Here is a 72089-nt window from a genome sequence, read left to right as displayed (position 1 = left end):
CTCAGGGCTTGTTGCCGGCGCCGGATTGCACCTGTTACATAGCGAGTCCTTCTCCTTCCCCAGCGCTCTGGAGCTGCACCGCAGGTAAGTATTAGTGTGTAGTGCCAGCAAGGGGTTGAAGGTGCCTGCGGGGGCGGGGGGTGACTTTTGCATTTGTTGTATTTATTTGCCTCAGGCTGGCTGTATTTGAAAGAGGTGTATGTGTGTGTCTGTGTAGGCTTTGTTAGGGCACGGGTGCGTGAATCTGTCAGCTGATGGTGTGACTGAGAGACGATGCAGGAGGGGGAAGCGATGGTGTGCTAACAGACGACTCAGGGGGAGATGGTGTGGCTGAGAGACGATGCAGGAGGGGGAAACGATGGTGTGCTAACAGGCGACTCAGGGGGAGATGGTGTGGGGGGCAGGAAGTTACACAAGGGGCACACACCTGGGTGAACCGCTGTTGTATGATGAGGACCTTAATATTCCTACAAAAAACAGGCATCTTCTGGACGATGTGACCTACATGAATAGTGAATACTGACTGAAGATGCCGTCTTCCAGGGAAGATACATTTCCACATTGTGAGAAACCACCATATAGGTAAGGTGCATATGGAAAGGAAAGTTCACAGATTGGCGAGAAATGGGTGTCATGTCATGTTTGCACGCCCCATTTAAAGTGACCACGCCCGTCTGTTATTTGACCGTGCCCATTGTTTGCCCGCGCGCCTTCCCCTTTTCTGTGTTTGTGGGGTGGGGGGGTGCCGTTCTTCTTCTTGCCCTGGGCTACAAAGACCCTAGTTATGCCACTGCTATGGGGCATTACTATAGGAGCATTACTATGGGGGTTTTACTAATATAAATATATATATATTTCTACTGCAGGGTCCATAGGGTATCCACAGGATACCTTGGGGTATAGGTGATGACGTCAGTCTTCAGGCACCACAGAGTTAGTTTTCAGCCTCCCAGGATGCATCTGGGTCCCTCTCCTATACCCCGCCCCCGGGCCAAGGCATCTCAGTTTTCGTCGGTGCCTGGCCGGAGTTGGAGGCACTGTGCAGAGAGGGGCTATGAAGAGCCCCTGAAGTTTGTTTTAAAGGCAGCGATGGCTGCACATCTGGGAGTACAGCATGGACAGTCAGTACTGACGTCCATGCCGTCTCCCCTACACCCCGCCGGTACCAGAACGCCGGTACTGATACGGGGATGCTGGTAAGCATCTGGGGTCACGGCTAGCGGTGCCCCCAGATGTTTTGGACAATGGCTGAATCCAAGGGGATGCAGGTAAGCAGCGGGGTCCCGCGGTGGGTCCCCGCTGGTCACATGGTCCTGAGTCCCCAGGCAGGGGGCTCCCTGGGGACTGGCTGCAGCGTGGAGCCTGGCGACCAACCTGCGCTTCCACTACCCCCTGGGACAGCGGGCCGCTGCTGAGTGGCATGCGCTGCGGCGTCCCAGGGATTAATTGCATGCCAGGGGAGCGCGCTTTCCCTGTCTCACAGCCGGCGCCTCCCCCGCTGCACACAGCCTCTCTGCTTAGGCTGACTGGCTATAGTGTGTCAGCGCTCCTCCCCCAGGCCGGCCTCCTTCCTCTCTACTCCTTGGTGGCCATCTTTACAGCATGGTAAACGCTGCTGGAAGCCTGTGAGCGGTGGCATCGTGGTCTGGGTCCCCCAGCATACCTCTCCTCCGTTTGCCAGAGGTCAGTGTATGCAGCGCTGAGTCCTACCAGCCTGAGGGTCTGAGTAGTTGAGGATCAGCGCTGATAGTGCAGGGATTTGTTTCTTCTGCATTGTATGTGACTGAACTGCTAGCCCTGCTGTCTGTACTTTCACTTTCTACTGTCAGCCATATTACTGTCCCTGATCTTGCTCTGCTCAAAGCCCTTGCGGTGCGCGGAGTGTAGGGCGTTTTTCACACTATACCAATAGTATAGGTGTGAGTGTCACATACTTTACCATCATGTCTGAGACTGATTTTCCTCTCCAGCTCATGTGTACTAAATGTTATGTACCGATAGTGGAGGGGGAGGGCTATGCCGCCAGTGGCACTGTCACGACCAATTATGGTCACGGCTCCGGTACAGGAACCTCCCTGGGCTTGTTTCGCTAAGGCGCTTACAACCCTTGTGGGCCAGCTAGCTCCGCCATCTGTGTTTACCCAGACGGGTCTGTCCCAGCAGTCAGTGGTGTCATCACCCATGCAGGGTTTCCCGAGACAACTGATGGTACCCCACAGTCTCCCCAATTGCCCTCACCAGGTTCCTCAGGAGCCTGCGTGGGTTAATACTCTGACAACATCGGTTCAGCATTTGTCCGATGTTTTAAAGGGGGAGTCTGTGTTGCGGTCTCATAAGCGGCCGGTGGCGTCTCTATCTGTTCCTTATGAGGATGACGATGAGACGTCAGATGATGGGGAGATTCTGGATCTATCTGACCAAGAACCTCTCCGTACCAAAGAGCCGGACGCTAAGTCCAAGGTGTATATCCCTGGTCTTATTCGGGCAGTCCGCACTGCTTTAGTTATTGAGGATGAGGATCCTCCGGTGGCCAAATCCAAATATGCCTTTTTTAAGGATATTAAGGGTGAGGCTACGTTGTGCCCTCTTTCTGATCAATTAGTGGATCATTTAGAGGAGGCGTGGAAAAATCCAGGAAAACGGTATCAGCCCGAGAGGTGCTTAGCCGTGGCTTATCCGTTTGCGGACAATTATTTTTCTGTGAGAATCCCCTCCGCAGGTGGATTCACATGTCACACGCCTAGTCAGAAGTCCCACGTTGCCTATGCCTTCGATGTCATCCTTGAAGGATGTCACAGACCGCAGGGTGGAGATCTGCCTCAAATCTGTTTATTCCCTGGCAGGGGGAGCATCCAGACCGGCTATGGCCGTGTGTTGGGTAGCCAGAGCTATGGAGCGCTGGGCGGATAGTTTGGAGGCGTCTTTGGACTCTGACTGTTCGGCTGAACAGGCCGAGTTGGTGGGCATTCTCCGAGACTCGGCCACTTACATCAATGAAGCAGCCTTAGATATTTGTATGCTCACCTCTAGGATTTCCTCTGCAGCTGTGGCTGCTTGTCGCACCTTATGGTTGCGTTCTTGGAAGGCGGGCGCTGATTCCAAAAAGGGATTAGAAGGTCTGCCTTTCAATGGAGAGGTCCTATTTGGTCCAGATCTGGACAAAATAGTAGCTACGTTGGCAGCAGCAAAATCTGCATGTCTCCCGTCTGCTACGATGCATTCAAGTGCTGGTATGTCGTCCTTTCAGCCTCACAGGGTCCAAGGTAGGCCTAAAGCACAGTCCTTTCCATGACAGGCTGGGACCAAGAAATCGTCCAAGCCCAGGAAACAGGCCTGGAGTACCAGACGTCCGGCCCCTAGGTCAGATGACAAACCTGCGGCCTGACGGTCCGGGCCTCCCTTTGGGGGATCCCATAGTGGGGGGCCGCCTGCTTCAGTTCGCCCAGTGCTGGTCAAGAACTATGACGGACACTTGGGTTCAGGTGGTGGTCTCTCACGGGTATGCCCTCTCCTTCCGGCCTCCATCCCGGTTCTTTACCACAGGTCTTCCATTAGACCGGAACAAAGCCTCGGAACTGCGGAAGGTTTTGCACACTATGCTCCAGGGTGGAGTTATAGTGCCTGTTCCATTCTCCCAGAGGGGCCAGGGTTTCTGTTCCAATCTATTTTTGGTGCAGAAACCCAATGGGTCTTACCGTCCAATACTCAACCTCAAGGCCCTCAACAAATCCTTGAGGGTGCCTCGGTTTTGGATGGAGACCCTACAGTCCATTATTCTGGCACTGGAACCTGGGGACTACATGGTGTCATTGGACATCCAGGAGGTTTACCTGCATGTCCCTATTCTTTTGCGCCATCAACAGTTCCTCAGATTTGCAATCTGCAACGAACATTTCCAGTTTCGGGTGCTGCCTTTTGGCCTGGCGACACCTCCACGTGTATTCACCAAGGTCATGGCGGCTCACCTGTGGATGCAAGGAGTCCGATTGTTGCCTTATCTGGATGACCTCCTGTTAATAGCGAGGTCTCCAGAAGTACTTTTACACCATCTGGATCTGACGATTGCGGTACTGCAACGTCACGGCTGGTTGATAAACTGGCAGACGTCCACTCTCATCCCGTCTCAGAGGATCCTGCACCTCGGGGCCTTATTGGACTCTAGGCAGCAGCGGATCTTTGTGACGGAGGGAAAAAATCCTTGCTCTACAGTTGAGGGTACGCAGTTGTCTGCAGTGTCGTCGAGTGTCGATACACTCAATGAAGTTATTGGGCTTAATGGTGTCGGTATTCGACATGGTGGAGTACGCCCAATTTCACTCCAGACCTCTGCAGATATTGATTCTGTCCAGATGGAATGGACTGCCTCAGTGTCTCAGGTCCCAGACGTTGGTGCTTACTCCGGAGGTTCTCCTGTCTCTAACCTGGTGGTTGCAGACGACCCACCTCAACAAGGGTCGCCCGTTCTGGGTGGCGAACTGGGTCCTGTTGAAAACAGATGCCAGTCTCTGGGGCTGAGGAGCGGTCACGGGTCCACACTTGTTTCAGGGCAGGTGGATTCGGGCAGAAGCGGAGCTTCCAATAAACATCTTGGAACTCTGTGCGGTGTTCAGAGCTCTCCAGCTGGCACAGCCGGTTCTTCAGGGTCACCCTGTGCAGATCCAGTTGGACAGCACCACCACAGTGGCCTATTTAAACTGGCAAGGAGGAACCCGAAGTCGGGCAGCACTCGCAGAAGTGTCCCGCATTCTGGTCTGGGCGGAGCGCAATCTCCCAGCAATATCAGCAGTGTTCATCCCGGGAGTCCTCAACTGGGAAGCGGATTTTCCCAGCAGGCAGGACGTGCATCCGGGAGAGTGGTCTTTGCACCAGGAGGTCTTTCAGCTTCTGGTGGACAGGTGGGGTCTCCCAGAGATAGACCTCATGGTGTCCCAACACAACAACAAGTTGCCGGTGTACGGGTATCGAACAAGAGACGAAAAGGCGTCTCTGGTAGATGCTCTGTCCGTCCAGTGGACGTTCCAGTTCGCCTACCTATTCCCTCCGTTTTTCCCTTCTTCCGCGGGTAATCCGGAAATTCAAACAAGAAGGAGGTACGCTACTGTTGATAGCTCCCGAGTGGCCCAGACGTCACTGGTTCTCCGACCTTCAGAGTCTTTCAGTAGACGTTCCTCTGAGGTTACCACTACGACCGGATCTGCTGTCACAGGGTCCTTGTCTTCACCCGGACCTGACTCGGCTGTCTTTGATGGTGTGGCTGTTGAGACGGCCATGTTAAGGTCCAGAGAGTTTTCCGGCTCTGTGGTGCAAAATATGCTAAGAACTCGGAAACCATCCTCGGCAAGAATCTACCATCATGTGTGGCATGCTTTCTTCCGGTGGTGTCGACCTAGAGGGTATTCTCCTAGGGAGTTCCGCCTGTCTAGGGTGTTGGCATTCCTACAGGCTGGCCTGGATCATAGGCTTCGCCTGGCTTTTCTGAAAGTGCAGGTGTCTGCTCTGTCAGTCTGGTTTCATCGTAGGATTGCTGCGCTCTCTGATGTGCGCACCTTTATGCAAGGTGTTCTTCGCATTCAGCCACCTTTTGTTCCACCGGTGGCGCCTTGGGATTTGGCTGTGGTCCTGAGAGTTCTCCAGGGACCGCCATTTGAACCACTGGGCTCAGTGGACCTTAAATGGCTTACAGCTAAAACCATATTCCTTCTGGCCATTGCCTCGGCCAGACGTGTGTCTGATTTAGAGGCTCTCTCTTGTAGACCCCCTTTTCGGATTTTTCATAGGAATAGGGCGGTGCTTCGCATTCGTCCGGGATTCCTTCCCAAAGTGGTATCCAGTTTTCACATCAATGAAGAAATTGTTGTGCCGGCTTTCAATTCACCTGGACTTTCAGTGGGTGAAGCCACTTTGGATGTTGTGCGGGCATTGAGAATTTATGTTGACCGCACTTCTTCTTTTAGGAAGTCGGATGCCTTGTTTGTCCTCTATGGCTTCCGTAAAAAGGGTTGGCCTGCTTCAAAGCAGACTTTGGCAGGCTGGATTCGTATGGCAATTTCAGAAGCTTATCTTCATGAAGGTCTTCCAGTTCCCTCCTCGGTGAGGGCTCATTCCACTAGGTCTGTGGATCCTTCGTGGGCAGCTAGATGTGGTGCCTCTGCAGTTCAGATCTGCAAGGCTGCTACATGGTCTTCTGTCCATACCTTTTGTGAGGTATTACGCTTTTGACATCTTTGCCTCTCAGGATGCTTCCTTCGGGCGGCGGATTCTCCTCTCAGCACAGGAGCGTCCCCACCCTTAAAGGATACTGCTTTGGGACATCCCCAAGGTATCCTGTGGATACCCTATAGACCTGCAGTAGAAAATAAGAGATATGGTAAGAACTTACCCTTGTTATCTCTATTTCTACGAAGTCCATAGGGTTCCACAGGACTCCCGCCCTGTCGCACCTGTACTGCAGATGGGCTTTATTCTGGTCACCGGTTTTTCTGTCTCCCTATGGTGAGAATGTGATTCTTGTGAGTGTCCAGATTTTTCTTCTCTCTCTTTCTTCTCCTCCTCCGGCCTATGGCTTGTGACGTAACTGAGATGCCTTGGCCCGGGGGCGGGGTATAGGAGAGGGACCCAGATGCATCCTGGGAGGCTGAAAACTTTAACTCTGTGGTGCCTGAAGACTGACGTCATCACCTATACCCCAAGGTATCCTGTGGAACCCTATGGACTTCGTAGAAATAGAGATAACAAGGGTAAGTTCTTACCATATCTCTTATATATATATATATATATATATATATATATATATATATATATATATATATATAAAATATGTGTAGGGGGCACCAGTCAAAATTTTGCCTAGGGCACCAAATTGGCTAGGGCCGGCTCTGAGTGGCACCGTGCTGTGCCTGCTGCCCTTTCCTCCAAGCATCCCTAGGAACTTGTTTATTTGATCTGTTTATTACTTAGATATTGATACCTAGTAACCAGAATTGTAGAAAAGGCATTCAAACTTTCTTTCCAATTGATAAATATGGGGGAACAAGCATAAAATAATGGCTCAACCCTCCCACTACTGACTCCAATCATTCACAGTTCAAACTGGTTGGGTTACCAATTAAAGTCTCCATCATTAAACACCAGGCCTCTTACTAACCAAACCCTAGGGGGACATTTACTAAGAATCGTGTTGGGATGGAATCCATTCTCACACCTTATCGCTGGAACGTTTTGCACCGCAAGACACACATTTACAAAATAATCATGTTTCGTTCTGCCATTCGATGGCGTAACTAGTCGTGTTATGGTGCGTACAAGATCGGTCAAATCATGTGTTTTTTCGCAACTGAAATCGCAAATCTGTGATACGACAGAACTGTAATCACAAGGGGGTAAGGGGCAACTGGGTAGAAAAACCTAAGCGCCTTTAAGTCAAAATGAATAACACAATAATTATATAAAAAATTTAGTATGTAGCCCACTAATTAAAGTAAATTCTACTGAGACATTGGGGATCATTCAGACCCGGTCGTTAGCGCCAATGCGCTCGGACCGGGTCGATGGCCCCCCACAGAGCATGTGCACGACGGCGTCGGCGCCGCCGTGAGCATGCGTGAGACCCGCTACAACCGACAGCGCCAGTCATAGCGGGTCTTGATCCAAAGGGGGTGAGCTGTCGATGTTGATTGACAGCTCGCCCCGTTTGGAAGGCGGGCCGGGGGGGTGGCAGCTCAAACGGAGGCATTCCCATGGGAACGCCTACCTTTTGGGGGAGGCCCCACTGACATCACTAGTGATGTCAGTGGAGAGCTTCCGGCTCAGACAGAGCCAGAAGCTCTCCGGGGCTTACGACAAGGGAGACCCTACCCTAGGGTCTCGTCGTAAGCCCCGATGGTCGCGATGGTCTCTGACCATCGCGACCATCACCGGAGCGGTCGTTAGAGCTGTGGGTGTTAACCCACAGCCTAACGACCGCAACAGAGGCGGGCGGTCAGGATGCAAGCGGCCGCCCAGTTTCTGAGCGACCGCTTGCATCCTCCAACCGCCTCTGAATGAGGCCCATTGTCTCACCAGGAATCACATTCTTGGAGGAGCACCCTTGAGAGTAAAACATATGACAAGATACATGGGAAGAAAAGGACTCTTTGTTTGGGGGCACTCGTATATATTATCTTATTAAAACTTAACTTTTGATAAACTTGTTAAGATATATGGATATTTATACCAACCTGTAGACATACAGGAATAAAATATATAAATTAAGCACCGTTTTGTGCTTAGTAAGAAGCATCAACAATGTGTTTTAGCAAAATAATGCTCTTAATTTGATATAATGAGAAGCAACTAAGTATTATTGCCAATATATCATAATATTAGAAGTACAGATACTTCCGTATGTCTACATGTTGGTATAAATATCCATATATCTTAACAAGTTTTTGAAAAGTTAAGTTTTAATAAGATAATATATACAACGTGTGCCCCCATACGACAGAACTGGTAACCCCAAAATTCGCATGTAAAATCTGAACAAATCAGGGAAAATTGCAAACATATTCCGATTGGTCAGATTTCGCACATGCTACAGTGGCATCACCATGTTGGTATAAATACGCCCACAAACCGTTGAGAACACACGTGCATTGGTGGTGTTAGTGTTGGTTGGAGTGTGCACAGTCAACTGAGTATCCTGCCTCAGCCATACTTGTCAGCAGAGAGTGCTGCAGCCAAATTTGTGGCTTTTATAAGCATCCTGATTGAGTTGGGACTAATTAAAATGGTTTACAAATGTGAACATGAATTTTAAAACAAGTGCATTGAGGTAGCATTTGAGTGCAAGTCTCAAAGATTTGGTAAACTCAATTCTTAGTAAATTTGTGATGTGCATTGGTACTAATGTTAGTTTGATGTTTGTTTCAATGGTAATTTGACACGATTTGGTTTGTGAAGTGTATATCCATGTGAATTGACCAATAGTAAATTCTCAATTTGCAAAATCACATTTATAATCAAATCGACCAAACATGATTGTTAGTAAATTTCCCCTCCAGTCCTACAATATCTATTGTACCTGCTAAATTTTACACTTGCAATGCCATTGTTTTACCAGCACAAACATTATTTATAATTGCCCTGTATACTTTTGTCTGTGTTCCTTATTGCATACATTTTGTTTACGATTTTGTTAATAATGGGCATTTTATGCCTAGTACATCCACCAAGTCAGCAAAAGCCTATATATATATATATATATATATATATATATATATCTCACAAATATTCCAATAGAAGTAAGTAAATAAATGCAGGAGGCAGTGTGGCACTTTTTAGATTTGGAAAAGAATAAATGCTGCATACTAATGATGCTTTGTATAGAGAATGCAAACTGTAAAACTGGGTACACTCTAGGGCAACGGATCCGCCATCCTATCTGACAATTGGTTAAGTGCATACACACTTACCAATTGTCGGCCCAATGTTTTGTGACTGACATCACAACTGGGCAGGCATTTACGAGTGCCACCCAGTTGAGATGTTAGTCACCGGTAGCCACTGCAGCAAGTATACGGATGGTCGGCTGACCGCCTGTACACACAGTACGAAGCCCCCAATGTATCTGAAGATACATTGGGCATCAGCTGTGCTGCACAGCCAACATGATATGTCTGTGAACGACGTTGTTCACAGACATATCGTCGGTACACACTGGCCGACGCACATGCGATATATCAATCATTTAATTGAATGGCCGATTTATCGGCCAGTGTGTACCCGGCTTTAGGTAGAGATCTAAGAGAGCAAATGACATTGACAGAAACAATTAGCTTAGAGCAGTGGTTCCTAAACTGTGTGCTGTGGCACCCTGGGGTGCCTCAAGACACTTGCAGGGGTGCCTCAGGTTGGTGGTCCAGCACTGAATCAAATTATTTATGGTCAATGTAATGTAAATATGTGGACAAACAGAAGCGCAAACCTGTCCACCACTATATAACCAAACCTAAGGATGACTGGTAAGGACAAATTACTTCACTGTACTATAATTTTTTCTAAATTTCTCAATAAGAATACGGGTTGTCTTAGGGGTGCCGTGAAAACAATGCTAATACTCTAGGGCACAGTGGTTTAAAAAAGTTTGGGAACCACTGGCTTAGAGGGTATCCCCCCCCTTCCAGTAATGGTTAAAAATCTTTCCTTGAGGTAGAACAAAAAAGCAGCGTGAGGTGATAATATGAGATTACCAGGAAGAAAATGCATAACCTAGTTATTTGAGAAATTCTCTTTTTATTATAAGGAGAATTAGCCCCCTCCTCTCTCCAGCAGCACCATAGACTCTGGCTTTGTGCATGCACAGCACCCACACTATGTTTCCCGAGACTTCTGTACTGCGCATGCGGAAATCTCTAGGAAAATGGCCACCACGTCATTTTCCCGGTGATTTTCTGTCTGCAGCATCGGCAGATGCTGAGAGGTAAGTATAATTATATGGGAGCAGGGTGTGGTGTGGGCCCTCCTGGACCCAAGGGCCCGTGTGTTTCACACTCCTGGCACACATTATAGATATGCCAATGCATGTAACTACATTTCTCACATAGATCGGAACTAATAGAGTACTAAAATTGATCACTTCGATTAAGCACCCATCAGCCATAACATTAAAGCCACTGACAGGAGAAGTGAATAACATTTATGATCTTGTTACAATGGCTGGGCTATATTAGGCAGCAAGTGAACACTCAGTTATTATTATTATTATCACCAGTTATTTATATAGCACACATATATTCCACAGCGTTTTTTTTCCAGAGAATATTTGGCCATTCACATCAGTCCCTGCCCCAGTGGAGCTTACAATCCTATATTCCCTATCACATGCTTGCACACACTCACGAGGGTTAATTTTGTTGGAAGCCAATTAGCCTACCAGTATATTTTTGGAGTGTGGGAGGAAACCGGAGTACCTGGAGGAAAACCACGCAAACACAGGGAGAATATACAAACTCCGCACAGTTAGGGCCGTGGTGGGCATCAAACCCACGACCTCAGTGCTGTGAGGCTGTAATACTAGCCATTACACCGTCTGTGCTGCTCAGTTCTTGAAGTTGATGTGCTGGAAGTAGGAAAAATGGGCAAGTACAGGATAAGGATCTGAGCAACTTTGACAAAGGCCAAAATTGTGATGGCTAGATGACTGGGTTAGAGCATCTCCAAACAGCATATCTTGTTGGGTGTTCCCGGGATACAGCTTGCTGCGTATGGGGCTGTGTAAACACAGACCAGTCATAGTGCCCATGCTGCCCCTTGTCCACCACCGAAAGCGCCTACAATGTGCACATGAGCGTCAGAACTGCACCATGGATCAATCGAAGAATGTGGCCTGGTCTTATGAACCACTCTTTCTTTTACATCATGTGGACAGCTGGGTGCATCGTTTACCACGGGAAGAGATGGCATCAGTATGCACTATGGGAAGGCAATGTTATGCTCTGGAAAACCTTGGGTCCTGGCATTCCTGTGGATGTTAGTTTGCCATGTACCACCTACCTAAACTTTTTAAGCAGTACACCCCCTCATCACAACAGTATTTCCAAATGGCAGTGGCCGCTTCCAGCAGGATAATGCACCCTGCCACACTGCAAAAACTTTTCAGGAATGTTTTGAGGGACATGACAGAGTTTAAAGGTATTGCCTTGGCCTCCAAATTCCCCAGATCTCAATCCGATTGAGCATTTGTGGGATGTGTCGGAAAAATAAGTCTGAACCATGGAGGCTCACCTCGCAACTTACAGGACTTAAAGAACCTGCTGTTAATGCCAGACTCCACCATACTCATTCAAAGGTCCATGCCTTAATGAGTCAGTGCTGTTTTGGTGGCACGAGGGGGACCCACACATTAGGCAGGTGGTTTTAATGTTATGCCTGGTGGGTGTGTATACACTCAATGCCCACTTTATTACACACACCTGCTCATTAAACCAAATCTCTAAATAACCAATCATGTGTCAGGAACACTGCATAAAAGCATTCACACATGATCAAGAGGCTCAGTTGTTGTTCAGAGCAAACATCAGAATGGAGGGTGGAAAAAATGACAATGTGATGATAATATTTGCCAGTCAGGTGGTTTGAATATTCGAAACACAGCTAATCTTCTGGGATTTCCAAACCTAAAAGTCTTTAGTGTACAAGGAATAGTGCACAAAACAAAAAAAACCCATCCAATGAGTGGCAGTTCTGTGGGCAAATATAACTTGTTAATGAAAAAGGTTAGACTCAATAACTCCAGGAACCAAGCATTATAATAGTGGTATGCAGAAAAGCATAGCTGAGTGCACAGCACATCACACTTTATAGTTCATAGGCTACAGCAGCAGAAGACCACAGTCAGGTAAGAACTGGAAACTGAGGCTTCAATGGGAACATGTTCACTTACACTAGATAGCTGAAGATAGGAAAACCATTGCCTGGTCCAACAAATTTGAATTTGTGCAGTGACATGCAGATTATAGGGGTAAGGATTTAGGGGTCTAAGCAGTGTTAGGGGACAGAGTGAAAAGTGATAAGGTGCCAGCCAATCAGCTCCTAACTGCCAACTCACAGGCTGTGTTTGAAAAATGACAGCTGGGAGCTGATTGGCTGGCACCTTATCACTTTTCACTCTGTCCCCTAACACTGCTTAGTAAATAGACCCCTTGGTGTACTGATGGCAGTAGAATGTGGTTGATAATGGTTTATTTGTACACATAAGGCTCCCTAAAACAAACTGAGCATCATTTAAATTCCATAGCCTATTAGAGTATTGCTGCTCACTATGTGCATTCCTTTAAGGCCACAGTCCACTCATCTTATAATAGCTTGTTTCAGCAGGATAACTTGCCATGTCACAAAGATCACAATTATTTCAGTGTACTCCTATGGCCAGTCACCACATCTCAATCTTATAGAGCACCTTTCGGTGGAATTGGAGATTTGCAGTAGGAACAAGCAGCAGATAAATCTGCAGCAACTGTGTGAGGTATTATGTCAACATGGACCAAAAGTTCTAGGGAATGTTTCCAGGACCTTTCTGAATCCCTACCAATAAAAATTCATATTGTTCGGGTGGCAAAGGGAGTTCCTACCCAGTACTGGAAAGATGTACCTAATAAAGTGGCCAATAGGTGTATATTTAAACTCAGAACACTGAAAGAGGTAGGAGTATAAAAACAATAGTAACCAGCACACAGCGGTGGAGCAGGGCTCTATGCCACCCAGTGCTGTCCCCCCCCCCCCAAAAAAAAAACCCACAAGCAGTCATGACATCACACCAATGGGACAGGGCCAGTGGAAGCCCGGAGTGACCTTAAACTCTCTGCTGTTCCAGGCACCCTGCAAGTAAAATGCAGGTGTCGTGGGGCAGTGACAGTGCTGCCCCCTGGGCGACACACCACGCACACACCCCAAGTTACGGGCCTGTACACATACAACAGTTCCCCAGGTGTGAGAAGTTTGAAATGTAATTTAGTTTTATCTCTCGGCTGGTTCTATTTCATTGCTAATTGACCAAGGATGGCGTGTGATAGTCTGTCAGAGCAAACATCTGGAAGAGACATCTCTCCAATGAATGTATATTTTTTTAATAAATCTTACGTAAATGTGCGCAAACACTATTGCCATGTAAGGATTTTATTATATATATATATATATATATATATATATACACACATACTGTGTATAGATGAGAGAGAACACACTGGCTGTTTTTGCACAGCTTTATCTTTACACTACAATTTGCAGTTTTTCTAGGTCATGGCCTCTCCCTGATAAATCTGTCTGCACATTTTAACCATTGAGCAACATGAAATACCCTTATTTGAATTATTTGGGAGAGAGGGGGGAACAGCCTCAGCAGCAGCAGCTCTGCACTGAATAAACCAGAGGAGACAGGATGGACTACAAGAAGCAGGTAAGGTAGCTGGCAATGATTTTACCATGTTGTGGAACAAGATTCTGCATGGCCTGGAAAAGGGCAAGCTGCGACTGTACTTCCAAAAAGCTGGAAAGCCAAGCCCTTACCATTAGATTACTTTGAAGCACAGTGAAAAGGGACAGAAAGCCATTCAATACCTTTTGCAGTACTGCCGTTTCCATCTCAAAAATATTTTCAGGATCAGAGCCTCTCTCACCCAGGATACTAATAAGACAAGTCATCCACTCACTGGTCATCTCCAGATTGGACTGTGGTAACCTCCTCCTATCTGGCCTCTCTGACTCCCACCACTCCAAGCTGTCCTCAATGCTGCAGCCCTGCTCATCTTCCTCTCTAAATGTATCTGCCTCCCCTCTCCTACAAGCCCTACACTGGATCTCCTTCCCCTTCAGAAGCCAAATAAATCTTCTCACACTCCCCTTACAAAGCCCTCACCCAATTCTTTCCCATTTACATCTGACCTCATCTCCCTTCACACTCCTGTCTGCCCACTTCGCTCCACAAATGCATGTCACCTCTCCTCCACTCCAGTCTCCAAGATTTTGCCTGTGCTACTCTCTCCACTTCACTACTAATCTTCAAACAGGCTATCAAGACCCACTAGTTAATCAATCAAAGCAATCCAGCTCTCATCCTAAGATACTCATCCCTCGCTGTCTACCCCATCTGTATCACCACTGACTGTCTGCCTCTCCCCTTTAGAAAGTAAGCTCTCACAAACATGGCCCTCTTGAACATGTGTGACTCTGCATTGTGGGCTCACACAAGCACACTGCATTGAAAGTCTGGGTCTGGACTTCCAGTAGCAGTTAAAAAAATAAAATTAATATAAACTATCAATGAAAAAAATGCTTTAATTAATTAAAGCATTTTTTCCTCTCTCTCTTTCCCCCAATTCAGACATGAGATGTACCACTGTGATGCTTCTAAAAGTGAGGGATTGGTAATAGGGAGAAGCCAAATCTCTGGCAGAAACAATATGTGGACAGAGGTCTTTTTTTTTTTTTTTAGTTATAGATCATCCTTAAAATATCAACTTGAGATTTTTACATATCACATTTACTATGTATAGCAATGCAAGCTGACCAAGTAGATGGATTCTACTCCCCACACTGCTGCACAGAAGCTACAGATGCGAAGCAAACCTTCCAGACTACAAGTATGAAAGGTAGGTGGGCTTTCAGCCAACGATACTTAACCTTTATCACTGCCTCTGGCTCTTCAGCTTAGTGCAACGACAAAAGCAAAGCATTGTCCTAGCTGGAACTTGTAGTTCCAAAATACCTTGAGAGCCATAGGTTACACAGTTTAATAAATAGCCATAAAACATATTTATGGAACTATTAACATGTTACGTGTCCCTAAGACCAATCCACAAGATGAACCGAGGGGAGTGGGGGGGGTGCTATGTTGATCTCTTCGTTAGGTGACAAAAAGCCTAGGTTCACCCCTGGTGCAAAATTGAACCTTCTATTTGAAATTTACTCCTAACTGTAAATGATGCCCCATGAGAGGAAGATGGACTGTCCTAGAAAAAAATGGGATTTTGGTACCTACCGGTAAATCCTTTTCTCTGATTGCACAGGGGACACTGGAGGTGCTTACGCTGGGTTATAGAGGCGTGGATAGCTGGAGCTGGCACTTTAAAATTTAGAAGTGTGAAGCTCCTCCCCCTCTATGCCCCACCAGCCCTCAGTTTAGAAAATGAAGACCGAGAGGAGGTGGAGAACAAGCGGAGTGAAAGGAGAGAACAACACACAATAACTAAATCATACAACATACAGAACAAACCGAACAGGCAGGCATAGAGCGCAGAGGTGGGCGTCCAGTGTCCCCTGTGGAATCAGAGAAAAGGATTTACCGGTAGGTACCAAAATCCCATTTTCTCTTTCATCCACTAGGGGACACTGGAGGTGCTTATGCTGGGGACGTCCCAAAGTTTTCCCCACGGGCAGGAGCGCTCTGCGGCGCATGCAGAACAAGGCGGCCAAAACGAAATGCCAAAGTAACAAACTTATCAAATTTGTAAAACCTGACAAATGTGTGAACTGAAGACCAAGTAGGTGCACGGCCCAAGTGTGACGTGGAGGCTCCTTCACCGGCCGCCCATGACGCACCCACAGAACGTGTGGAATGAGCCGACATGGACGAAGGAGGCCGACAGTCAGCACTATCATAAGCCTGATGAATAGTCAGCCAGATCAAACGTGCCAAAGTCTGCTAAGACGCCGGCCAACCCCTCCGAACAGCGAGAGCCAGGAGAAGGACAGTCTTCCAAGACAAGTACTTAAGATCGACCTCCTCCAAAGGTTCAAACATGGGCGACTGAAGAAACAGAAGCACTAAGTTTAGGTCCCAGGGAGCTATCGGCGGTACAAAAGGAGGCTGCACGCGCAAGACCCCTTGAAGAAACGTCTGCACCTCAGGAATGAGAGCCAATTTTCTTTGAAAGAAAATGGAGAGGGCAGAAACCTGCACCTTTAGAGTTCCCAGCCGAAGGCCAGAATCCAGACCCGTCTGAAGGAAAAGCAGAAACCGGGACAACCGAAAAATTCTAGACGGAAGACCCCGACTGGAACACCATGAGATATAAGCACGCCAGATGCAATGATAATGCGCAGCCGAAACTGGCTTCCTGGCGCGTAGCATGGTGGGAATAACCGCGTCTGGGATGCCCCTGCGTCTTAGGATATCGGTTTCAAGAGCCACCCCTTTAAACGCAGTTGCGCTAAGTTGGGGTGTATGAATGGACCATGCTGTAGAAGATCCGGGCGTAGAGGAAGGGGCCACGGATCGTCTGACAATAGGGACCGAAGGTCCGAGAATCAACTTCTCCGAGGCCAGTTCGGAGCTACGAGAACTAGAGAGGCTGATTCTTGTTTTATCCTTTTTAGAAGACGAGGAAGAAGCGGAATCAGAGGAAAAAGGTAAACAAAGTCGTAGATCCACGGACTTGTCAGGGCGTCTACCGCTTCCGCCTGTGGATCCCGAGTTCTTGAGACGTATATTGGGAGCTGACGATTCAATCGCGACGCCATGAGGTCCACCTGAGGACATCCCCATCGACGTATCAGCGCGCTGAACACCTCTGGATGAAGCTTCCATTCCCCGGGATGCATATCCTGTCGACTCAGGTAATCTGCTTCCCAGTTGTCCACACCCGGGATGAATACCACCGACAGGATTACTGACTGTTTTTCGGCCCACCGAAGGATCGGAGTTACTTCCCGCATAGCCATGCGACTCAGAGTCCCTCCTTGGCGGTTGATGTAAGCGACGGCCGTCGCGTTATTGGACTGAACTCTTACCGGACAAGCCTTTAGAAAGTCTGTTGCCTCTATCAGAGCATTGTAAATCGCTCTGAGTTCCAACACATTTATGGGCCACTCCTGTTCTAGATGGGACCATCGACCCTAAAAGTGATAATCGAGGACTACTCCTCCCCATCCTCTAAGGCTGGCATCCGTTGTTACGATGATCCAGTCCCACACTCCGAATCCCCTGCCCACTAACAGATTGTTGGATTGTGTCCACCAAAGAAGGGCCACTCTGGTAACAGGGCTCAGATGGATCTGTCGATGAAGAAGCAGATGAGACCCTGACCCCTGTGCTAGCAGGTCCAGCTGAAACACCCTGGAGTGGAACCGGCCGAACTGTAGTGCCTCGAAAGCTGCTACCATCTTCCCCAAGAGGACCAGCTGAACTAACAACCGGATATCCCGGGCCTTGTCTATTGAAAGAAAAACCCGTTGTGAGGCCAATTCCAAGATCATGCCCAGAAACAGAAGTTTCTGGGACAGATTGAGATTTGATTTCTTGAAGTTGATTATCCAACCGTGTTGGATTAGGGTCTGATATGTCAGTAAGGCCTGATTTAATAGAAGAGATACAGATGGAGCCTTGAGTAACAGGTCATCCAAATAAGGGATTATGTTCACTCCTGATGACCGAAGGAGAGCGATCATGACTGACATGAGTTTGGTGAAGACGCGGGGAGCCGAGGATAACCCAAACGGCAATGCCCGAAACTGATAATGATCCTTCAATATGGCGAAACGCAGAAAAGCCTGGTGAGGTTCCCAAATGGGGACATGGAGATAGGCATCCTTGATATCCAGGGATAATAGGAACTCCCCTGGTTCCAAGTTTGCTATGACTGACTGCAGAGACTCCATTTTGAAGCAATAAATCTTCAGATACAGGTTCAAAGACTTGAGGTTTAAGATGGGCCTGACCGAGCCATCTGGTTTTGGTACTACAAACAGGTTCGAGTAAAACCCCAAACCTCTCTGATGCTCCGGAACCGGAACTAGTACAGATGATACTACTAGAGACTGGATAGCCTCCTGTAAAACCTTGGCCTTGCTTGCAGGCATTGGCAGACTTGTGGTGAAGAACCGAGGTGGAGGGGGGACTTCGAAGGCTATTCGGTACCCCAGGGAAACTAGTCTGCGGATCCACAGTTCTGTAGAGGTCTGGTTCCAAACCTGTTGAAAGTTTTGCAGGCGGGCTCACACTGCAGGAGGTCCCAAGTGGGACGGAAGACCGTCATGCCACCTGCTTTTCCGCTGGTTTAGGCTCTGGTCTACGTGCAACAGGGTGTGGACGACCTCTACCTCTGCCATCTCTATGTTGCGTGGGAGCACCTCTGGCTCTACCACGAAAGGAATGTGGCGCACGAAAGGAATGAAACGAAGGTCCATTGTAAGATCTTCTGGGAGCTGGAGCAACCGACGGGAGGAAGACTTACCCCCCGTGGCCTGGGATATCCATTTGTCCAGTTCCGGGCCAAACAGCATATCGCCAGTGAAAGGTAAACCCTCCACCGCACGCTTGGATTCTGCGTCCGCTTGCCAAGCACGCAACCAGAGGGCTCTGCGGCCCGAAATAGCAGAAGCAGATATGCGAGCACTAATCTGACTAATATCTTTCGAAGCTTCTCCCAGGTAAACTGCAGACTCACGGATGTGTTCTGCTAGTAGACGTAACGCTGCTCTGGAGGTACCAGAGTCCAAACCGGTAATCAACTGGTCAGCCCAGCCGACCACTGCCTTGTTAACCCAAGCGGTAACAAGGGTGGGTCAAAGTTGAGCACCTGCTGCAGTATAAATTGATTTTAGCGTTGTCTCCAACTTACGATCCGAAGGATCTTTTAGTACTGTAGCTCCCGGTACTGGGAGTGCTGTTTTCTTAGGGAGACGGGAGACTGACGCATCTACTGGAGGGGGTGTTTCCCACTTTTCCATCATGGATGATGGAAAGGATAGCTAGACGGAAACCGGCGCGGAATTAGGAATCGTTTTTCCGGTTGCTTCCAGGCCACTGATAGCTGCTGTTGAAGTTGCTGTGAGAACGGAAAAACCGCAGAGCTCTTTGGTTGTTCATTAAATAATTCACACTCCTGGGATGCAGGTATTACATCCTCAGGTAGATTCAGAACTTGTCTGACCGCCAAAATTAGAGATTCCACCCCGGAAGTGCACTCTAATTCTTGAGGGGAAGCGTCCTGTAACGCTTCCTCCAATTCCCCTTCTTCTGTTTCCTCCGTAGCGAGGAATTCTTCGTCCGACTCTTCTGATTGGAGAACAGTCGCCAAAGTACGCTTTTGTGTCGGTCTTTGGTAGGAGGGTGCAGGCACCACTGTACCCATAACTTGTACCAGGGTGTCTAGAGACTTGGTTAGCCCCGCCATCCATGGAGGTTGAGACTTACGTGCCTCAGCTAACTCAGACGTTAAATCCGTCATTACTCCTACCATGTCAGCGGCCCATGGGGGAGCAGGTGAGGCAGTAATAGCCATAGTTGGATCTATTGCTATACAAGCATCACATAACGTGGACCCAGCAGCATGTGTTGGATAGTTTGTTGTTACACTTAGAACAGACAAAAATCTTTTGAGCCGCTTTTGTTCTGTTTGACATGGATACACACAGTCACCCAGACACAGAGGGACAGAGTATATACAGAAGTAAAGAAAAAACAGAAGGCTGGTTTGGGACACAGAGGAAGAGGCACTCCCCACTCTTTCCCACAGATTAGATTTCCTGCCAAACACCCCAGTGTTACTCACAACCTCTTGCCAGGAATGTAGGAGAATCAGCCTTCTGTATATACTGCATACGACCTGTAGTGGAGAGATGCAGTCTTTAAAACACGTTAAACACGGCAGCCACGCTGTGCACACAGCCGCTGCATCTAGACAGGGAGCCGCTGTATTGACACAGGGAGCCCGCGCTGTTAGGCTCCGCCCCCTTTCTTTATGCCCTAAGGGCCGGAAAATGGCTGCCCCCGCCTGCAGGATCATCTCCACCCTGTGCAAGCCCCGCTGAGTAGGAGCCGCTAGCCACGCTCATCAGCGGGAGGGAGATAGATGTAATTAATGAGCAGCGCTATCGCGCTCTCTGAAGCCAACGCTGGCTACAGGACAGGAGACGGGGATGTGCATGTGATTCATACTCACTGCGCTCCCTCTCCGGACAGCTCCTCTGAACAGCACTCACATGAAGGCAGCTGTGGTGTGTGCTGTGTGCGGCATTAAGGAGCAGTCAGATGCTTTTGGTTAAGCACTGCACACTCCTTCCTGTAACCCAGGAGGTTAACAAGGTGCCAGTAACCCGGACCCCACCTTTAGAGAGGTGGCGAAGGGTACTAAGAAAAATTATGTAAAAGATGCTTAAAATAAGAAAGAAAAACTAAAAATAAAATATATTTTGAAATAAAAGAAATAAATTCTGTGGCTTGCTGGAGCACAGCAGGTTGTGACCAGCTCCAAGGGCACATTTTCTAAACAGAGGGCTGGTGGGGCATAGAGGGGGAGGAGCTTCACACTTCTAAATTTTGAAGTGCCAGCTCCAGCTATCCACGCCTCTATACCCCAGCGTAAGCACCTCCAATGTCCCCTAGTGGATGAAAAAGAAACCAGGATACATGGGAGCTCTCCCACCACAAAGGAGATGTGTGCCTAACTAGCCGGGGTCGTACAAAGGTCTATAGCAGGGGTTTTACCTTTTACCCCAAAATATATTTAGATACGCCAACATCACCCCCTTGATTTGAAAGGAAGGAAATCATATAGTAGTGCCCCCATATATAGCCCCTGTAGTAGTGTCCCCATAGTTATGCCCCTGTAGTAGTGCCCCATATAATGCCCCTGCAGTAGTGCCCCCATAGTTATGCCCATGTAGTAGTGCCCCCATATAATGCCCCTGTAGTGCCGCTTGTACAAAAAAAAAAAAAAAACACTTACCTTAATCCCCGCTCCTGCATCCGCCGCCGTCCTGTCCGCCCGGCTGCTCCTCGGAACTATAGGAGAAACATCATGACGTCTCTCCCATAGTGCACATGGAGAGAGCCTGAAGCTGGAGTTCAGAAGAGAACTCCAGCCTCTGGCTAACACGGCACTGCATGGACGGAGCCGGGTGCCCGCTGGTAATAACATCTCAGCGGGAATCCGGCTTAGAGCCTTCCTGCGGCACAGCCGGGCATGCATATGAATCATTCTAGATTATAGAATGATTCATATGTATGCCCGGCTGTCCGTCCATTACCCCCAGGAATTTCATTTTTACCCCATGTGGGGTAATTTACCCGTTTCCTGACCACTGGTCTACAGTGACTTTGTTCCTGTCATTCTCATTTCTTTCTGTAATTATACCTCATATAGGAGTGCTGTTCTTCAAAAAAGATAATAATAATTGCAATGTTTGTTTAAACCACTACATGACCAGTGTCCTTACTGCAATTACTTTTATTCAGAAGAAAAAAAAAAAAAACATTCCGACCATCCTATTCGATTTTCCAAAAAAGTTTTGGGGAAATTGTTCTGTTTTATTTTCCATTCAGACCAAGCATTCAATATTGGGTCAGTTTCTCTCAATCCAACAATAACCAACTTGAAGATAAGTTCAGTCGCTAAGATTGCACTCAAGTGAGTTGAATAACACTTAATTTAAACAATTTATATTTACTTTGACAGACTCTAAGCAGAGCTCTATTCCTGGGTTGGACAAAATGAAGTTCAATCTAGGGGCCAGTTCAACAAACCTAGTTTGTCAAACATCATTGGCATTTCAATGCGCCAAGACAAGGTTTAAAAGATCTAGAGATTACCAAAAATATAAGTTCCAGTAGCAGATATCCTAGGCACTATTGTTATCTGACTCCTGTTATTTGAAAAGCTTTACTGGTCTTCCATGATTTACTTATTTTATGTAACTTTTAAAAGAATCTAAACAAATATAGTACTATGAAAGCGGTACCAAGAACCAATTCACTATATTTTTTCAACAGTATATATATTTTTTCCTTTATACATATCCCCTTAGTATACTGTGGTACTAAAAAGTAGTGCATGCTCAAACCCCTTTCACTGCTTTCCAACAAGTTGCAGTGAGACAGTCGGCAGACAAGCTGCGTATTTCTCCACAAGTAACTGAAGAGAAGTCAAAGCCATGTGGCAGGAAAATACAGCAAGTTTTGGGGTATATTTACTAAGTTACAGCTTCTCAAAGCTGCCGTTTGTTGGCGGTTCTGGTCCCACAATTTAAAAGGACAATGATATTATATGCTGAACACTCTTGGCTTTGCATTTAATATTATTGGCCTTTTAAATCCCTCGTCTAGAACTGCCCTTTGTGTAAAAAGGCAATTTTTCCTTAGCACAAAATGCTTATCCCTTCATGGTCACCAAGCCACCCTCCAAATACACATTAGCCAGTTTATACAGCATAATCATTGTTAGAGAGCAGGCCAGCCCAAAACTATGTTTATTGTGGACTTCTAATGCCATGATACGTGGATCAGTATTTAGTGATAAATGTAAATACCATTAAATAGATTTAAAAAAAAAAAAAAAAAAAAACAGAACAAAAACCCCAAACAAAACAAAAAAGCTAAATACAAACTCCGGACCAAACAAGCTGGTATTAAAAAAAAAAAGAAAAAAAAAAAAAAAAAAGGGATACACTTTTTTAAAAAATAGAATTGTTTTTCCTTTGAATTCAATTAACTCTTGATCAGTGGAGGATGCCCCACAAGACTCCTGGTTGTTGCACGTATTAATCACTGCCTACGTGAGTCTGCCCCGCACTGAGAGAGAAAAGTCCATCTGGATCAAGCCCGGAGGAGCTGAACGCTGTATTATCTGGTGTCATTTTTTTTTTTATTTTTGCTGTTCCAAGGGAGGATTCAGATAGCAAGAGAGAAAAAGTTTCAGTCAATGTATTGTGAAAGCCAGCGGAAGCCCTCTCCGTAGCCTTGCCTCTTCAGCACACTGCACATAAACACTTCCATTGGGCGAGCATTTAGATCTTTCAGTGGCACATTACCCTGAAGGAGAGAGAATAGGATGCCAGTTACTTTGTACATTTTAGAGGCCATACACTACTTTCCATAATATTATTAGACCAGCATTTAGAATTAGAACCTATGAGCTACCATGCCACCATACACTGCGCACTGTAAGCCAACCAACAGATAATTACTTACTTTTCCTGTGGTTTGTCCATAAAGTCCAAATATTTCTCTCAGCTTCTCCTCACTGATTGCCTCAGGTCTGTCAATTTTATTCCCAAGGATAAGAATTGGCACATTAGATATCGTATCATCTGTCATGAGCGCCTGATGGACAAGAGAGAAAACAAAAAGCTGTTCAGGCCTCAAAGAAAATTACTAAGTTGATTTACCATATATATTTCCAGATTAAAGTGCTCATCCCCACAGTCGCCTGTACCAAAACAAGCGAGCAATGCCCTATGGAGCTACTGATGCAACAATCATCTATATACACAAACATTACAGCTTTGCCACTGCTGGTATATTTAACCAAGCAACAATAAAATTCTACTGTCACACCATTATGACTTACAGGAACTCAGACAACGAGAGATGTGATATTTCATGTACACATCAGCTTAAAACACCTCACTCAGTTTTTATATAGCAAAATTAGCAAATGTATAACATGTTACTTTAACTTAAATTATGTAATAGGATTTTTATTCAAGTCTCAACCCCTTCGCTGTGGAGGATGAGTGGGGATAGTTCCTCTATCTCCCCAACCTTAACACCTATAGTGATGGGTTCACCCTTGTTTCTGAGTCTCCCTCTGTCAAATTATGTTCCCCATAGAGATAATTGCCTGATGATCAGCGTGATTTCCAGGCAAAAATCCCTTGTAGCTGTGCTGTGCCATGCTGGATGTGGACCGACTTCATTCTGGGTGTTCGGCTTCCAACACTACTGCCGACTTGCACTCAATAGTGACTCCCATGAGCCAATCGTGGGCTTCCTCAGGGTCATGTGGGTCACGATAGGATGAAATGCGCAGGTCCAACACCTGACCCGCAGGTCGGCACTAGTGTTGGAAGCCAAACACCCGGAAAAGAGTTGGTCCGCATGCAGCATGGCACAGCCTCAGACATCCGGTAAGAACCACTCTGAAAGGAGGACAAAGACGAGAAATGGACTCACAGAGCTGAGGAAAAGGCAACAACTGTTGTCAGAGGGTGAAGAAAAACTTCACTTCACAGACTAAGGTACCCACATATTTGCAAATGAAGATCTACATATCCGCAGCTTGCACTTTTATCCAGGTGCCCAAATTTAAGTTGATTTGTAGGCACCTACGCAGGACATTTCATCCTTACCCACTTTACGCACTTGGAGTCTAAGCACCACACGGCTTGCTTTACCATAAGAGGTTTTAAATTAGAATTCGGCATGTAGATGTGTATTTGCTGGAATATTGAAATCTTTAAGCAATATTGGCTCGGACAGAGCCCTGCGTCCTCAAGAACGGTTATAGTGAATTTTACTCTCCGAAAAGAGAAAATATACGCTTATTCCATTTGCACTTGCTTGGTTACCGTAGTCTTCCTACACATAGGAAGCGTTTAAAACAATTGCAGATTTCTTTGTTAAAACCTAGTCAGGATTCTTCTTTTTACTATTCTGGAAAGGCGGATTATTGGTGAAACAAGAACCACAAAGTATTTATTTGTGACGCTTAGAAAAAGTAAAAAAAAAAAAAAAAGAATACAAAAAAAAAAAAAACACATTTGCGTTTGGTTCCCTTTCTTGAAAGTTCAATACAAAACTTTTTTTTTTTTTTTTTTTGCCCATTCAGGTTATTTTTGTCTTGTTAGAATGAACAAAAACACTAATGGTATTTTCTGAAAAAAACAAGATATAAATTTGTGTGGGTACTGCATAAAAAAAAAAAAAAAAAAAAAAAAAAGTGATATTAATGCTGAAATCTGACAAGTGCCAATGTCAGAAATGGCCTCTGTACAAGGGTGAGAAAACCTGCAGCAGCGAAGGGGTTAAAGACCCACTAAAATAAAGGAGTGCGAGAGAGACACAGACAGCGGGGCAAATGTAATAGGATCTGGTTTTGCAAAATTCATCAATTTTGCAAAGCCAAAACCTATTTTATTTGCCTTATCATAGCCCTCACACACAAATGTGTTAACATTATCAGTTGTATGTAGGGTGATGTTTTATTCTATATTTTAATAGATTTCATGCAAATCATTGCTTTCTAATATACAGATGAGTCCACATACATCTAGCCTCCTGGCACGTTAAATAGCCCTTCTAGTCGTGCCATGCCGTGGCGTGACTCAGTAGTGTCTTTTCATTAGTCTTTTTACCTTCAAATGACACTGTATTAAATGACACAACGATGTGTATACAGCATGCCTATGTTCTCTGTGCGAGTGTATCTGCATACGAAATGCTACGTTACAGTGTCAGCGGCTGTAACACTGTAACGTAGTGTTTAGCATGCCTATACACCCGCAGACACACACAGAACATAGGCATGCTGTATATCATTTTAATCAGCAGAAGCGACTTGTGCTATTTATTCACATCGTTTTGCAAATAAGATGCATTTAAAAAGGTAAAAGGACACATGAAAAGATGCTCAAGGCTAGAGAGTCACACTGAGCTCCCGCGTTATGTGTGGCGCGACTTACAGCACACGGAGGATAGATGTGGGCACATCTGTACAAGTATGTTATGAATTCAGTTAAGATTGACATTATTTAACTTCATTTAGACATCGACCTTGACACCCCAATTATGTAAATATGATTAAAATCATGTACCCTAATGGAGTTTCCTATTTCCATATATTTAACTTCCACTGTGGAACATCTTTTCATGGCGGGTGTGTGTCAAGAGGTTGGAGACTTTTTGCCATATTAGCTGGTATACATCATAAAGAATTCTAAGGGGGGGGGGGGATTCAATTAACTTGCCTCCACACAAGAGGGGGGTGGAGTTGCCATTGCAACGGTGTTTAAATGCCGGCAACGGCACAAGAACTCGCACCCCTCGTGGATTGCAGACACACATTTTTGCTCGCAGCCCCATGTGAGTCCGGAGGTACCGTAAGTGTGGCATATAGCTGCACATACTCATGGGTGTGGTATAATCGCACCTAATTGAACTCCCCCCTAAATCTTCCAGAGTGACACAGAACATGGTTTGTGTAATGCAGGTTGAATGCCAAATCCTGTCCAATGATAAACAGCTATTGGATGTAGAAGTACAAATGTTTTTCTTACATTGAGCTCTACTTTGGACTCCATAAGGCGTGAATGGTCTAAACAGTCCACAAGAAAAACAATTCCATTAATTGCTGGTAAGTAATTCTTCCAAACACGGCGAGCTGAACAAGGAAGGAAAAAAAAAACGAGAGAAGCAAGAAGACATTCATAGTTAAAATGTATGTATAAAAACATTTAGCCATTTCCCTTGTGTGTAGTTAGAAAACAGCTAATAACGCTCACTAATGTCAATGCATAAGTCTCTGAAGCTTATTACAACAGAATTTGTGTGGACCAGTACACATGAAGATACAGGACCCCTCCCCCCCAAATAAACATGGGATACAGACATAAAACCTGATACAGAGAGATGGAGAATACCATCCAGTATGCAGTGATATGGCTCTATCAGTAAAATACCTGCCTGTGACATAAAAAAAACCCTGTGTTGATGAGCAAATTACCGCATAGAAATGTATGACCCGGTAATTTGGTTTTCGGTCTGAAAGGAGAATTAATAATATCTTGAGCACATCAGTGTGAGGTAACCAAGACCTCTGTAAACAACTCAGCCACTATGGCTTCAGGATTGGAGACACATTTATGGTACAATTAATCTCCAAGTGGTGAGTGAAGGAGAAAATGCCCAGCAAAGTGTCGGATAGGAGAATGAGCACAGTCTAAGGCCCTTAAAATTGTTACCCCCCTGATGGCAGCTCTATCCATAAGGACCCTGCTGTCAACCAAATTTTAACCAATCGGAAGTTCATTTATGGAGGTTTGTCTATATTATTATTAGCTCTTTCATGTAAAAAAAAAAAAATAGGATTAATGGTACTTTAACACGGAGCGATCAGACAATGATCAGATATCGTTGTCTGATTGTCCTGCATGTGCTGGGTGTTTGATATCGAACATCCAGCACATGCACCAAGCCCCAAACGACTAACGACTCGCGATCAACGATCACGGGTCCCTATAGTAACCAGGCTAACCTGGATGATATCGACCAGGTTGGCCTGCATGCACGGGTGATGGTCGATATCGACCACCCATGCCCGCGCATCGACCATCGTTTGGGGGTTGGAAGGGCCCAAAAACAGGACGATATGAACGATAACGATATGATTGATATCGTTATCGTTCTTATCGTCCTGTTATATCTGACCGTGTGTACGCACCTTAACACTGGCCTTTCAATGCACAGATCTTAGATTTACAACAATGGCCATGGGAAACCAGGTAAGGAAGGTTACATTAATAAAAGGGTATCAAAACTGGTTATATGTATTTGGGATTAAAGGGATTTTAAAGGTAAGCATAAAATAAACTCATGCAAACTTTACACATGCAGACTTTGATGATAGTTGCAACATTATTAGAGTAATAATCTGAAAACACACCTTGTTCATGTCCACCAAGATCAAAGGTTGTGAAGGTCATTCCTGCAATTGTCAACTCTTCTGATGCTGGAGGGGAAAGCACAAGTAAAGCGTTATGTACAGGTTGAGTCTCCCATATCCAAATATTCCGAAATACGGAATATTCCGAATTACGGAATAATTTTGGCATGACTGAGATAACAAAACCTTTGATTTTTGATGGTTCAATGTACACAAACTTTGTCTAAGGCACAAATTATTAAAAATATGGTATAAAATTACCTTCAGGCTGTGTGTATAGGGTGTAAATGAAACATAAATTTATTTCATGTATGTACACAAACTTTGCTTGAGCCACAAAATTATTGAAATATTGTATAAAATGACCTGCAGGCTGTGTGTATAAGGTGTATATAACAAATAAATGCATTATGTGTGTATATTGGGGTCCCATTCCCAAGATATTTCAGTATTGTATGCAATTATTCCAAAATACGGATTATTCCGTTATCCAAAATACCACTGGTCCCAAGCATTTTGGATATCGGAGACTCAACCTGTATATACAAGTGACCTAGGAAAACAAATTCATCTAAAAAAACCCAACACATTACAGTTTCAATGGGTTTGTTCACCATGTGCTGAGAACAAATCACAAAGCCCAGTTACTACCCTAGTCCCAAATAAAATGATTGTTTAGGATCAATGATCATTTGGACCCACCCATTCAGTAAGGGCATGGTTGAACAGAAGTGCTTTAAGCAATATGAGATTTATGAATATTGAATGTGCGGGGCTCACACAAATACTAACCCCATCAAGGCCTTCCAGCACTCATCCTAACCCACCTCATGCTCTTTCCTTCCTTTCTTACCCTTCTGTGTCATGCCTGTCTGTCTGCCCCTCCCCTTAGAATGTAAGCTCTCACGAGCAGGGACCTCTTCCCTCATGTGCTTCTATTTACATTTTCTTCTACTCTCTACTCCCCATTAGGGCACTTAACACGGGACCGCCAACTCCTGGCAGCTTATTGTGAGTGCTTTAATCACTATTTCAGCAATGTATATAAGTTGTGTCGTTGTCCTGCACTGTAATGTACTGTAAGTTACTTGTTTCTTGTTCACCTATTAGTTCTATGTACGGTGCTGCGGAACACTTGTGGCGCCATATAAATAAAGCATAATAATAATAATAACCCCAAAAGTCTAACGGCTTTAACAGCCTTTACTTCATATTTACTGTCCCATTTCCCACCGCTGCCAGAGAAACACCTTCTCTCATTCACAGCCATAATCACCCATCTTCTGGTACAGAGAGCTGTCTGGGGGAGCATCGGTGTCCTCCACTAGCAAAATAGTGACAGCACAATGTGCGAACAATGTGGCCACTATTACATCACTGCAAAAATGCATGACAGATGTCATTAAGCACAGAGATTCACTTTTTTTTAGATGCTTAAAAAGAGGAGAAGGTCAGATATTAGTTTTCTGATTAATCTCCTCACAGTCAGGAAGTAGGGAACAGGGGACATTTCAGGAACCAGGGCAATTAAATAACAATATTTTCAGTTTAGGTTTACCAGTCCTTTAAGTCAATGGCCAAAAGGTTGCTAATGGGAGTTAATAGTTTGTATAGGATAGAAATGCATGTCAGCCCGATGCTGCAAGACATTCCCTCTGTAACAGTAAGGGCAATGTACGGCAGTGTATAATTACGAGACAAGAGTTCCAAAAACAGCTTTATAAAGGCGTTTACTGGCAAATAAGAAGTTAGCAGGGAGGGCAGGAAAACTCTTCTAGCAACATATAAGGCATTACCATCTGGACATAATAATGTATTTCAAATCTAAAATATTCAGCATTCCTCTTGGAGTATAAATGTGTCAAAATAACCAGTATCCGTATACTTTAAGGGATATTTCTAGAATTTAAAATAAAATAGTACATTTATTCCAATATACTAACCATAATGGAAAGAAAAGACAGGGAATAAAAATTTACAAAAAACATACCAACAGAAACAAACAACAAATTAACTTGAGTATACAAAACTGATAAGCCTGCACTTGGGGCACCAATGGATAAGATACATAGGTAATGGCACCTACAGTGGATATGTTTCTCTATAAGAATTGCAAACCTCACATTTGTTTTACTAGTGATAAACACATGTATAATGACCAGACCGCTTGTAAAAACCATGTACATTTCAACATGACTTACTTGGATGTAGTGTGGGCACGTGTTGTCCAAGCCGGTCATCCTTCAACATGTGCAGCAGTGTTGTTTTGCCAGCATTGTCCAAGCCTAAAAACACTAGTTTGCCAGACTTCTTATATAATCCTACAATACAAGTAACAGAGTTTAAGGAAATCACAGATCAGTTGTGCGATTAATGACCACAACATTTGGGGCATAAAACTGGAGTTTTTTTTATTCTATTTTTGTGTTACATGTGCATCGTCCTACATGCAACAGTTGGCTATATCCCTTACATAGAGGCCTATTTGCTTAGCAGTGTTAGAATACAGAGTGAAAAGTGATAAGGGGCCAGCCAATCAGCTCCCACCTGCCATCTCACAGGCTGTGTTTGAAAAATGACAGTTGGGAGCTGATTGGCTGGCACTAGATCACTTTTCGCTCTGTCTCCTAACACTGCTTTGTAAATAGACCCCATAGTATTGAAGTATACCCTGCTTTCCTGCATCAGTAAATATTACAGTGGCGACCAGCTACAGACTGAGTACTCATTATGGCTGGTCCCTTGGATATGGCAGGAGCTTCAGAACATGCAAGTGCTATATACAATCTACTGCAATGTACATAGCGGACAGTTGCAGACAGGATAAAGGCTATATGCGCCAAATAACCCCAAAACAAATACACATAGGTGGGAATTCAAATCAGTACTTTGTTGATAGCGCCTAGAGGGAACTCCTAGAACTATTCAATTCACCGCGCTGTTAGGGCGACTAAACAATTTCTTTTCGCACCCTCCTGTGGGTGCAAGGAGAAATCCAACTAAAGTGCCAGCCGCGAGGCTGTTTTCCGGATTAGCGTAGCGCTAACAGCCTCGTGGACGGCACGTTAGTAGGAGAATGCCGGTTCTCCCGACCCAGGTTAAGTCGAAAGAACCAGCATTCTCTGACAACTTTTGTTAGACTAAACAGCGCGCTAAATTGAATAGCTCCGGGAGCTCCCTCCCGGCGCTATCAACAGCGCACTGAGCAGAATTCACCCCAAAATTTGAGTTAGTCTTTCAATATAGTTACAGATAAATTCAAAATAGTTTTACCTAAAAACTGCAGCACACTGCTGAAGCCGTTATAAATCCACTCAAATATGAAAGACATTTCTGAATCTGTGTCCTGGAAAAAGAATAAAGCAAAATGAAAATTAAAAGCAAAATAGGGAAAGCTATGGCAGCTTAGACATGGCAATGGCTCTCATACCACTGATGCGGTTCAACATTAGACATGTCACGGTGGTGGGTGAAGGTAGTCGATGCATTAAAGTGCATTATAAATAGAACCTCATTCTAAAGCTTTAATACTGTTTTTTGTACTCCATCATGTTGTATTATTCATGCATTATTTATAATATAATAGAGATTCAAAAGCATTTTCTATATAAGGAAGAGAAATGTTTGGATAATGAAATACCTAATTTCACTAGGTGTAACGTTGTGTCCCAAGGGAGCAACAGTCCTATGATTAAGATCATCTGTCAGATGAAACAAAGGCCTCAGATGTAAAGGTGGGTACACATCTAGAAGATATATCTGTAGATGATGGTCATTCATATACACTGAACGACCATCATCTTCCAGGCAGCCACGGGTCCCGCTGGCCGGGTCTGTCCCCCTCCCTGCGGCTGCCACTGCACGTGTACAGGCGGTCGGCTGATCGCCCGTGCACACATGCCGATGGACAGATACAGAGCCGTAACTAGACTTTTTGGTGCCCTGTGCTAGAAAGAACATTGGCGTCCCTCTCATTTTTCAAAGGGACATAATGCACCCAAAAAAGGGCCATGGCTTCATGGGGAAGGTCCAGGGAGGAGATAGGAGAGGCCAGGAGATGCTGGGGATGAAATAAGAGGAAGCTACAAGCAAGAATGATAATAAACAGAAATTTGAAAGGTCCAAACAACGCCCCCTGACCTTTGGTGCCCTGTGCGATGGCACCGCCGCACTACCCTAGCTACGGCCCTGGACAGATATGTCTGCAGACCGCCCGTAGACACTTGCCGATGGACAGATATGTCTGCAGATATATCTGTCCATCGGCTGTGCAGCACAGCCAATGCGATAGGTTTGTGAACAACGTCGTTCACAGACATATTGCGGATACACACTGGTCGACGGGCAGCAGATATATTGGCCGATCAATGAATACCCAATATATCTGTCAGTGTGTACCCAGCTTAACTGTAATCACAGACAGTTTAAATATAAGTCCGACATCTTGTCAGTAGTTGAACAGATTCAGTATTATTCATGTTTGATCCCCCTTTATAATCAGGACAACTGTCCGGATATATGAGGTCACCATTTGACTGACAAATCATTGCACTTTTTTCCTATTCAGAATCAAAATTGTTAAAGTGAGTAGGTCACTATTTAATAAAAATGTGTTTCTGATAGAGACTTGGGTGGATGTTATCATGTGAACATTAAGCACCCAAAAAAGCTCCAACTAAATCACCCTGAATGTGAAGATAGATTAGTTTGGAGGGCGTCACTATGTTTTTAGTTAAAATAAAATATATTTGTCTCCACCTTAATACACAATAATCAGTTCTGCTAAATATGAGGAACAGACCTCCATAAAATATGTACCAACAGTAAAAATGGTTATTACAAATGACATTTTAGTCAACGGCTGATTATATTAAGAATCATAAGCTGAACAGTCACTGTATAGTTGACATTTGTTACAGTTTGAATCCACAAAAGTCCGATGTTATTGCACAATAAGACAACAAATCAAAGAGAAAAGTGAAACTCTTGAACTCAGTGCATCAGAGCTCTCAAACAAACATAATATTGCTGTACATGTATCTCTATTATATTCTACCGAAAAGACAAAAGATAGCCAAAATCCATAGTCCATGATGCATACAGAGATTTATAAGTTTTCAAAACTACACTGATTTACCAGCAGTTGGGGGATTTGGGGGGATTAAGCTCATTTTACGCTGCATTTTGTAAATGTCCTATTGGGGAAAATAATTATAGCTAATATATCCATAGGTATCACTCAAGTGCATAGCACTAGTTCAGATTTTTGGTACATATATGCATCAGTCTTTATAGCTTGTACACCAGGGGCCGCATGTTAAAGACCCATATTACACACCATCACAGGAAACGTGAAGGTGGGTACACATTATATGTTGCCCGATGCGGCGGATCTCGCCGACATATTGTCCACATCGGCAAATGTTTACCCACCATGGACGACCATGCACACTCCCACAAATCGTTCATCAGGGCTGTTCTGTCGGCCTGCATGTAGGGCCGACGGAACGACCTAGTTGCCAATGCCAGGCAGATGAATGGAGCAGATGCCCGACATATCAGGTGGTCGGGCACCGGATCGTGTAATGTGTACCAGCCGCCCGAAGTTGGCCCGTCGAGCGTCGAATTGCTGGGCACACCCATCGGTAAGCGTGTACCCAGCTTAAGATCATGCCAAGCCTTTAAGACAAATTGATTTTTGTTCAAATCTGAACAGAAAAACTGAAGAAATCTAGTGTTACCATGTTCTCTCCAATGTCCTGATGTACAGATATGCCCACCAGTAGATTTCTAAACACACAAAAACACAGCTTTAGGATAACCCCAGCCATACACATGCCCAAGCACAAAAGCAGGCATTTACTAATATTAAATGCAATTCATTTTCTTATATACAGTTTAATTATATACCAGAATTATTATAGAAGGAAAGGCATAACTGGTATTTATAAGCACAAACATACTCACAGAGCTGGAAACTGGAAGCAGAAATCTGATGTGGTGCAAACAACAGGATTTAGTATCCTGTTACACTAGTTAAATATACTGGATTACATAGAGAAGGTAAAGTTTAACGTTTTCTTCCACCAGTCAGTACGTCAGAAAGACACTTCTAGGTATCTGTACAGATAGCTAACAATGCCCTAAGAGTACTCCTCACACACACTCATTCATGATCCAATAGAGTACTAACAAACGATAATAAAGCGTGAGAAGGTTTAGCATTCAGATTCTGGTAGCTCAAAACATATTTAATGGGATTTAAATTACCTCAATACTTCCTTTAAAAGAGGGGGCGCTCCGAATCGGACTCAGGAACTCCAGCAGCAACTACAAACACCTATAGACAGCTTATATTCAGAAGGGCTTTTGTGAGCGGGTTTATTTCACATGCCAGGTTGGTCAACAGGGGGTATTTTTATGAGGAGGGTGCCTAATTGTTTGTAGTATCTTGGGGGGAGGTGTTCTAAGTCATGGAGAGAGATAAGGAGGAGAAAGATAAAAGTACCAACCAATCAGCTTCTGTCATTTTACAGGCTGTGTTTGAAAAAAAAAAAAAAAAAAAAAAGTTAGGAGCCGATTGGTTGGTACTTTATCTCTCTCTACGGCTTAGTACATCTAACCCCTGGTGCTCATCAGAAAGGTACACTACCAGCAAGTGATCAAAGTTAAAAGGGAAAATATAATGCCTGGAAAGTTTTTGTAACCATCAAGGACTACAGTAAACCTAAATACTTTGTTTCCTCCAACTGATTTGTAATCTAAAAGAAGCTTTAAAAATAAAGTGAACTCCCAGCAGAAGAGTAAAATAATCTCACCATTTTGATTCTTGCAAGCAACAGCCAATTGCTTAAAAACCAGAAAAGTATAAAACTCTCAGAGCTCACACTACCCATTTATACAGTTACATCACACGTCAGAGCACTATAGCTGGTGTCAGAATTCTGATGCACTCACCAGAGACAAAGCACTGTCACATTCACTCAACTGAATGCACAACAGGGGTTAATGCATAAAAAAGGCATCATTAATACCTGGGCGGTAAATATTTAGCATTATTCATAAGGATCGAAGATCTTTTTAATCACACTTTATGAACTGTGCTTTTAGCAGATTGAATGTAACTGCCTTGTGACAAAAGGAAAGATTTGTCCTTTCCCAACTAGCCTCAATGGGGGAGATTCTATTCAGCGGGAGGGAGCTCCTGCAGCTATTCAATTGACTGCGCTGTTAAGGCTACTAAATGATTTCTTCTCGAACCCTCCTGAGGGTGCTAGGACAAATCCTGCTAAAGTGCTGGCCGAGGCTGTTTTGTGGCTTAGCGTGCCACCATGAATGCGACTAAACACAGAGGTGACAATCGGCATTCTCTGACTTAACTTGTAAGTGTCGGACTCTACAGCGCGCTGAATTGAATAGCTCCGGGACCAACTTCCCGGCACTATTTAACTCCAGCTGAATTGATTCGCCACTAATACGCCATGCAGTGTGATATGCCTGGGGTGAGTGAGCTGCTAGATCCCATGCAACTCTGCTAGTGTTGGGCGTCTTCTTGACGAAAATATGTCTAAATTGCAATACGGTGCAACTAGGACGCACCAGGAGACTGTGCTGATTAATATTATTTGTATATCTGTGTGCGAAAACGGTCTTGAAAAAGCTCACAGCGTGGAGCGAAACTAGTCGACTAAAGGGTTATTATCGCTGGATTAGAGGAAGATATCCAACCCACCCAAGCCTGTTACTTCGCACCTTTGGCTATTGAAGTGAGCCCTGCAGACCGGACAAACATACAGCCAACGGAGGGATTGACCAGGCACTACCAAGCGGCCGATGCATCAGCTGTACCCTGGTCTCCCCGAAATACGGACCTAATATATCAGTGTGCAGAGACAGGACCGTGGTAGTATTCCAGAGTTACAGACACAGATGATTAACAGCTATTTACCAATACCATCTGTGGCAACTAAGACTGAATTATCTGCAAAAGGGTAAGGACACTTTGATACAGGCTGTGCAAGCACTTATCGTGCACAAATCATTGGTGGAGAGAGACACATATCCACTAAGAACTAAACAATTGACTGAATTTTGGACATTCTCTCATATATTCCAGCGTGAAACATATACACTAAACAAAAATATTTGATCAGTGTAGCAACTGGGCGCTACAGAGCCAATTTGTGTGTATTACATGTTTTTAGTGTTGTGAGTCATGGTAAAGCATGTATGTATTTTATGTAATAAATTGTGAAACTATATTTTTTAAGAGAAGCCTTGTCCTTAGTCCATTATTCAGACAGGTGCTACCATATTCTAACAAGTATTTTATTATATATACAGTGTTCTCCCCAGGCTGTTTTCTGCGGGCACATCGCCCGGCAGAAACAGCCTGCCGCCCGGCACTTTTCCCCGCTGTGGAACACTAGCCTCTGAAGTGACCGGAGGCTAAAGAAGCCTCCGATCACTTCAGAGGCCAGCGTTCCCAGTGATGCAGTCAGCGGGAGACCGGCCAGCAAATAAAGGTAAGCGCTGGGGCCGGGACCGGGACCAGTCTGTGGGCATTTTATAATGAGCCAGCCTGGGGGCACTGCACAAAGGGGCCAGCCTGGGGGCACTGCACAAAGGGGCCAGCCTGGGGGCACTGCACAAAGGGGCCAGCCTGGGGGCACTGCACAAAGGGGCCAGCCTGGGGGCACTGCACAAAGGGGCCAGCCTGGGGGCACTGCACAAAGGGGCCAGCCTGGGGGCACTGCACAAAGGGGCCAGCCTGGGGGCACTGCACAAAGGGGCCAGCCTGGGGGCACTGCACAAAGGGGCCAGCCTGGGGGCACTAATTAAGCCTGGGGGCACTAATTAAGCCTGGGGGCACTGCATAAAGGGGCCAGCCTGGGGGCACTGCATAAAGGGGCCAGTCTGCAGGCACTACTTCAGCCAGCGGGCACTGCATAAGGGCAAAGCTAAACTACAGGGAGCAATGCATAAAGGGGAAAACTACAGGGGGCACTGTATAAAGAGCACAAATACAGGGAGCACTGCATAATGAGCACTTTTGACTGCGAGCCAGTGGGGGAGCAGCCTGAGACATGTCGGGCTGGATTGGTCTTGGAGATACCCCTTTTCCCGGCGCGCGCATAATTGCGAAGGTCCCCACCCGGCTACTTTTGGATGCCACCCGGCTGGAAAAAATTTCTGGGGAGAACACTGTATATATATTCCCTACAAGCGCAGTTCAATAATTGTTAGTGTGTGCTTTTGTGGACCAGATGGTACTGGTAGATGAACTAGCTACATAAAGGGGGAATTTTTTACTATCCATTTAATATCCTACTCCTTTTTAAGTAAAGCACAAGGATACTGGATGCTAAGCTATTAGTATCCAGACACTACCCAATTTTGCTGAAAATGGAAGAGGCCTCATAGCACTTTGTATGCTTATTGAGACTCATATCACTTTCATATCGCAAACCCGGCTCTGTCCCAGGAAATTGAACACGGTTTCAACCCAGCTGCGACCCGGGTCAGACACTTCACCTTCGACCTGGTTTATTCCTTTAACATGATTCTGCCTTTGTGATTTTAAAAGTTCAACAAGTATACCCTAAACTATAACCTAAATTAGCCTTGAACCTACCCGTGGTACCACAAATTGAATAACAAACCCATACATGTACAGAAATGTGTTAACAGATCTGTCTGCTCCTTTTAATTGAGACATAATTCAATGTAAAACTGCAGGCAAGGGGGTAAATGCCACCTTTAAGCTGTAGATGTCACAAACATGCCGAAAACATCACTCTCAGGGATGTTTCTCAATCACAGAAAAGTCACATGACTAATATTAAATACACGTCCTTCTAACAGAGGTAACAGAATGAAGCCTATAACTGAAGAGCATGTTTTTACCCTTACAGAAACGGGGTATAGTCAATAGGTCGACAATAACAATGTCGACATTATTAACATGTCAACAAGCAACACGCAAACATTCTCAGAATGTCAACATTAGAGTTAGGCTGCTGCGGGACGGGAGGTTTAGGGTGAGGCTATGTCATGTCGACATTTCATCAGTCTACATCAGAGGTTCCCGAACACGGTCCTCAAAGCACCCCAACAGTGCAGGTTTTAGAGATATCCATAATTGAGTACAGGTGATTAAATCAAATTGACTGAGGTACTACTTAAAGGGGCGTTTCAATTAATCGGGATGTTGGTCCCAGAGCTATTGAATTCTAGTCCGACTATAATCACTCACCAAAATATATTTAGATACTCCAACGTTACCCCCTTGATCTGAAAGGAAGGAAATCATATAGTAGTGCCCCCATATAATGCCCCTGTAGTAATGCCCCCATAGTTATGCCCCTGTAGCAGTGGCCCCATAGTTATGCCCCTTGTAGCAGTGGCCCCATAGTTATGCCCCTTGTAGCAGTGGCCCCATAGTTATGCCCCTTGTAGCAGTGGCCCCATAGTTATGCCCCTGTAGTGCCGCTTGTACAAAAAAAAATTACCTTAATCCCCGCTCCTGCATCCGCCACCGTCCTGTCCGCCCGGCTGCTCCTCGGAACTATGGGAGAGACGTCATGACGTCTCTCCCATAGTGCGCATGGGGAGAGCCGGAAGCTGGAGTTCAAAAGAGAACTCCAGCCTCCGGCTAACGCGACGCTGCAGGGAAGGAGCCGGGTGCCCGCTGGTAATAACATCTCAGCGTGCGTCCGGCTTAGAGCCTCCCTGCGGCGCCAGGCTGGAGGTAACTGACGCCGGGTGCAGCAGGTGCGCCGGCACCAGTGACCTCCATTCCTGGGGGTAATGGACGGACAGCCGGGCATGCAATGATTCATGTGCATTCCCGGCTGTCTGTCCATTACCCCCAGGAATTTCAGTTTTACCCCAAATGGGGTAATTTACCCCTGTTCCCCGACCACTGACTTAAGTAAAAGAATGCCGGTTCTTGCGAATACAGCAGAGTGTTTAGTCGAGAGAACTGGCATTTTCCGACTAATGTGCCGTCCGCAAGGAGGGTGAGAGAAAAAATAATTTAGTCGCCCTAACAGAGCGCTGCATTGACTAGCTCCAGGAGTTCCCTCCCAGCGCTATCAACAGTGCACTGAACTAAATCACCCCCTAAGTCACCTGTAGTCAAGCATGGATATCCTTAAAAACCTGGACTGTTAGGGTGCCTTGAGGACAGAGTTTGGAAACCGCTGATCTACGTGATGAATGATGACATGGTCAATATCGACATTATTACCATGTTAACATTATGAAAGTTAACATATCATACCACTCCCACTGAAACTGATTTAGATTATTGGCCTGCTTTAGCTCACTGACCCTAGCGTGCGGTGTTTGAATAACCATTAGCAGAACAGTGTTTATAAACTTTACTTCTGAAGACAATATCAGTTGTGTATGGCAATTATAATGCAATCTTCACAAAACATCCAAGTTATGTATCATAAGGGCAATTAAAATAGGTGGGATTTGTTGCCGGGCATCGTCGCAATGCTAGGCTGCGCACATATCCACCATATATGGTACATGTTGCTGGATGCGATGTGCAGTTCCATAATGGCACATTGTGACCATCCTGTATAACTGAATCGGCCCCCATATATGACAGCAAAGTGAGATACAGGAACATGAAATGCTGAAGAGACATTGTAAACCCCAATCACCACATAATCACTAGCTCTTAGCTTTGTACAAACAGTTCTGGATTCTGATTAAGCTTCTGCATGGCCTCACTAAGGAATGGAGAGCAGAGAATAATTTCTCTCAGTGAAATGTTTCCAAGTGTCCATATCAATATTATGCTGTACTTGAAGTACTGCATTGAATTATTAGGCGTCTCTAGCCTGTAAGCGCTCGGGCAGGACAGACAGTGTAATGTTTAGCATTACTGCCTCACAGCGGTTGTGGTTTCAATTTCCACTACGGCCCCAACTGTGTGGAGTTTGTATATTCTCCCTGTGCCAGTGTGGTTTTCCTCCGGGCACTCCGGTTTCCTCCCACACTCCAAAAATATACTGGTAGGTAATTGGCTCCCAGCAAAAATTAACCCTAGTGTAAAAGTGTGTGAGCATGTGGTAGGAAATATAGATTGTAAGCTCCATTGGGGCAGGGACTGATGTGAATGGCCAAATATTCTCTGTAAAGCGCTGCATAATATGTATGCGCTATATAAATAAGTGTTAATAAATAAATAATGAGCAGCACCTTCTCTAACCTCTGTCTATTCTGAACTTGTTTATATTTCACTTGCATTTTGCACGATTTACAAAGCTGACTGCTCAGAGCTCCAGTTTCTGATGCTCAACAACAAAACAATGATGGCGACTCTAATGGTGCATACACACGGTCAGAGTTTTCCTTCAGATATGAACGATAACGATTTAAAAATCGTTCAGTCGTTCATATCTGAAGGAAAATCTGACATATCTGACATACCTGAACGATGGACGATCAACGATGCGCGTTCCCGTTTGTCAGATAACGATTTCTGACATCTGATGTGTTTGCAGTCAGACTTGGACGATTCCATTCATTTTAATGCAGTCAAAAATCGTTCAAATCGTTCAAATCTTTGGTAAAATCGTTCATCTGACAAATCTGACAAGTCTGACAAATCTGACCGTGTGTATGCTCCATAATGGTGCATACACATGGTCAGATTTGTCAAATCATCGATTTTGTTGAACGATAACGATGAACGTTTTCATCAACGATTTGAACGATTTTTGGAACGATGAACGATTTCTGACAGTATTAAATGAATGGAATCGTCCAAATCTTACTGCAAACACAGTCGATGTCAGATATCGTTATCTGACATGCGGGAACGCACATCGTTGGGCGATGCGTGCCCAACATGTCAACGATATGAACGATTTCTACAATCGTTATCGTTCATATCTTATAAGAATTCTGACCGTGTGTATGCAGCATAAGAAAAGACTTCCTACTGAAACATCATCTATACTTGCATAATTCAAATGGGAAGTGTGCGTGTGTCTGCTCAGTACAGCAACAAGTTAATAAACATTGCTTAAATATTTTCTATTTTAAAAGGAATGTATTATTAAGCCAGAAAAATTAGCAAAAATACAAATGTGCAAAAATAGTAACTATTACAAAATGTAGCATACAGTAATTCAGCATTTCTCATTGCATACCTAATATTAAGCTGATGGAGAAGAAACCATTAGTTTACCATCTGCTGCATCAGATAACACCACCAGCAAATAGTTGGAAATATACCACTAATTTCTACATAACATGTATTCACACACAACTCACATAGTTCATATTTTTATTTAAATGTACAAATTTGAGCACCTACCATTACTCTAGTTCACATCAGCCATTTAATAGGAAGGATGTTAGCATATTGTACACCTGTCACCTACACACAGCCTCTTGGTGCAGAGAACCAGCATCCAGCTCATCAGTATTAGCAGCCAGTGACCTCACTAGGACACTTGGGGCGGAATTCAATTGTTTCTACCCCCCTTCAAGCCCGACGGAGCTATTCAATTATTGCTTCTGTCAGGCGCGATCAGCTGCCAGCGCTCCATTTCAGCTCGCAGCCCCAGCGGGGTGCGAGCTGAAATGTGCAAAAAGTAACCTGTTCGGGCACCCAAACATCATTTTTTGCGGTCGCGCCCAGCACTTTGGTCGGGGTAGCTGCTTTATGCGGCTAAACCCGACCACTTTGGGTGCGATCAGCGCGAAAAACAGCAGCAATTGCTATAGACCACAAATATCTAAATTCCAAGTAGTGTGGTAATGCAGAGACACAGATAGGTTTTCATTGGCTAATGCTACATAATGAGTCACCAACCAACAGTACCTCACACCTGTACAGAGGGTGACCCCTATAACTAGCACAATGCATCCTAATTTACCCAGATTATTATGCCTATCTACTATGTGTTGTATCAAACTCCTATCTCCCTATATACTGTGAGCTTATGAGCAGGGCCTTCTTACCTCTACGTCTGTTAACGTCCATGTCTAGTTTTATTACTGTGTTCCCGATTGTAAAATACATGGAAATATGCTGATGCTGTATAATTGATGATGATAATAATAGATGATACCTATGTGGCTGTTTAGAGGAAGAGTGGTCTCCATAGGATTGTGCTGATTATCCAGCTCTAAAAACCATGGTGGGAGATAGAGGATGGACAATATTTACCCACAGGGTCAGGGCCGTCTGTATGTAACCGGTGTGATGCCCCCGGTATTCTAGCCAGAGAGCCCCTCCTTCACCCCAGCTTCCTCTATGCCCCCCAACAGCAGGAGGATGGGGGCGGGCTCAGAGCCTGGAGCTGACATGGCAGTGTCCCCATAGCCCAGCCAGTACCTCTCCCTTCCCCCTACCACCGCTTTGGGTCTGGAGTGGTCCCAGCCCTACTCAGTGCGGCCTTCCCGGCACTTGTTTACCCGACTGTCCCAGGTGCTATCCAGACAGCAGACGGCCTCTCCCCCAGCCAGCAGACGGCCTCTCCCTCCCCTACAGTCAGACCACTCATCACATCACCTCCTCCCGGTTCTCCTCTTCTCCCCGTTCGGTACCCGGCGGCGGCTGCGACTCCTCCTCTTCTCCCGGCCCGGGGCCTTGGACACCAGCTAGTAAGAGAGAACAGACACCGCACACCGGAAATACGTATCAGAAAGGGCAGCCCGGTCTGACAGCAGGAGGGAGAATGGCTTCGCTGGGCCGCACGGCGCATGCGCCTAGGTCTTGGCTAATGCGTGTAAGTACAGCGGACATGCGCAGTAGGCACAGGTATGCGTGTCAGACAGGCGAGCAGGCGCAGTGCTGTGAGCCCGGGGCAATACGAGCTGCTCGGCTGCGTGGCTCTTCTCGGGTCATGTGACTCATGGCTGATGTCAGTTTTGCTCACACTTTGCAGATTAGTAGACTTTTCAAATACAAAAAGCTATATATATATTCGCCAAGCTTCTCACAAAGAATGATACAAGCAAAAATTTATAAGGTGGTGCTAAACGACACAACACATTCAGATAATAAAATATCCTATTTTAATCACAATAAATAAAATACAATCTAAGAAATGATATAGGACATAAACATATTAATGAGGAAAGAAAGTCCTCTCTATGACTCAAATAATGTATTAAATTGGCACAAAATTAGACACTAATGTGTCCACATTCTAATAAATGTGAACAAGAAAATGAACCAACAATATGCCACATAAAGAACTAAAATACAATGTTGCAGTAGTGCTAATGCACAGATATTTGAAGTTCCAATAAAATGGATTTAAAAATGCATATATGCGTCTATTCAGTGTATAAATGGAATTTCATATACTCACAGTCCTGGGAAAAAAAATATATGTATAATAAGAGGCACCTCTTAATGACTGATGTTAAAAGAGTAGGTGTGCTGCTATATCCGTGTAGTCTGCTGAGCAGAGACTTTGATAGCTGTGAGGTATCAGGGCCTAATTCAGACCCGCTCGCGAGTGTAGGACGCTCGCAAGCGGGTCGATGGTGCCCTAATGCGCATGCGCACGACTGAGGGAGCTCCATCATGTGCATGCGTGAGACCCGCATAGCGACAGCCAAGCTGTTGCTCCGGGTCTCGCACCAAAGGGGGCGTGCTGTCGATGGTGATTGACAGCACGCCCCCTTTGGTGGGCGTGCCGGGGGCGTGGCTGCCAGACGGAGGCGTTCCCATGGGAACGCCTACCGTCTGGGTCCGGCCCCACGGACATCACTAGTGATGTCAGTGGGAGTGATTTTGGCTCTGATAGAGCCAAAATCACTCCAGGGCTTGCGGCCACGAGACCCTACCGCAGGGTCTCGTCGCAAGCCCGAATGTCGCAATGGTCTTGACCATCGCGACCATCATCATGGACGCTCGCATAAGCTGTGGGTGGTAACCCACAGCTATGCGAGCGTCCAAGAGGCCGCTCCATTTTTAGGTAGGAGGGCCCTGATTCAGAGCGAGCGCTGTGGTCAGAGCGTCCGGCTCTGAATCAGGCCCTCAGTCCCAATGTACTCCAGCAATATGCCAATTCATATGCACTGTATATTCAGCGCTGGCTCTGTGCTGCGGAGCACATTAAGCTCCAGTAATATGCCAGCGTCTGTAGCAGGTGTAAAGTCCGTGGCAGAGCTTACTCACACTCACACGTGGGACGAAGGCACAATGACCAGCGCGGAGTGGAGTCGGATGCGGAATGGAGGCTAGTTTGCTGGAACTGAAAGGCAGCCGGTCTTAATGGAGTATGACTCATGAGGTGACTGGGTACACCGAGGGCAGTTCAGCTGAAGGGACGCGGACTGTACTCAGCGACCGGGGTCGGCCGGTCCGCAGCTGGTAGCGGGTACAGGAGGCAAGCCTGTACGCAGGGCTGGAGTGGTACAGAGCTATGAGGTGGTTACACTGAGACACTCTGGAACTGCAGCACGTACGGAGCAAAGAAGCACAGGAACTAGCTCACAGCATACGCTGTGAAAGACGTTGCACTGGCAACTAGAGGACCTCTAGACAGCCCTTTAGTACCATCAGGTAGTGCAGGATTGGTTGCTAGCATTCCCTGGACAGCTGTGACCTGATTGGCTCCAATCAGACACCTGATCAGAATCCAAGACGGCCGCGCCCAGCAGTCTCCAGCACAGAAGTGCTGTCAGTCACACCTGCTCACACCTCTCTCCAGATGGGCCCCCTCAGTCTGTGGAGACCCCCTGTGCCCAGCGCCGCTCTGCAGGACCCAGCTCCACCGCCGGAGGGACCGTGCCAGAGCACCCGGCAAGGTAAGAGCTGCAACCCTGACAGCCCGGATCGTGACAGGACCCCCCCTTTATGGGTGGCCTCTGGACACTTCTTGGGTTTCTCAGGATTCTTCATATGAAACTGATGCACCAAACGAGGGGCATGGACATCCTCTGCCTTTACCCAGCATCGTTCCTCAGGCCCATAACCTCTCCAATCCAACAAGTACTGAAGTTTACCATAACGAAAGTGAGAGTCCAAGATCTGTTTAATTTCAACTTCTACGCCTCTCTCAGTAAGGACTTTAGGGGAGCGTGGTAGAACTCTCCGGAAGTGATTTAGGACAAGAGGTTTTAACAGGGATATATGGAAAGAGTTTGGTACTTTGAGGTAGGGTGGAAGCTTCAGTTTGTAGGCCACCGGGTTAATCACTTGAGTGATAGGAAATGGACCGATGAAGCGAGGGGCATGGATGGCACCTTGAGGCGAAGATTACGAGATCGTCCTCCTTTAGATTGGGCACCAGTCTTCTCTTCCTATCAGCTCCAAGTTTGTAACGGTCTGAAGTTTTCCGTAGAGCAGAGTGAACTTGAGACCGTATTTGCGAAAAGTTCTGTAGTGTAGAGGTCACTGCTGGTACATCAAAAACTGGTAGTTCCTTGAATTCTGGTACTCTGAGATGCAGGCCAAAAACTGTGAAGAATGGAATCTGACCTGTAGATGAATGGTACAAGCTATTGTGAGCAAACTCTGCCCAGGGTAGAGAGTCTGCCCAGTTGTTTTGGGATGAGGACATGTGGATCTGTAGGAAAGTCTCCAGGTCCTGATTGACCCTCTCTGTGGATCCATTTGATTGGGGGTGATAGGCCGTGGAGAATTTTAATTTAACTTGAAAGACGGAATAGAGGGCCCTCCAGAATTTTGCTACAATCTGTACCCCGCGATCGGAGACAATCTCGGTCAGAAGTCCATGTAGACGGAAGATGTTGACGACGGAAGATGTTGACGACAAATAATTGAGCCAGCCCTGGAGCGGAAGGCAGTTTCTTCAGAGGAATATAGTGTACCATCTTCGAGAACCGATCCACCACTACCCAGATGGTGGTGAACCCGTTGGAGATAGGTAAATCGGTTGCAAAGTCCATAGATAAGTGTGTCCAGGGGTGGAGCGGTACAGAGAGGGGCAGTAGGGTACCGGCTGGAGCCTGCCTGGATATTTTATGTTGAGCACACTGTGGGCATGAGGAAACATACTCCATTATTTCAGACCTCATGACAGGCCACCAATATGACCGTTGTAGGAATTCCAAGGTCTTACGGATGCCTGTATGTCCGGAAAAGCGAGAAGTATGAGCCCAATTCAATAACTGTTTGCGTAGGGCGGGGTCACAAAGGTTCTCCCAGGAGGAGGTTGAATGCGGGTAGTGGCAAATACTCTAGATTCTAAAACTGGAGTGTCTTTATTATGTTCAATAGATGTTTCAGAGGAGAAAGAACGGGAGAGAGCATCTGCTTTTTGGTTGAGTAAACCAGGACGATATGTCAAGATGAAATTGAAGCGAGAAAAGAAAATTGCCCAATGAGCCAAACAAGGACTAAGGCACTGGATATTTTTTAAATACAGGAGGTTTCGATGATCTGTATAGACGGTGATAGGAAACGTAGCCCCTTCGAGGAGGTATCGCCATTCCTCAAAGGCCAATTTAATTGCCAACAACTCTTGCTCATCAATGGGGTAATTTCTCTCGGCCAGAGAAAATTTCTTTGAGAAGAATCCACAGGGATGGAATTTATTATCCTCGAATTTCTGAGAGAGTACTGCACCCACAGCTTCGGAGGAAGTGTCTACTTCTAGAAAGAACGGGCTGGTAACGTCCGGTTGCCTCAGCACTGGAGCGGATATGAATGCTTGTTTCAGGATTTGAAAGGCGGTTTCAGCTTCAGGAGGACATCGAGATGGGTTTGCCCCTTTGCGAGTTAATGAAGAAATGGGTGCTGTGAGGGTGGAAAATCCCTTGATGAATTTTCGATAGTAGTTTGCGAACCCTAGGAACCTTTGTACAGCCTTCAGCGAATTGGGACGAGACCAGTCCAAAATAGCCTGCACCTTCTTGGGATCCATCTCAAGGCCAGAGCCCGAGAGAATGTAGCAAGGAATGGAACGGTCTGTACCTCAAACAAGCATTTCTCTGCTTTACAGTACAGATGATTCTTACGCAAACGGATCAGGACCTCTCTGACTTGAGCCTGGTGCTTGTCAATACTGTAGGAGAATATCAGGATGTCGTCTAAATACACTACCACTGAGACATACAGCGAGCCCCGGAAACTCTCATTCACGAAGTTCTGGAAAACAGCAGGAGCGTTGCAGAGACCGAAGGGCATTACCAAATATTCGAAATGACCGTCTCGGGTATTGAATGCGGTTTTCCATTCGTCTCCGGCCCGGATTCTGATGAGGTTATAGGCCCCTCTTAGGTATAATTTGGTGAATATCGTGGCACCCTTTACACAATCGAACAGTTCCGAGATGAGAGGTATCGGATAACGATTTTTGATAGTTATATCGTTTAAACCCCGGTAATCAATGCAGGGACGTAGAACTCCATCTTTTTTGGATGCGAAGAAGAACCCTGCACTGGCTGGCGAAGAGGATGGTCGGATGAATCCTTTTTGAAGATTCTCCTCAATGTATGCTGACATGGCTTCAGTCTCGGGTAAGGACAGCGGGTATGTACGACCACGTGGAGGATCTTTGCCGGGCACCAAGTCGATAGGACAGTCCCACTCCCGATGCGGAGGTAGAGTATCGGCAGCTTCTTTGCAAAAATCATCACTGAAAGAGAGGTACTGAGGGGGTATTTGCGTAGTGGCAACATGGACTTTATTGACAGGTTTAATTTGAGGGAGGCAGGATACATGACAAGCATCTCCCCAGGAAAGAATTTGCATGGTAGCCCAGTCTATGTTGGGAGTATGCTTGCACAGCCAGGGATAACCGAGAATGACTCCGTGAGAGGCTTTGGGTATAACTAGAAACTGGATTGTCTCCGTGTGAAGGGCACCCACACGGACTTGCACAGGTTAAGTACGAAGGGATACGGTCGCATTGGTAATTTGGGTACCATCCACGGCAGACAGGGTGAGTGTATGTTTGAGGGGAAAGACCGGGACTTGAAGTCTCTGGATGAGCTCAGCGGTGATGAAGTTCTCGGCAGCCCCTGAATCGAGAGAGAGAACAATTTTAGGACCGTGCATTAACTCCAGAGAAATGGATAAGGTAGACTCAGCTTTAGGTGGAGACGAAGACATAACTCCCAACCTGGTGTCTCCAGAACCGCTTAGGAGCGAGAGTTTCCTGGACGGGTAGAACAGGCAGCGACCAGATGGCCGGTCTCTCCGCAATACATGCACAGGTTTTCTCGTTGACGCCACTGTCGCTCTTCAACCGAAAGACGAGCCCGGTTAATCTGCATTGGTGACTGGAGTAGTGGTAGGCCGGAACCTGAAACGATCTCCTCTGTTCTTTTCGCTCTGACGCTCCCAATAGCGTAAGTCCACCTTATTGCAGAGAGAGCTGAGATCATTTAGGGTAGCAGGAAGGTCCCGTGTGGCGAGGTCGTCTTTTATACGATCCAATAGCCCGCTCCAGAAGGCGGAAATTAGACCCTCCTCATTCCATTTCAGCTCAGATGCCAGTGTCTGGAACTGGATAATGTATTGGCTAACTGGGCGATTCCCTTGACGGAGGCGCAAGATCTCGGCTGCTGCTGACGTAGTTCTTCCTGGTTCGTCAAAAATCCTTCGTAAGGCTGAAAGGAACTCAGAATAATTATCCAACAGAGGATCGGACCTCTCCCAGAGGGGTGAAACCCAGTCTAGAGCCGAGCCGGACAACAGAGACACAATATAGGCCACCTTGGATTTTGGGGATGGGAAGTTCATAGGCTGTAATATGAAATGAACATCGCATTGGTTCAGGAACCCACGGCATAACTTAGGACTCCCATCAAATTTATTAGGTGTCGGGAGGTGCAGATCGAATGGTGCGGGAATGGCTTAAGCCGCAGGCTGGTTCGTGGCGACAGGCATATTAACTGTAACCAGGGAGGCCTGCAAGGTGTCCTGACGAACCGACATCTCCTGTAAGAATTGGGCCATTTGCTGCTGCGAAGCTTCTAGTCCCTCCAAACAGCTGGCGATGCTTTGGAGCAGATCAGCCCTCAACTCCTGTCCACTAGCCGAATCCATTTGGCCAGTGCAAAGTGTCACGGCTTGGCATGGGCTTGGACCCGGAGTGGAGTCGGATGCGGAATGGAGGCTAGTTTGCTGGAACTGAAAGGCAGCCGGTCTTAATGGAGTATGACTCATGAGGTGACTGGGTACACCGAGGGCAGTTCAGCTGAAGGGACGCGGACTGTACTCAGCGACCGGGGTCGGCCGGTCCGCAGCTGGTAGCGCGTACAGGAGGCAAGCCTGTACGCAGGGCTGGAGTGGTACAGAGCTATGAGGTGGTTACACTGAGACACTCTGGAACTGCAGCACGTACGGAGCAAAGAAGCACAGAAACTAGCTCACAGCATACGCTGTGAAAGACGTTGCACTGGCAACTAGAGGACCTCTAGACAGCCCTTTAGTACCATCAGGTAGTGCAGGATTGGTTGCTAGCATTCCCTGGACAGCTGTGACCTGATTGGCTCCAATCAGACACCTGATCAGAATCCAAGACGGCCGCGCCCAGCAGTCTCCAGCACAGAAGTGCTGTCAGTCACACCTGCTCACACCTCTCTCCAGATGGGCCCCCTCAGTCTGTGGAGACCCCCTGTGCCCAGCGCCGCTCTGCAGGACCCAGCTCCACCGCCGGAGGGACCGTGCCAGAGCACCCGGCAAGGTAAGAGCTGCAACCCTGACAGCCCGGATCGTGACAGGACCCCCCCTTTATGAGTGGCCTCTGGACACTTCTTGGGTTTCTCAGGATTCTTCATATGAAACTGATGCACCAAACGAGGGGCATGGACATCCTCTGCCTTTACCCAGCATCGTTCCTCAGGCCCATAACCTCTCCAATCCAACAAGTACTGAAGTTTACCATAACGAAAGTGAGAGTCCAAGATCTGTTTAATTTCAACTTCTACGCCTCTCTCAGTAAGGACTTTAGGGGAGCGTGGTAGAACTCTCCGGAAGTGATTTAGGACAAGAGGTTTTAACAGGGATATATGGAAAGAGTTTGGTACTTTGAGGTAGGGTGGAAGCTTCAGTTTGTAGGCCACCGGGTTAATCACTTGAGTGATAGGAAATGGACCGATGAAGCGAGGGGCATGGATGGCACCTTGAGGCGAAGATTACGAGATCGTCCTCCTTTAGATTGGGCACCAGTCTTCTCTTCCTATCAGCTCCAAGTTTGTAACGGTCTGAAGTTTTCCGTAGAGCAGAGTGAACTTGAGACCGTATTTGCGAAAAGTTCTGTAGTGTAGAGGTCACTGCTGGTACATCAAAAACTGGTAGTTCCTTGAATTCTGGTACTCTGAGATGCAGGCCAAAAACTGTGAAGAATGGAATCTGACCTGTAGATGAATGGTACAAGCTATTGTGAGCAAACTCTGCCCAGGGTAGAGAGTCTGCCCAGTTGTTTTGGGATGAGGACATGTGGATCTGTAGGAAAGTCTCCAGGTCCTGATTGACCCTCTCTGTGGATCCATTTGATTGGGGGTGATAGGCCGTGGAGAATTTTAATTTAACTTGAAAGACGGAATAGAGGGCCCTCCAGAATTTTGCTACAATCTGTACCCCGCGATCGGAGACAATCTCGGTCAGAAGTCCATGTAGACGGAAGATGTTGACGACGGAAGATGTTGACGACAAATAATTGAGCCAGCCCTGGAGCGGAAGGCAGTTTCTTCAGAGGAATATAGTGTACCATCTTCGAGAACCGATCCACCACTACCCAGATGGTGGTGAACCCGTTGGAGATAGGTAAATCGGTTGCAAAGTCCATAGATAAGTGTGTCCAGGGGTGGAGCGGTACAGAGAGGGGCAGTAGGGTACCGGCTGGAGCCTGCCTGGATATTTTATGTTGAGCACACTGTGGGCATGAGGAAACATACTCCATTATTTCAGACCTCATGACAGGCCACCAATATGACCGTTGTAGGAATTCCAAGGTCTTACGGATGCCTGTATGTCCGGAAAAGCGAGAAGTATGAGCCCAATTCAATAACTGTTTGCGTAGGGCGGGGTCACAAAGGTTCTCCCAGGAGGAGGTTGAATGCGGGTAGTGGCAAATACTCTAGATTCTAAAACTGGAGTGTCTTTATTATGTTCAATAGATGTTTCAGAGGAGAAAGAACGGGAGAGAGCATCTGCTTTTTGGTTGAGTAAACCAGGACGATATGTCAAGATGAAATTGAAGCGAGAAAAGAAAATTGCCCAATGAGCCAAACAAGGACTAAGGCACTGGATATTTTTTAAATACAGGAGGTTTCGATGATCTGTATAGACGGTGATAGGAAACGTAGCCCCTTCGAGGAGGTATCGCCATTCCTCAAAGGCCAATTTAATTGCCAACAACTCTTGCTCATCAATGGGGTAATTTCTCTCGGCCAGAGAAAATTTCTTTGAGAAGAATCCACAGGGATGGAATTTATTATCCTCGAATTTCTGAGAGAGTACTGCACCCACAGCTTCGGAGGAAGTGTCTACTTCTAGAAAGAACGGGCTGGTAACGTCCGGTTGCCTCAGCACTGGAGCGGATATGAATGCTTGTTTCAGGATTTGAAAGGCGGTTTCAGCTTCAGGAGGACATCGAGATGGGTTTGCCCCTTTGCGAGTTAATGAAGAAATGGGTGCTGTGAGGGTGGAAAATCCCTTGATGAATTTTCGATAGTAGTTTGCGAACCCTAGGAACCTTTGTACAGCCTTCAGCGAATTGGGACGAGACCAGTCCAAAATAGCCTGCACCTTCTTGGGATCCATCTCAAGGCCAGAGCCCGAGAGAATGTAGCAAGGAATGGAACGGTCTGTACCTCAAACAAGCATTTCTCTGCTTTACAGTACAGATGATTCTTACGCAAACGGATCAGGACCTCTCTGACTTGAGCCTGGTGCTTGTCAATACTGTAGGAGAATATCAGGATGTCGTCTAAATACACTACCACTGAGACATACAGCGAGCCCCGGAAACTCTCATTCACGAAGTTCTGGAAAACAGCAGGAGCGTTGCAGAGACCGAAGGGCATTACCAAATATTCGAAATGACCGTCTCGGGTATTGAATGCGGTTTTCCATTCGTCTCCGGCCCGGATTCTGATGAGGTTATAGGCCCCTCTTAGGTATAATTTGGTGAATATCGTGGCACCCTTTACACAATCGAACAGTTCCGAGATGAGAGGTATCGGATAACGATTTTTGATAGTTATATTGTTTAAACCCCGGTAATCAATGCAGGGACGTAGAACTCCATCTTTTTTGGATGCGAAGAAGAACCCTGCACTGGCTGGCGAAGAGGATGGTCGGATGAATCCTTTTTGAAGATTCTCCTGAATGTATGCTGACATGGCTTCAGTCTCGGGTAAGGACAGTGGGTATGTACGACCACGTGGAGGATCTTTGCCGGGCACCAAGTCGATAGGACAGTCCCACTCCCGATGCGGAGGTAGAGTATCGGCAGCTTCTTTGCAAAAATCATCACTGAAAGAGAGGTACTGAGGGGGTATTTGCGTAGTGGCAACATGGACTTTATTGACAGGTTTAATTTGAGGGAGGCAGGATACATGACAAGCATCTCCCCAGGAAAGAATTTGCATGGTAGCCCAGTCTATGTTGGGAGTATGCTTGCACAGCCAGGGATAACCGAGAATGACTCCGTGAGAGGCTTTGGGTATAACTAGAAACTGGATTGTCTCCGTGTGAAGGGCACCCACACGGACTTGCACAGGTTAAGTACGAAGGGATACGGTCGCATTGGTAATTTGGGTACCATCCACGGCAGACAGGGTGAGTGTATGTTTGAGGGGAAAGACCGGGACTTGAAGTCTCTGGATGAGCTCAGCGGTGATGAAGTTCTCGGCAGCCCCTGAATCGAGAGAGAGAACAATTTTAGGACCGTGCATTAACTCCAGAGAAATGGATAAGGTAGACTCAGCTTTAGGTGGAGACGAAGACATAACTCCCAACCTGGTGTCTCCAGAACCGCTTAGGAGCGAGAGTTTCCCGGACGGGTAGAACAGGCAGCGACCAGATGGCCGGTCTCTCCACAATACATGCACAGGTTTTCTCGTTGACGCCACTGTCGCTCTTCAACCGAAAGACGAGCCCGGTTAATCTGCATTGGTGACTGGAGTAGTGGTAGGCCGGAACCTGAAACAATCTCCTCTGTTCTTTTCGCTCTGACGCTCCCAATAGCGTAAGTCCACCTTATTGCAGAGAGAGCTGAGATCATTTAGGGTAGCAGGAAGGTCCCGTGTGGCGAGGTCGTCTTTTATACGATCCAATAGCCCGCTCCAGAAGGCGGAAATTAGACCCTCCTCATTCCATTTCAGCTCAGATGCCAGTGTCTGGAACTGGATAATGTATTGGCTAACTGGGCGATTCCCTTGACGGAGGCGCAAGATCTCGGCTGCTGCTGACGTAGTTCTTCCTGGTTCGTCAAAAATCCTTCGAAAGGCTGAAAGGAACTCAGAATAATTATCCAACAGAGGATCGGACCTCTCCCAGAGGGGTGAAACCCAGTCTAGAGCCGAGCCGGACAACAGAGACACAATATAGGCCACCTTGGATTTTGGGGATGGGAAGTTCATAGGCTGTAATATGAAATGAACATCGCATTGGTTCAGGAACCCACGGCATAACTTAGGACTCCCATCAAATTTATTAGGTGTCGGGAGGTGCAGATCGAATGGTGCGGGAATGGCTTAAGCCGCAGGCTGGTTCGTGGCGACAGGCATATTAACTGTAACCAGGGAGGCCTGCAAGGTGTCCTGACGAACCGACATCTCCTGTAAGAATTGGGCCATTTGCTGCTGCGAAGCTTCTAGTCCCTCCAAACAGCTGGCGATGCTTTGGAGCAGGTCAGCCCTCAACTCCTGTCCACTAGCCGAATCCATTTGGCCAGTGCAAAGTGTCACGGCTTGGCATGGGCTTGGACCCGGAGTGGAGTCGGATGCGGAATGGAGGCTAGTTTGCTGGAACTGAAAGGCAGCCGGTCTTAATGGAGTATGACTCATGAGGTGACTGGGTACACCGAGGGCAGTTCAGCTGAAGGGACGCGGACTGTACTCAGCGACCGGGGTTGGCCGGTCCGCAGCTGGTAGCGGGTACAGGAGGCAAGCCTGTACGCAGGGCTGGAGTGGTACAGAGCTATGAGGTGGTTACACTGAGACACTCTGGAACTGCAGCACGTACAGAGCAAGGAAGCACAGAAACTAGCTCACAGCATACGCTGTGAAAGACGTTGCACTGGCAACTAGAGGACCTCTTGACAGCCCTTTAGTACCTTCAGGTAGTGCAGGATTGGTTGCTAGCATTCCCTGGACAGCTTTGACCTGATTGGCTCCAACTAGACACCTGACCAGAATCCAAGATGTCCGCGCCCAGCAGTCTCCAGCACAGAAGTGCTGTCAGTCACACCTGCTCACACCTCTCCCCAGATGGGCCCCCTCAGTCTGTGGAGCCCCCTGTGCCCAGCGCCGCTCTCCAGGACCCAGCTCCACCGCCGGAGGGACCGCGCCAGAGCGCCCAGCAAGGTAAGAGCTGCGACCCTGGCAGCCTGACAGCCCGGATCATGACAGAATAGATGCCAGGTGCATGGGCTCGGCATCTATTCACTGGTGGTGAACTCAGCACTGCGATTTTTCCCACCCATGGGGGGAACGGCTCCTGGCAGGTTTTTTAGCGGGTGCTGACCAGGCGCTGCCATAAAGGGCAGGGCGCATTCTGCCCTTTTGAAATCGGGCAAGGCGCAGCTTTCCGCTAAAACAACCTAGCGGGAACGCTATATATATATATATATATATATATATATATATATATATATATATTATATATATATTATATATATATATATATATAAATATATATATAATGTACCAGGGGTTAAAGTGGGCCGGAATGGGGTGAAACTGCGTTTTGTCAGTTATAGTTGCTTGGCCTCAGAAAAAAAAGTACTGCCAGCTGTGGTTGTCTGAAGACAAGGCACTGCACTTAACCTCTGGTAGGCCCGCCTAAGTCCGCCCACCTGGCCCAGCCACACATCAAGTACAGGCAGCTGTGCTGCCTGATTAAGTGATTATGAAGGCAAGCACTGGGGCTGGCGGTTGGCTTCAGGCTCTCACTGCCCCACTCTGTGTTGCCCACTAGAGACATCCTGGGGCTGGGAACTGGGGCTGAGAGACACCCTCGGGCTAGGGAATGGGGCTGAGAGATACACTGGGGCTGGGGAGTGGGGCTGAGAGAAACGGGGAACGGGGCTGAGAGACACACTGAGACACCCTGGGGCTGGGGAACGGGGCTGAAAGACACACTTTGGCTAGGGAATGGGGCTGAGAGACACTGAGATACATTGGGGCTGGGGTTTGGGGCTGAGAGACACACTGGGGCTGGGAAATGGGGCTGAGAGACACACTGGGGAATGGGGGAATGAGGCTGAGACACACGTGGGCTGGAGGAATGAGGCTGACACACACTAGGGCTGGAGGAATGAGGCTGAGATACACTGGGGCCAGGGGAATGAGGCTGAGAGACACTGGTTGCCTAGAGAGCCACAGGTTGGCCTGGGCCTGGAGAGATGCAGCAGGCCTGTAAAGATGCAGGGGGGCTGGAGAGACACAGGGTACTTGGGGATGGAGAGACATAGAGGGATCTGGAGAGACACAGAAATTGTTTGATCAGGGAAATTCACATTTTGCCTTACACGAAAACTTCTGTTACTATATATTTTCTGGTTAATCCTCAGTTATGATGATGACTGGTTATATCTCTACGTAAACAGATATCTTCCAAACAATGGGATCTCCTACATCATGAGTGAATTCCAGCTGGAGACGCTGCCCAGTGAGGCTCAAATCCTTCAGAGGTTACACGTTGCAAAGAAACCACCATATACAGTAGGTAAGAAAAGACTTTCAAACTGACTGGCCTGTACCAAGTGCAGATGGATGGGGGGCCCCAAAAAGAGTGTATCGGCCACCAAGATTTCTGTTGCCAGCCCTGCTCCCCTAAGTGGCTTGCAACAGCCCCACCAGGCCCTAAGAGAAGGGAGTATCCTACCCTCCTCCACAGACCCCGCACTCTCAACAGACCCAGTCCCTATGGCATATGGCACCCACGGGGAGAGGGGAATTAGGGCATATAGAGGGGTGAGTTCCACCACCTCTCTACTAGGACCACTTTAAGCACTGCTGTGTACTAGTATATAACACTGGTAAAGGGACCTGTTCCCTCCATCCAGTTACGCCCCCCCCCCACTCTGCTCTGTGGACTACCCACAGTATGCTCCCTCCCTCCGCTCTCATTCTTACTCCATCCCCGTGAATATTCTGCGACACTGTCTGTCCCATCTTCCTTGCAGAGGGAGCTTTTGGAGAGACAAAGCACTCTCACTGCACGCACACATTGAAGACAGGACAGACCTTAGGAAATTATTATATAAACACACATACAGTATATACCAGATGATGTCCCGGGTGCTGACTGAGATTCTTTTCTCTTACCGTCTGTCTCTCCAGCGCTCCCCCCACTCTTTTTCTCCATCTCTCTCTCCACCCTCGTTTATTTATTTCTCTTTTCAGCACCTGTTTTTATTATATAGATTATACTTAGCATTACCATTTTTGTTTTCGTCTTTACTATTGTACTTTTTGAAACGTCCTCAGCTTTTTTCCTGTACAGAGTGATTTTTTCTTATCTGTATGTGGCATGTACATCCCTCTGTGCCTTTTTTATTTCTATACTGTTAAACATTTTTGGTTGCGGATAGTGTTGTAATTGGGTGATTTTCAGGAGTCTCTGTGTTTTCATCATGAAGTGGTATGGGAAGAGTGAGAAATCTAGATCTATTCTAGATATATTAAAAAAGCCAGATCCATACTAAATATATAGAAAAAAAAAACAGATCCACACACATACTTGAAGAAAACCCGTATCCACGCTAAAGTCACATACATACTCCCAGAAGATCGGATCAATGCTACATTCACTGAAAAAGCCAGATCCACTCATCCCTCTAGAGCTCCAGGAGATGCGGCGATAGTTTTATAAGCTTTGTATGCTTCGTATGCGGTCTGGTCTTACCCACCTCCGCTATAAGATATACACAGATGGGAATAAGGCTTGCAGGCTCCTACACTGCATTTGGTGGGGTCCTCAGCCCTATTTTGGTACAGCTCTATAAAAAAGCTTCTATGACCGGAAAACTTCCCACAGAGATAGTTAAAGCTCAGATTATAACAATAACAAAGACCCAAATGATTGTAGAAACTATAGGCCCATAGCACTCCTCAATACTGATGTGAAGATATTTGCAAGATTGATTGCCAATAGCCTCGATCCCTGACTTCCTCAGCTTATTCACCCTGACCAGATGGGACTTACAGGGGTATTCAATATGGGTGCGATAACATTGTTTTTGCGTTAATATCGCACTTTTGACGTCATTATCGCAGGTTTGACTTTTACACCGTATTCAATTTCAAAGACTTATTGCAGTTATGAAAAGAATAGGTGTCGAAAAAAAGTTCAGAATTGGGGTTTAGGCTATTTTTTTTAAGCCTGCACCCCTGGGAATGACATTTAAAAATGAACTGTGTCAAAAAAAGTTTAAAAAAAAAATAGGGACACCCCAAAAAATTTATTTAAAAATTGGGGTAAAAAAAAAAAATGGGAAAAAATTGTTTAACAATAGGGAAATAGGTTCAGGGCTATTCTGCAAGTATGCGGCAGGTGTTTTCTAGAATAGAATTAGAGCGGCAGGTGCACAAATGCAGAATTTTTAAAAACTTACTTTAGGGACATCAAAATATGGTAGTACCCATTTTCATGTACCCCAAATTTGATGGGACCACTTAAAAAACCGAAAAAAATAACCTAAGTGCTCTTCTGCATCACTTCTTCAATGTCGGAAAAAAACACCTGCTGCGGCTATTTAAATCCCTGACTTTCAATTAAAGGCTAAAACAGGAGTACCCATAGTGTTCCCCCATGTTTTTACTACTTTAGGGGGGTCTTACAATTTTTTTAAAGGAAAAATTCGTAACTTTACGCAAATCCAACTTCGGAGTTTCCCGTTTTCGTTAATTTTATATTGAATACGGGTATAAGCGGGAGCACGCCCGATACTTTAACGCAGGTAAAAACTCCAATATGAAACGTTAACTTCGACAGTGAAGTTAACGTTTCATGTTGGATACCCCTCTATGTCTTGTATGCCATGCACGCATGGCTTAGGACTTGGTTGAATGGGTGTTGGACTCACCGTCGGAACTCCTACTCCTTTCCCTCAATGCTGAAAATGTGTTTGAAAAACTACACTGGGGGTGTATGCATCAGGTGCTCTCCAAATTTGGTTTTCAGGGGGACAGTTTAAGTTCCATTTTGGCCCATTATTGGGACCCTTTAAGTATTAATTTTCTCTTCGCCACTTTCCCTATCTCAAACAGTACTAGGCAGGGGTGTCGCCTCTCCCCTTTAATATTTGTGTTGGCTATCAAGTCCCTTGCCCAAAGACTTTGGACCTCATTCAGAGGTGGTCGCACGGAGCGATTGGACGTAGCGAGCGATGTTTTTTTCAACTGCGCATGCGCACACATGGCAGTGCGTGTGCGCACACATGGCAGTGTGTGTGCGCAAGCCTGTCTTTCCGACCACAATCCTCTTGCTCGCTAGTCACTACGAGGTCGTAGCTGTGATTGACATTTCGTGCCGTTTGTGGGTGGTTACAGGGGAAGGTGCTTGTGAACGGGGGTGTGGTGGCACGAACGCAGGCGTGGTTGACCATAAAAAGGGAGTTTTAAGGGCGTGCATATATTACTGAGCGAGTCATCACACACATCATCTTGTTGCAATAACGATGCTACTGCTCGCAGTGCTAAAGGTAGCCCAGGATCTACCTTAAGCATTGCGAGTGCAGGCGATGGTTTCTGCCTCAACCGATGTTTGTAGGCAATTAACAATGTAACAGGTGTTAATCGTACTGACGTAGGTTGCCGCCTGTGACCGACTCTGAATTAGCCCATAGAGATAGGAGGTGTGCTTTCATTGTTGTGGGTGTTTCCGCGCTTATGACGTGCGTTGCGATTGAGCACTCGTTTTGCATATTTTCGATCACTTTGGGTGCGACCGATCGCTTCCGAGCGACCGCCTCTGAATGAGGTCCTTTGTTTGTCCTGTGAATTACCAGGGCTTTTGATTCATGACATCTCTCATAAATTCTTCCTTTTTGCGGAAAATGTCCTACTGTTGGTTGACTAACTCATGGAACTTGTCTGCTCTCCAGGCTATCTTAGATCAATATAGTGCCATCTCTTACTATAAACTTAATGACATCAAAACAGAGGCTCTTTCCATCCATATGTCACCACCAGTACTTCATGCCCTGAAAGGCGCTTCCCTTTTACTTGTCAGGAGACCTCATTAACATATTTGGGTATTTATATCTCCTATTCTATTAAATTTGTCTTTGCTATTAATTATACAAGACTCCTGGTTGGGCTGCTTAGCAGAATTCAAAATTATGTTATAGCCCAAATTGAAGTATCTATTTTGTGCTACACCTAATGTAATACCTTGTAAACTCTTAGGGGTATATTTACTAAAGTGCGGGTGTTTAGAAGTGGAGTAGTTGTCCACTCCCTTTTCTTTTCTCTCTTATCCTGTCCTCTGTACCAAATTTGTCCTGGAACCTTCTGCCTGCCTTCGGTACCTCCAGATTCAATATTGGGCAGAATTCAATTCATCACGAATTGAATAGTGCCGGGAAGAAGCTCCCGGAGCTATTCAAATCAGCGCACTGTTAAGCCCGACTGAAGGATTTCTTCTTGGACCCCTACCTGGGTGCGAGCAGAAATCCGACAAAACTGCTGTCGCGATGCTGTTTTCTGCCCTTAGCGTGGCGTAAACAACATTGCGCTGGGCACTTATGTTAGGAGAATGCAGATTCTCACGACTAAACACCATGTTTAAGGTGCGAGATCGGGCATTCTCCGACATAACAGCACGCCGAATTGAATAGCTCTGGGAGCTCCTTCCTGGCGCTATTCAATTCACGTTGAATTGAATTCCGCCCATTTGGTGTAGACTATAAGTATCACCCCTGCTTTTTTTTCATACACCATCTGCTCAGATCCTGGCCAGGCTAACCACTGCCTCCTCCCGAGGCGCTATCTCCTACTGGTACTCCCCCCTCTCCCTTGGAACCACAGGATAAATCTCTTATCCAACTACAATGGGAAAATGACCTCTGAAAGAATGTTTATCTTAAAACAACGGGAATACATTCATCTTACCTCTTTCGCCCTGTCGCGGCCCTTAAAATAAAAAGCATTGTGCATGCAGTGGTGGGTGATGAAGAGAGGCGCACTGTAACAGGGAAATGATTGTCATTTCTGCTGCCAAACTGGTGATGTGCACATTAGTAAAACACCACATGTAACCATCAGAACATAGTTGTACAGTGAGGTGGTATTATACATGAACACATAAATAAATGGATTGAGAATGTAATACAAATATTAGATGAGTTCCTGGACCCTCCCTAGATATGGTACACATATTCCTTCAATAGTTCAGCTGGTGAGTTATCTCTGGCAAGTAATGAAGTCCACACACTGACTGTTTGGTGCTGTGATATTCTCTTAATGAATCATTATTCATGCAGAAATCATAGGGCCTGATACAGAGATGTACACTAATCATACAGTTGTTGGGTCTTTGTACGTATGTGTGATAATCAGGGCCTCATTCAGAGGCGGTCGTAGGATGCAAGCGGTCCCTCAGAAACAGGGCGGCCGCTTGCATCCTGAACGGCCACCTCCATAACGACCACTAAGGGAGATGGTCGTGATGGTCAAGACCATCGCGACCATCGGGGCTTACGACGAGACCCTAGGGTAGGGTCTCATCAACCTTAAGCCCCAGGGAGCTTCCTGCTCTGAGCAGGAAGCTCCCCACTGACATCACTGATGATGTCAGTGGAGACGCCCCCAAAACGGCAAGCGTTCCAGCAAACGGAGCGAGCTGTCAAGCAACATCGACAGCTCGCTCCGTCTGCTTCGAGCCCGCTAACGACGGGTAAACCGTCGTTAGCTGGGGCTCGCGCATGCGCACGACGGAGCAGTCTCCATCGTGCGCATGCCCTGTGGACCAACATCGAGTCGGTTGCGAGCGCTCAGCGCTCGCGACCGACTCTGAATAAGGTCCTCAGTGCTTAAAGTGAACCTAGAGAAGTGGTGGAACTCCCTCCCCTCCCCACGGCGCTTATTTAACCCCCCTGGCTCTGTAAAAGGGGTGTGGTCTCAAAAAGAGGCGTAGCCACACAATAGTAACCCCAATTCAAATTACGCCACGCCTGATTCAGCAAGGATCGCAGTTGCTTATATGCACGCAATCGGACGATTGTTGTGTACTGCTAATGCGTACGCATCACAGTGTGCATGCGCAAGCTGGCCACTGCGAGACTGCGATTGTAGAGGCTTCACAGATCCATGACAGAGTGATTGACAGGAAGTGCCATTTGTTGGTGGTGACGGGGGTTACCGGGCGAACGCAGGCATGCTTAAATTAGCCACTGCGATACCATACACAACTTGAGGCTTCATAGCGTGCGCTGAAGTTAGCATCTCCTGAGTAAGGTCTGACCCTGCCTTAACTGTGCGTATGGGTCCAATTTTACTCGATGTTACCGATTGTTTTGCTATGTTGCCAAAGTGTACGGATGTAAGGAGAAGTAGGCGTACTTATGTTAGGCTGCTATCGCGATGTGAATGCAAACATTTACATATCACCGCTGATATTAGCAACTGTGCTGCGTGCGTATAAGCAGAATAGCGATCCTTGCTGAATCAGGCCCATAGTGCCCCTGATTCACATTACACCACATAATAGTGTCCCTTATTAATGTTATTGCACACAGTAGTGCCCCTTTTACACAATGTCCACATTAGAGCCCCTTATACACAATACCCACTGTAGTAGTGCCTCTAATACACATAATGCCCACAGTATTAGTGACCCTTACAAAATGCCCACAGCAGTAGTGTCCATTACACATAATGCCCACAGCAGTAGTGCCCCTTATTCAATGCACACTGTTGTGGAAGTGCCCCTTATGCAGTGCCTCCAGTGGTAGTGCCCCTTATGCAGAGCTCACAGTAGTGGTGCCCCTTATGCAGTGCCACCAGGAGTGATGCCCCCATTAGTAGTTCCCCCAGTAGTAATGCCCCCAGTGGTAATGCCCTTATTAGTAGTTACCCCAGAAGTAATGCCCCCAGTAGTAAGGCCCCCTATAGTAGTGCCCCCTGTGCTAATGACCATTACAAACACAAAAAAAACTACTTACCTTAAGCCCAGCTCCTGCATCCGCTGCCGTCCATCTGGCCGCCCGCTCCTCGGAACTATGAGAGACGTCATGACGTCACCCATAGTGCACACTGCGGGAGCCGGAAGTCGGCTGCCACTGTGGGGAAGGAGCCAGGTGCCCAGGGGTAAAAAAATCTCACCGGGCGCCCAGCATCTCCCTGCGGCGCCGGGCTCACATCCTGGGTTAGGTGGGTCAGAGGAAGCGGAACTGGTTCCATCTCCAAATGGAACTGATGGTACGCAGCTCTGCCCCATTCTGGCCCACTTTAACCCCTGGTGATAATATGCTAATGCCGCAGGAGGCACTTTCTGTAAATTGATGTCTCCTGCCGGCTTCTCTGATCCGCTGCTGCCTCCAAAGACGCAGCATTGGATTATCTATGTGAACATCCTACATCTGAGTAACCCTTAGGTTATTTAAGATAACCTGAGAATTTGCGCTGCTGAAGCCCTCGTTTTCTGCAATGCTGCCTGTTGCCAGCCTTGTTCCGCCCCAAACGTCCGTAGCCTGTCAATCAGGCTCTGGCATCCGGGGCACTGCGATCAATCTCGCAGGATGATAAATTCACATGCGCAGTGTGGCATCTGCGCATATCTCACACCATCAGAGATGTATGTAAACTGTACATCTCTGAATTAGTCCCATAGTTTTGAAGGACCATAAGGACTGGCCAGATACAAGTCCAGGTGGCTCTCAGAAGATAGGTCTCCACACTGAGGGACATTGGTGCTCTCTGCAGCTGCTCCTAGGTTCTCAGCACTGAGGGCCTGATTCAGAGATGGATACTGTTATGTTCTGGGTTGCTTGTGGACCCGGGGTGGTAGCAGGAGCGATCACAGAAGCAGATTTGAAAATAAAACTAGGATTTTTAATAAGTGCTTGAGTAGACATATAATGTGGCAGTAAATAAAAGTCCAGGAAAATATAAATGTGCACAAGAGTTCAGTGGTGGGAGCAAGAGGGTTAATGTCCAGGTAGAAACAATTAGAGCTGTCCAGGTGTGCAGGTAGTGAAACTGAAAATAATCAAGCCAGGTTTGCAGGTAGTGAACTGAAAATAATCAAGCCAGGTTTGCAGGTAGTGAACTGAAGCGCAGGATGTCAGCAGGCTCAGGCACTCAGGTATGGGCTAGGGTGATGGAGGAAGCGGGGTAGTCCAGTGGGAACTAAGAGCTGACAGGCAGACAGCGAATTCACAGGAACAGGAAAGCACAGAGAACTCCCTCTCAGCTAGGCTGAGATACACGTTGCACTGGCAAAGAAGGAAGGCACTGACCCTTCCTAAATACCCCATGCCGTGCTGTTACTGGCCGGAGGGAACATGTGACTCACCAGGATTGGCCAGCCACATCACATGGCCAGAAGGCAAGATGGCGGCGCCCATGCCAAACGAAACGGAGACGCCGCCAGGCCACACCAGCGCAGAGTGACAACAGGGCCGCACAACAACGCGCGCAGCCAAAGCCCCCCGCCAGACACCAGCTCCGCCACCAGACATCCCGCGCCACAACGACCTCACAGGTAACACCCGCCTAGCGCCATGCTGAAATACCCTGGCCGTGACAGTACCCCCCCCTTTTGGGGTGGCCTCAGGACACTCACCAGGCTTCTCCGGATGGGCAGAATGGAATCTCCTAATGAGTGTGGGAGCGTGGACATCACGAGCATCGGTCCAGCAACGTTCCTCTGGACCGTAACCTTTCCAGTCCAACAAATACTGAAGATGACCTCTGCGCAGACGAGAGTCCAAGATCTGGGTGACTTCAAACTCAACTCCTCTCTCTGTCTGGACTCGAGGAGAAGCAGGTAGAACATTATGGAACTTATTCAGGACTAGGGGCTTTAATAAGGAAACATGGAAGGAATTGGGAATTTTTAGGTATGGGGGTAACTGTAAACAGTAGGCCACTGGATTAATGACTTCTGTTATGGTGAAGGGACCGATGAAGCGGGGTGCAAATTTCATACACGGAACTCTTAGACGAAGGTTCCGAGTAGACAACCAGACAGGTTTCCTACTTGCATGCGTGGAACTATTCTACGCTTCTTATCGGCCTGGATCTTATAGCGAGAGGATGCCTTCAACAAATCAGACCGTACTTGAGTCCAGATGGCAGCAAAATTCCGCACCGTGTCCTCCACAGCCGGAACATCGAAAACAGGCAGGCTTCGGAATTCAGGAATACGAGGATGAAGGCCATATACAACCTGAAATGGCGTTTGGTTAGTTGACGAGTGGTAGGAAGCATTATGTGCAAACTCAGCCCATGGCAGCAAGGCAGCCCAATTGTCCTGGGAAGATGACATAAAAATTCTTAAGAAAGTTTCTAGATCTTGATTAACTCTCTCGGTGGAGCCGTTGCTTTGCGGATGGTAGGCCGTGGAAAAATTTAACTTCACTTGAAGAACAGAACACAAAGCCCTCCAGAATTTTGCAGTAAACTGCACACCACGGTCAGAGACAATTTCAGCAGGAAGGCCATGTAGACGAAATATGTGTTGGACAAACAACTGTGCCAGGTCAGGGGCAGAAGGTAACTTCTTCAACGGTATATAGTGGACCATCTTAGAAAATCGGTCTATTACAACCCAGATAGTGTTGAAACCTTGAGAGACTGGCAGGTCCGTGACGAAATCCATGGAGAGATGCGTCCATGGACGTGATGGAGTAGGCAATGGAAGCAATTCCCCAGCTGGAGCTTGTCGTGATGATTTATGCTGGGCACAGGAGGAGCAGGAAGAGATAAACTCCATTATATCTGCCTTCATAGAAGGCCACCAATAGTGTCTTTTCAGGAACTCCAAGGTCTTCCGTGTGCCTGAGTGCCCTGCGAAGTGAGAGGAATGTGCCCAAGTGAGAAGCTGCTTCCTTAATTCCGGGGCCACAAATGATTTTCCCATAAGAGGCTGAAGTTGTACTGCGGCGAAAACTCTTGATTCCAAGAGAGGGGTATTGCTTTGATTTTCAGATTGATCATCACAGAGGAGAGATCTCGATAGGGCATCAGCCTTCTGATTAAGTGCTCCAGACCGGAAGGTCAGGGTGAACTGAAACCTGGCAAAGAATATTGCCCAGCGGGCCAAACGAGGACTCACACATTGGAGGTTTTTGAGAAATAGGAGATTTCTATGGTCCATAAATACAGTAAATGGAAACTTGGCGCCTTCTAGCAAATATCTCCATTCCTTCAACGCCAACTTTACAGCTAGTAGTTCTTGCTCACCTATGGCGTAGTTCCTTTCGGCAGGAGAGAATTTTTTAGAAAAGAACCCACATGGATGGACTCGGTTGTCCTCATAATGTTGAGACAAGACTGCTCCCACAGCTTCAGATGATGCGTCTACTTCCAACAAAAAAGGCCTGTCCAGATCAGGTTGTCGAAGAACTGGTGCTGAGATAAAGGCCTGTTTTAGAAGATGAAAGGCAGACTCTGCCTCAGGTGACCATTGGGCAGGATTAGCACCTTTGCGGGTCAAGGCTGTAATGGGAGCCAGCAGTGTAGAAAATCCCTTAATGAAGCGTCTATAATAATTTGCGAAGCCCAACAATCTCTGGATGGCCTTCAGTGTCTGAGGTCGGGTCCAATCCAGAATTGCCTGTACCTTCTTGGGATCCATTTCTAAACTGGAGCCAGATATTACATAGCCGAGAAAAGGTACACTGGGCACTCCAAAGACGCACTTCTCCAGTTTGCAGTAAAGGTGGTTTTCTCTCAAATGGGTCAGAACTTCTTTAACATGTTCTTGATGTTTAGCCACAGAGGGTGAAAAAATCAGTATGTCATCCAGATAGACAACAACTGAAACATATAACAGATCCCGGAAAATCTCATTTACGAAACTTTGAAAGACAGCAGGGGCGTTACACAATCCAAAAGGCATTACTAAATACTCGAAATGTCCATCTCTGGTATTAAAAGCGGTCTTCCATTCATCGCCAGCTCGGATACGAATGAGGTTGTAAGCCCCTCTTAGATCTAATTTCGAAAAAATGACAGAGCCCTTGACCCTATCAAACAACTCAGTAATCAGGGGAAGAGGGTATTGATTCTTTACAGTAATGTCATTAAGGCCTCGATAATCGATACATGGTCTTAGACCACCGTCCTTCTTGCCAACGAAGAAAAACCCAGCTCCGGCAGGTGAAGTAGAGGGGCGAATGAACCCCTTTGCCAGGTTGTCCCAGATGTATTCGGTCATGGCTTGAGTCTCAGGCAAGGACAGCGGATAGGTACGACCACGAGGTGGTATCTTATCAGGTATCAATTCAATTGGACAGTCCCATTCCCTATGAGGGGGTAAGATATTTGCTTGTTGTTCAGAGAAAACGTCGGCGAACATCTGATATTCCTTGGGAATGGCAGAAGAAACTAATGGAACTGTCTTTCTCACAGGTCGAATTTTTGGAAGACAGGATTTCTGACAGTCCATACCCCATGACAGAATCTGCATAGAACTCCAATCAATCCTGGGATTATGTTGACGTAACCAGGGTAGACCAAGAACAATTTCTTGAGAGGCCTCTGATATCACCAGGAATTTTAAGGACTCAGAATGAAGTGCCCCAATTCGGACCAATACTGGTTGAGTCTCTTTGGTGACTATCCCGTTAGTTAGAGGGCGTCCGTCTATAGAGGTCAGAGAGATGGCATGGTTGAGAGACAAACAAGGAATGTGAAATTTATCTATGAAACTAGACGTTATGAAATTTCCGGCTGCTCCCGAGTCGAGTAGAGCAGTAGCAAAGACAGGTTTGGGTTTAAGATCCAAGGCTAGGGTAATCGTGAAATCTTACATTTTTGGAGACGGGTTCATAACTCCTAACTTGATGTCTCCAGGGTCAGTTAGGATTTGGCATTTCCCGGTTTACGGGGGCAGGAGATCAGCAGGTGACCGGACTCTCCGCAGTACAGACAGAGGTTCTTTTGGATTCCTCTCTGACGTTCTTCTTTAGAGAGGTGTGTATGATTCACCTGCATAGGCTCCTCTTCAGTAGGGGAAGGAATGGGACGGGTAGAAATGGAGGTGGTAAATGAACTTTGCCGGTCAGTTCTGTTTTTTTCAGCCTGACGTTCCCTGAAGCGTAGGTCAACTTTGATACACAACAAAATCATGTCGTTCAGATTAGTAGGAAGCTCTCGAGTGACTAGATCATCCTTTAGTCGGTCTGACAACCCATGCCAGAAGGTCGAGGTGAGGGCTTCCTCATTCCATTTGAGCTCTGATGCTAAAATTTGAAATTGCACGGCATATTGACTGACAGGACGGACCCCTTGTCTCAGTGTCATGATGTTTGATGATGCTGATACAGTACGCCCAGGTTCATCGAAAATCCTCCTGAAGGATGACACAAAGCCTGCGTAATTATCCAGCAGCGGATCTGAGCGCTCCCAGAGTGGGGAAGCCCATTCCAAGGCCTGGCCGGATAACAGACTATATAAGCCACTTTAGTTCTTGCAGTTAGAAAGTTGTCAGGCTGCAGGGTAAAATGTATGTCACACTGATTTAGGAATCCTCGGCAGAGTTTAGGATTGCCGTCAAATTTATTTGGTAAAGGAAGACGTAAGCGGGGAGATGATCTGCCTCCTGTATTCCCAGACGCTGATGCGGATGTAGATGCTGGTACTTCAGGGTTAGAAAAGGAAGTTTGCAAACTATCCTGTCGCTTGGACATCTCTTGCAGAAATTGAGCCATCTGATGCTGCATGTTTTCCAGATTTTCTAAACGACCAGAAATGCACCAGAACAAATCCACTCCTGACTCCTGATCCGTGGCCGGCTCTATGGGACCAGTGCAAACTGTTATGTTCTGGGTTGCTTGTGGACTCGGGGTGGTAGCAGGAGTGATCACAGAAGCAGATTTGAAAATAAAACTAGGATTTTTAATAAGTGCTTGAGTAGACATATAATGTGGCAGTAAATAAAAGCCCAGGAAAATATAAATGTGCACAAGAGTTCAGTGGTGGGAGCAAGAGGGTTAATGTCCAGGTAGAAACAATTAGAGCTGTCCAGGTGTGCAGGTAGTGAAACTGAAAATAATCAAGCCAGGTTTGCAGGTAGTGAACTGAAAATAATCAAGCCAGGTTAGCAGGTAGTGAACTGAAGCGCAGGATGTCAGCAGGCTCAGGCACTCAGGTATGGGCTAGGGTGATGGAGGAAGCGGGGTAGTCCAGTGGGAACTAAGGCCCTCATTCAGAGCCGTGCGCTCTGAGCAGAGCGCACGCTCTGAATGAGGGCCGGCCTCCATAACTGTGGAGCGTCCTCCTGGACGCTCGTATAGCTGTGGGTCACCACCCACAGCCTATACGAGTGTGCAGTTTGATGGCCGCGATGGTCTTGACCATCGCGACCATCGAAACTGCGAGCCGGAGCCTGCGGTTGAGGTTTTCAACCGCAAGCCCCGGAGTGATTTTGGCTCTATCAGAGCCAAAATCACTCCCACTGACATCACTAGTGATGTCAGTGGGCCGGCTTCTGACGGGAGGCGTTCCCTTAGGAACGCCCCCGTCAGGGAGGCACGCCCCCGGCACGCCCACCAAAGGGGGCGTGCTGTCAATCAACATCGACAGCACGCCCCCTTTGATCAGACACAACGAGCGAAGGAAAGTCCTTCGCTCGTCGCGTCTGGCGCATGCGCACGACGGAGCTCCCTCCATCGTGCGCATGCTCAGTGCAGAACATCGACCCACTTGCGAGCGGACAGCCGCTCGCGAGTGGGTCTGAATCAGGGCCTAAGAGCTGACAGGCAGACTGGCAGACAGCGAATTCACAGGAACAGGAAAGCACAGAGAACTCCCTCTCAGCTAGGCTGAGATACACGTTGCACTGGCAAAGAAGGAAGGCACTGACCCTTCCTAAATATCCCATGCCGTGCTGTTACTGGCCGGAGGGAACATGTGACTCACCAGGATTGGCCAGCCGCATCACATGGCCAGAAGGCAAGATGGCGGCGCCCATGCCAAACGGAACGGAGACGCTGCCAGGCCTCACCAGCGCAGAGTGACAACAGGGCCGCACAACAATGCGCGCAGCCAAAGCCCCCCGCCAGACACCAGCTCCACCACCAGACAGCCCGCGCCACAACGACCTCACAGGTAACACCCGCCTTGCGCCATGCTGAAATACCCTGGCCGTGACAGATGCAATGTCGATGTTAGAACAATATTTTGCCACCGCTTGCACCAAAACCGCACTGCACACACGTGGCTATGAAGTAGCGATGACAGTCACAGAGAGAAATTATTTGCTAAGTGAGTGGCAGGCAGTCCGTGTTTGGGTGAGGTAACGGGGCCCACAGCGTCTTGCGACCATTTCCTAGGTAAGCCCTAGTGAGCCTCAGCGAATTTGTTCACAGTTGCAGAGGAAACTGTCTATAAGGTGAGCCGCTCTGTCTGAGACAGCATAGGCTTACTCAGGAGTTCAATGTGTGACTGATGTGCATCTGATGTGTATGCTTTTGTAAATAAGCTGGGGATGTGAGGCGCCAGAGGTGAGCATCTTAGTGCCCAAGAAATTAGCATATTTTCACATGTCCTCTGCATATTTAGTGTGACTGTGTATGCACGGCCACCGGGGAGCGCCATGCTCTGCTAAGCTTACACTTACCTTCGTTCAGGTGATCAGGTGATCTCTGTGATCTGGTCATCTAATCTCCGGGCCCCTGCTCTGTGACTCTGGTCATCTGACGTGTGCTGTAAACTGAGATGCTTGTTTATAGCACACATCAGATGATCGGGGTGACAGAGCAGGAGTACGGAGAACAGCTGATTGTATCACAGATGAGCTCACCAGATCACCGGTCACAAGTCCCTGGGGGGCACGTAAGTGTTTTGTTCTTTTCTATTCTAAATAGATTGTTTTGCACTGTGATCAGCTTGTGGTCTCTTTAGACACACAAGGCTAATCACAGACACCTTTGTTCTTCCCGTCAGCAGGGCTGCCGACACTCTGCTGGGCCCAGGTACAGGGAGGGGCATGGCCAATACGAGGAGGTGTGGCAAGACCCCCTCCTTACAAAAGATTAAAATAGTAAAGTTTGCGGCTGCGAAGCCGTTATCCGGGGGTTGGGGCGCAATCGCTACCCCTGCACATAATACAGGGAGAGGACTGACTGCTACTGCAGCCTTTCTCCCTAGCCCAACACACAGTGTGCCAGCAGCATGTGTGTTGGGCTTGGGAGAGGGGCTGCTGCAACAGCAGTCAGTCCTTTCTCTCCCTGACAAAGTGGCTGGGGGCGGAGGTTAGGGCTGCAGAACCTGGGCCCTTGCCAAGCCCCTCCATCACACTTGGGCTTGAGTAAATAGTACCTGATCTCCCCCCTCTCGGTGCCCCCGCCTGTCAGAGCAGAGCTGGGGAAGGTGAAACAGGGAAAAGCTTCTCCTATAATTTTTTTACAATTCAACTTTAGTAAATCTGAGCAGATTGCATTTTCCATTACAAAGATGAGAAATTTGATCTGTTACTAAAATAAATACGATAATTAGGGCATGGAGGAGAATTTTGCAAATTCTCCTACAATTGTCCTCTAGTACATTTAGGTGATACATAAATAATGTAAAAAAGGTGTGAAAACACCAATTTTCATATTTTTTTAGTAAAAAATAATGGGCCTGATTCAGAGCCGGACGCAAGTGGCTGCTCGTTCGCTCCGAGCGATGTTTGCCCAACTGCGCATGCGTACGGATCGTTATACGCATGCGCGAACCACTCAGTGCGGCCAAAATTCATGTGCTCGCAAAATAGCGAATGCCTGATAATTTGAGTGACAGAATGAGGCGTATGTGGGTGGTAACAGGGGAAGGTGCTTGAAAACGGGGAGTGGAGATCCGATCGCAGGCGTGCTTAAAGGTCAAAACGGGCGTTTTATGGGTGTGCATATTTAAAACAGCAGCGTCATTGACCACGTCACTGGGTTCTTTTATAGCCAGAACTGCTCGCAAAATTGTGGTAGCAAAAACCAACCACAAGAATAGCGAGCAGTTCATACCCTGGTCGATGTACTCGATTAATCTAATAAATAGCGGACATGACGTAGGATGCGAGCGGCCAGGGGGCGTATTTTTCAAAAAAACGAACGCAAGTTTTGTTCGCTCGTTCAGACCTAGAGGCGTGAACAGACCACAAACAGCGAACGGTTCATTTGAATAGCCACCCCTTGTTTTAGAACGAACGACTGCAAATAGCGAGTGGCTCTGAATGAGGGCCAATATTGATAAATAAGTCCCATAGAGCTTTTGCTGAACCTCTTTAATTCAGATATATATTTCTCAGTCCAACATAATGGTAGTGATGGAAAGAGTGCAAAAAACTCTGGTAAGCATGTATGTACTCTTTTTTTAAAATTGTGTTTATTTTTGAAAAATTTAACATTTTCACCAACAGAGAAAACTGTACAGTACAACAAGGAGACATAACCTATACATAATAATCCAGAAATTAACAGTTAGGAGTCAGATAAATACAGAATCTACTATATAAAAGCGAAAAAGCGTATTAAAACACGGCGGAGGCAACTAATAAAATTTGAAATCAAAATTAATTACGGTTAAATTATAATTAAATGAAAAACCACAATTTTTGCATGACATTTGCCCTCTACAGGTCAGGTACGGAATTACAAAAGGATTTAGCTTATCTACTATTTTTTATTTTCTATCTTCTATACCACAGGTTCTCAAACTCGGTCCTCAGGACCCCAAACAGTGCATGTTTTCCAGGTCTCTTGACAAAATCACAGGTGAAATAATTATCTTCACCTGTGGATATTTTGAAATGTGTTAGTGAGTAATGATTACACCTGTGCACCTGCTGGGTGACCTGCAAAATGTGAACTGTGTGGGGTCCTGAGGACCAAGTTT

At 46.6% G+C, this 72089-nt stretch overlaps 1 protein-coding gene across 1 annotated transcript; it reads right to left on the bottom strand.

The window, feature by feature from the left end:
* Positions 1-21685: 21685 nt before the first annotated feature.
* Positions 21686-42632, bottom strand: SAR1A (secretion associated Ras related GTPase 1A). The gene is made up of 7 exons (XM_088475723.1): positions 42457-42632; positions 31185-31257; positions 30113-30232; positions 27912-27977; positions 26527-26630; positions 23441-23572; positions 21686-23281 (listed from the first exon to the last, which is right to left on the bottom strand). The coding sequence occupies exons 2-7, from the start codon at positions 31240-31242 to the stop codon at positions 23165-23167; spliced, it is 597 nt and encodes a 198-aa protein (XP_088331849.1). The 5' UTR covers positions 31243-31257; positions 42457-42632; the 3' UTR covers positions 21686-23164.
* Positions 42633-72089: the final 29457 nt, after the last annotated feature.

The sequence above is a fragment of the Taudactylus pleione genome, unplaced genomic scaffold (genome assembly GCF_031769625.1).
Source record: "Taudactylus pleione unplaced genomic scaffold, aTauple2 ptg000016l, whole genome shotgun sequence".
NCBI classification, from domain to species: domain Eukaryota; kingdom Metazoa; phylum Chordata; class Amphibia; order Anura; family Myobatrachidae; genus Taudactylus; species Taudactylus pleione.
Note: the sequence above shows the minus strand (reverse complement) of the source record. Positions and strands in the feature narration are given on the sequence as shown.

Excerpts from the sequence above, each read along its gene's own strand:
- SAR1A (XM_088475723.1), bottom strand. The coding sequence starts at position 31,242 with ATGTCTTTCATATTTGAGTGGATTTATAACGGCTTCAGCAGTGTGCTG. Across the intron at positions 23,573-26,526 it reads AGTCCAAAGTAGAGCTCAAT|GCGCTCATGACAGATGATAC; the intron begins GTAAGAAAAACA and ends CTTGTCCATCAG. Across the intron at positions 23,282-23,440 it reads ATGGACAAACCACAGGAAAA|GGTAATGTGCCACTGAAAGA; the intron begins GTAAGTAATTAT and ends TCTCTCCTTCAG.